The sequence below is a fragment of the Pseudorca crassidens genome, chromosome 11 (assembly GCF_039906515.1).
Source record: "Pseudorca crassidens isolate mPseCra1 chromosome 11, mPseCra1.hap1, whole genome shotgun sequence".
NCBI lineage: Eukaryota > Metazoa > Chordata > Mammalia > Artiodactyla > Delphinidae > Pseudorca > Pseudorca crassidens.
The window spans coordinates 57,536,935-57,609,023 of record NC_090306.1 but is presented as its reverse complement, the minus strand read 5'-3'; the positions used below and the strand labels follow the sequence as shown (position 1 = coordinate 57,609,023).

The 72,089-nt window shown below is 41.8% G+C and overlaps 1 protein-coding gene and 1 long non-coding RNA gene across 4 annotated transcripts; one reads left to right on the top strand and one right to left on the bottom strand.

Moving 5' to 3' along the window:
- Window positions 1-15,882: 15,882 nt before the first annotated feature.
- Window positions 15,883-29,646, bottom strand: DYRK2 (dual specificity tyrosine phosphorylation regulated kinase 2). Of its 3 annotated transcripts, XM_067697259.1 has the most exons (3): window positions 29,179-29,646; window positions 28,436-28,584; window positions 15,883-21,446 (listed from the first exon to the last, which is right to left on the bottom strand). In XM_067697259.1, the coding sequence occupies exons 1-3, from the start codon at window positions 29,225-29,227 to the stop codon at window positions 19,839-19,841; spliced, it is 1,806 nt and encodes a 601-aa protein (XP_067553360.1). In that variant the 5' UTR covers window positions 29,228-29,646; the 3' UTR covers window positions 15,883-19,838. The 3 variants fall into 3 exon arrangements, with proteins under 3 accessions (XP_067553360.1, XP_067553361.1, XP_067553362.1); XM_067697260.1 differs by lacking the exon at window positions 28,436-28,584 and having other exon boundaries at window positions 29,179-29,645; XM_067697261.1 differs by lacking the exons at window positions 28,436-28,584; window positions 29,179-29,646 and adding an exon at window positions 27,891-27,972.
- Window positions 29,647-29,867: 221 nt separating this feature from the next.
- On the top strand, window positions 29,868-32,501 carry LOC137202171 (uncharacterized). Its single transcript, XR_010932479.1, has 3 exons — window positions 29,868-30,191; window positions 30,649-30,714; window positions 30,812-32,501. It is a non-coding gene; the product is annotated as an uncharacterized lncRNA (long non-coding RNA).
- Window positions 32,502-72,089: the final 39,588 nt, after the last annotated feature.

Genomic DNA, 72,089 nt, shown 5'->3' with positions numbered 1-72,089 from the left:
AGAAGTTCCTTTAGCATTTGTTGTAAAGCTGGTTTGGTGGTACTGAATTCTCTTAACTTTTGCTTATCTGTAAAGGTTTTAATTTCTCCATCGAATCTGAATGAGATCCTTGCCGGGTAGAGTAATCTTGGTTGTAGGCTTTTCCCTTTCATCACTTTCAATATGTCCTGCCACTCCCTTCTGGCTTGCAGAGTTTCTACTGAAAGATCAGCTGTTAACCTTATGGGGATTCCCTTGTATGTTATTTGTTGCTTTTCCCTTGCTGCTTTTAATATATTTTCTTTGTATTTAATTTTTGATAGTTTGATTAATATGTGTCTTGGCATGTTTTGCTGTGGGTTTATCCTGTATGGTACTCTCTGTGCTTCCTGGACTTGATTGACTATTTCCTTTCTCATATTAGGTAAGTTTTCGACTATTATCTCTTCACATATTTTCTCAGACACTTTCTTTTTCTCTTCTTCTGGGACCCCTATAATTCGAATGTTGGTGCATTTAGTGTTGCCCCAGAGGTCTCTGAGACTGTCCTCAATTCTTTTCATTCTGTTTTCTTTTTCTGCTCCCTGGCAGTTATTTCCACCATTGTATCTTCCAGCTCACTTATCCATTCTTCCGCCTCAGTTATTCTGCTATTGACTCCTTCTAGAGTATTTGTAGTTTCAGTAGTTGTGTTGTTCATCGCTGTTTGTTTGCCCTTTAGTCCTTCTAGATCCTTGTTAAATGTGTCTTGTATTCTCTCCATGCTGTTTCTGAGATTTTGTATCATCTTTACTATCATTACTCTGAATTCTTTTTCAGGTAGGTTGCCTATTTCGTCTATATTTATTTGGTCTTGTAGGTTTTTACCTTGCTCCTTCATCTGTAACATATTTTTTTGTCATTTCAATTTTTTTTCTTGCTGGGTGGTGATGTACTCCTGTCTTACTGGTTGTTTGGCCTGAGACGTCCAGCACTGGAGTTTCCAGGCAGTTGGACAGAGCTGGGTCTTGGTCCTGAGATGAGGACCAACCGGAGGCCTCTGTCCGATTGATATTCCCTGGGGTCTGAGGTTCTCTGTTGCTCCAGCAGTTTGGACTCGGAGCTCCCACGATGGGAGCTCCGGCCTGACCCCTGGCCTGGGAACCAAGATCCCACAAGCTGGCAATTTTCAAGCACATTGAAGAAGAGAAAACATGTGGCAGGTGAAGTAATGGTCCCCCAAAGACATGGACATCCAAATCCCTGGAACCGCCTGGCTGGTGCACAGCAATGGGGACCCGGAGCCGCCGGAGGGGCAGGGCGGTGGCCTGAGGTGCACAGGGCGGCCTGGTGTCCTCGGGGTCAGAGCCGGGCCATCTGCACCACCCGTGCCGCCCGCGTGCCAGGGACTCCCCCTGGGCTTGACAGGCATCTGCACCCCGGAGTCACATCCGAGGCGCCGGATTTATGTCATTGACCCTGGTTTTATGTCTGAGGCCCCAAACTTACATCTGAGGCTCTGGTTTTATGTCAGTGGCCCAGTTTTATTTCTCCCTCTTTGAATTTTTAAGTCTTCCTATCATTCTGATCATTTCCTTCTGAACTTCCTCCATCTCTCTAAAAGAATTCAGTGCAACGTCTAGGGGAGTAAAGCTGGAAGCTAGTGCAGAGGAATCCAGTCTTTCCTCCCACAGCACACATCCACATTGTCCAGTTATTGTGCTGCCCTAGACACACACCACCAGCACCTGCTGGAAAGACTCTCTATAATGGTAATATATTTAAAAGCCATGAAATTATGGGAAGACACCAAGAGGAATTTACATCCAAGAATTTCCAGGCTCTCTAGCCCAGCTTCTAATTTGTACACAATTATTTTATCCTTAAACAAAGGTCATTTAAAAGTTCTTAATTTTAGTCATTTTGTAAAGAATGGTACTATGCGCTGAGGAAGATATTTGGGATAAATTGTTCCAAAATTGATTGAATCATGCAACTGAACTCACCATATAGTTTTTCAAGTATTTGAAATGCAACTTCAAAATTCCAACACATTTCTCATTAGCAAAAATGAACACTTTTCTGAGAGCTTCAGATTGTTGTAAAATCACTACTAATTAAAATATACATACAGGGCTTCCCTGGTGGCGCAGTGGTTGAGAGTCCGCCTGCCGATGCAGGGAACACGGGTTCGTGCCCCGGTCTGGGAGGATCCCACATGCCGCGGAGCGGCTGGGCCCGTGAGCCATGGCCGCTGAGCCTGCGCGTCCAGAGCCTGTGCTCCGCAACGGGAGAGACCAACAGTGAGAGGTCCGCGTACCGCAAAAAAAAAAACAAAAAACTATATATATATATATATATATATATATATATATACATATATAAACTTAAAAATCAATAAAAAGAAGATAAATACAAGCTTTGTACCAGTTTAAAACGTCACAGCTATGGTGACACCCCTTTTTAGCAGACAGAGTTTTAAAATTTAAATAAAACATTGTCTGACAAAATTACATGGTACAGTTCTCAGCTAACAAAAATATTTTTTTGAATGTGTACCTTCCTTGGAATATTGCCTGCCCCCAGTTCCTTGAAGAACACATTTTAAAACTATAAAAGAAAATAAGTTTTCCAAGTTTATTAATATATCTGAAAAATGTATTAATCTGATGAATTGAAAGACCAAAGCATTTTACAGGAATTTTATAGAAGTTTTCAAAATCTATTTGTTTGTTTGTTTGTTTAAGAGAGTTATTTAGGAAACTACTATGTGCTAGGTATTAGCAGTTCAACAATATACCAGAAAGATCTGCAGTCTCTATTTTCATGGAGTCTATCTCTTCAAAGTTATTAAATTTATTTTCATATTCAAATTTATCAAATTTATTAAAGTGCCTTTTCTTCTACAACTTTGCTTAAGGAAGATGGAATCAGATGTAAATGAAGTGATGCCACCAGCCTCTAGAAAGCAAGAATCTTTTCCATTCTTTGGTATCTTTTCCATTCTTTGGTATCTTTTCCATTCTCTGGGCCAAATGGACTATGTCAGTAACATTTGTGGAATGTTGACTATGAGGAATCAGAGCTGAAAAGTTGGCAGGAAGCTAAGAAGTCATCTCAGGAAAAATTTATTATCCCCCACTTGCTTCCTCTGATCAATCAATATTTACTTTCTTCAGTCAGTGGGAATTTGGGGAAGGTATTCCAGTTTCTACAGGTGTGTGGCAGCACCTGGCATTACCTGGCACTGATGGCCCTGTGGGATCCCCCATATTTACAGCTGGCTTGCCAACAACTTCATAAAACACACGCTGTGCTCTTGGCCTGGACAGCTACTTTTAGTTCCCTGTGTACACCATGCTCTCCCATACTTCCTTTCCTTTGCCCGAAATGCCCTTCCTCTCCTCCTTCACCTGGAGTCCTCCTACTTAGGTTTTGGCGTGCAGGTCAAACACTGCTTCCTCTGGGAAGTCTTCACTGGCCCCCAGGCTGGCTCGTCTGCTTAGTGGCGTTGTAGAACAACTGTGAGAAAAGATAGACCAGGAAATGGATCTGGGTTCTAGCTTTTACCAGGTGTGGAGTTGTGTAAACTTTCTAAACATTCGTTTTCCCCATCGATAAAATACAAAGGCATTCCAGGGCTGTTTTGAGGATAAAATACAATGGTGACAGTAAAGACCCCAAACAGAGATCTTGGCACACAGACAGCACTCAGTAAATACTGCCTTCTATACCCTCCTCTCCTGTCACACCTGGGAATGGCATGAACTCAGAATCTCATGCTAGATCAACCGTAGTCCTTATTTTGAAAATCACTAGGATTATAATAATATAAAGTTGCAAATTAAAAACAGTGTTTTTAATCAAAGCTCATTAAAGAGTTTCCAGTTACTCACAAAGATCGTTTGGGTGAAGAATGACTATAAAATAATTAGCATGATCTTTTACTTGAAGTGCATGCGTGCAATAGTTTCAAAGATCCTGATCAAAAGCCTCAGCACTGTGTGTTCCAGGCCTATAAATTTTACATAGAGGTCATTGCTATATTCTTAGCAATCACATCTGCTCTTGTACCTATTTTACAAACTCAGAGCTAGGCCAAGAATGCAGTACATCGATAGCAAAGATGTCCAAAAGACTATGACATTATACGAGCAATAATTATAATTATTATATGCAATAAGAATTTGCTTTTTTTTTTTCCAAGTCTTTCACCCATTTCTTAAGCATATTACAAACATTCAGTCTTCCTCATGGCATCTTCTGTGGCAAGTCAGTGGTGCTGGGATGACTGTTGTCCCAATTTCCAGGGCTGTGTGCAGAAGTCCTCCCACATCAGTGTAGCAGAGCAAAGCTGGGTGTGTTTTTTGAATAGGAGGAGCCAGATGAGGAATATGAGTCCTCCTAAAGAGGCCAGAAAGTTTCATTTTTCCCGTCTAATTTTCACTGTGTTTTGAGATATTTGGGAATCCTTAATGCCTTACTCAGCCACTCACTCAGCAACTATTGGTTAGAAGCACAGAATCTGGGCTCAGATTCCTGCTATACCACTTACAGCTGTGAGGCCTCAGGTGAGTTACTTCCTGTATGGTTTAGCTTCTCCATCTGTAAAATTGGAATACCGATAGCACCTACTTCATAACACTATGGGGAGCAGTGCCCAGCACATAATTAACGTTACTCATTATTGGGAACTATTAGCGTTGACTTTTATTCCTATCCTAGACACTGAGATGCAATGGTAAACAAAGGCACTCAATAAATACTTACTGGATGAATAATGCAAAACCATAATAGAATGAAGCTATAAATATCATTTTGGATACCCAGGTGGCTTCCATCAATGGCTGATGTCAGAGAACAAAAATTTAAACATTCATATGGTTAAGTCTCAGCAACATGCTCATTCGCCCAAGAGCAGAAACAAAAAGATATAATGAAACTATCCACCTGACGTCACAAAAGACAGACCAATGAGAATAAGCCAAGTAGCTCTGTGCACAAGTATTCTGTTTTTAACTTGGCTGTAGTATGATGTTGTAAATAAGCTTATAAATCTTGTTTAATTTTTAGCCACATACATTGACTCTCCAATGAGGTCATGTTTGGAAATATACGTATCAACATTTAAACAACTCAAAACCATAAGAAAATCTTAAGTACTTCAGCCAAACTCTGTCTCAATATTGAAATAAGTGAGATGTGAAAATTAGGGGAAGGCGTATGCTCAGTTGGATCATTGTTTTATGCTACCCTTTATATATGAGTACAGAGTAACGGCATTTCAGGATATTATCATTAAAACTGTTTGCAGTTATAAAACAGTTCTAACCATGGCCAAACTTCCAGCACTGCTTAAAATTACTCAATTTTAAATTACTTAAAATTACTCAATATTTATATCTGCCTACAAGCACATAATCATCTTCAGTCTCGATTTTAAATACTGATATTTTCTTTTAAAGTTCTCCAAAATGTATGTTCTGTGAGAAGGAGAATTCTAAAAACATTATCTAAAGCTGCAGAAGAGCTAGAGGTCTTAAGGAAGGTGTGGAAAGAGTGACTGCAAGCAATTGATACAAATCAAAAATGGTGCAGTGGGCCGAAGAACAGAGATGGCTGGAAGAAGACAACATACTCCTTCCAATTATTGAGAGCAGGAGAATGTGTATCCCCGTGACCAGGAGTGCTTGCTTTTTTTAAATTTCCCCAGAGATGATGAAATATTAGGAACCAGGCATACTTAGAAAGTTGGCCTTTTGGAGATCACCATAGTTGTAAGGGTTGTTGTTGTTTTTAAACAACTAATGAAAACAGATTATTACTGACAAGAGGCAATAGAAAGCCAGAAAGAATGGGGAAGCCATCCTTCAAAATCCAGTAATGGGAAGCTGTCTTCAGTAGCTGTGCACCCTGAAACCACAACTGGTCCCTGAGGAATCACACACACACTCTCAAAAGTAACGATCGATAAAGGACAGAATTAACTGTTATTCAAAAGTACCTATTCAAAAGGCAGGTATTATGTTTCCTTAAAATTTGCCCTATTTATGGGAGATTGGGATTGACATATATACACCAATATGTATAAAAAAGATAACTAATGAGAACCTGCTGTATAAAAAAATAAAATAAAATACAAAAAAAATTTTTGCCCTATTTAAATAGTGAATTACATTTAAATAGAGAATCCTTTAATATTTTTGCTTATTGTGAGTTTTAGTTTTGGCAAAGCAGGTAAACTGGAAGAGCAGTGTTTATACTCCTTGGTTCCACTTACCGGTTCTGTCTTGAACCCAAACAAGCAGCAGTTTATTTGGGTTCAAGACAGAATACACTTTGTCATTTTATTGTTCTCCACATCAGGTTTTTTTCCAGGAGGAAATGAATCCCAAATATACATGTATATCCAAAATATAATTTTAAAAGTATTAATAGATATTATGTCTTAACATCCTTATACTGATCTTCTCTAGGTGTTGCAACAAATTACTGTAAACTTCATGGCTTAAAACAACGCAAATTTATGATCTTACAGTTCTGGAGATTAAAAGTTTGACCCGAGTATCACTGAGCTAAAATCAAAGTGTCAGCAGGACTGCATTACTTTCTGGAAACTCTAGGACAGAATGCATGTCTTTGCCTTTTCCAGCTTCTAGAGGCTGCCTGCATTCCTTGGCTTGTGGCTCCCTTCCTCCATCTTTAAAGCTGGAGGAGATTCTTCTTTATATCTCTCTAAACTAATAAACAATAATTTTATCTTCCTCTGACTCTCTTCTTCTGCCTCTCTCCATTTTTAAGGACCCTTTTGATTATATTGGGCCTACCTGGATAATCCACAGTAATCTCCCCATCTCAAGATCAACTGATTAACAACCTTAATTCCATCTACAACTTTAATCCTCCTTTGTCATGTGTATAGTCTGCTCTGGCTGCCATAACAGAACACCACAGACAGGGTGGCTTAAACAACAAAAATTTATTTTTCTCACAGTTCTGGAGGTTTAAGGCTAGGAAGTCCAAGATCAAGGTGCCGGCAGGATTAGTGTCTAGTGAGGCCTCTCTCCTTGGTTTGCAGACAGGTGCCTTCTCCCTGAGTCTTCACATGACCTTTCCTCCATGTGTGCAGAGAGAGAGAGAGAAAGCTCTGCTATCTCTTTCTCTTCTTATAAGTACACTATTCCCATGGGACTAGGGTCGTACCCTCATGGCCTCACTTAATCCTCATTACCTTCTCAAAGGCTCGATCTCCAATGATGTCACACTGACAGTTAGGGCTTACCAAAGAAAACTGTTCCTCTACTTCCAGTACTTCTTCTACCAAAAGGATGGGGTTTTTCCCTTATGAACAACCAATTCTTCAACTCTCCAGACACTAACTAGGTGTCTGCAACTGAATTCAATTCTGACACTAGCTCCTGGAGGCAGTGCAGACTCCATAGGTTAAGAGCTCAGTCCCACAAGACAGCTCCCACTTTAGACACCAGTCATAAGTCCCAAGCTGTCACCTGTACTTCGGACCAACCTGCTATAAGTTGGGGGTTCCTACCACACCCTCCCCAGGTTCAATTTGCTATAAAGGCTCACAGAATTCAGGGAAACACTTAAGTTTGCCAGTTCATTATAAAGGATAGTATAAAAGATACAGATGATCAGCCAGATGAAAAGGCAATAGGGTGAGGTCTAGAAGGGTCCCAAGCACAGAAGCTTCTGTTCTTTGGAGGTTAGGGTGCACCAACCTCCCTGCATATGGATGCATTCACCGACCCAGAAGCTCTCCAAAGCCTATAGTTGGGCGATTTTTACAGAGGCTTTGTCACATATAGGCATCATAATTTATTAACTCACTCTCCAGCCACTCTCCCCTCCGCTGAGGTCAGGGGGCAGCCTGAAAGTTCACACCTTGGTCTTGCCAGTGACCAGCCCTTATGCTGACACCATCTAGGGGCCCCTAGTCACCAGTCATCTCATTAGCATAAAAAAGACATTCTTATCACGATGGGGATTCCCAGGGTCTTAGAAGCTCTTGTGTCAGAAACTGGGGACTAAGACCAAGGACATATTTCTTATTTTATCACAATATCACAAGTTCCAACATATGAATTTTAGGGGGAGGGAGACACAGTTCAGTCCATAACATCATGTCATCTAACATATTCACAGGCTCTGGGAATTAGGACGTGGACATATCTGGTAGAGCCATTATTCTGCCTGCCACAGGGCTGTGCTTTGAATCGCAGCCCCCCATAATATGCTCCTGAGGGCAAATAAGGGGGCAATGGTGGGTGATCACAGATAGGACTGGGAAGAGGAATGACGCTGTGTGGGACAGTGGCTCTTTGGCCTTTTTCCCCAAAGTGGTTGTCATTGATGCTTGCGCCGCTTCCAAACAGAGGACCGACTTCCCTTCCTCTCTGGCACTGGTTCAGGGGAAGATCAACGCGAGCACTTAGAGTAAAAGGTGGAGGCGGCAGTGTTGTCGGGCCCTCTAGACCTTGGGGCTGTGATGGTTGCAACACTGAGATGACTCGTGGGCACCCAGGGGTTAATCTGAATACTGTTAAATGGTGTGTGCTGAGCAGATCCTGGGGAAGGGCCTGGGGGTCAAGCACTCTGTACTGGGTTTTAAAATCCAAGTTTGGAGAGCGCACGATGCATGAAAAAGACAAGAAATGAGCGCAGTACACTCTTTGTTATAAAGGAGTGTGCGTCTGAAAAGTCCAGGGAGAAGCTGATTCCCAGAGCAGGCAAAACCTCCCATGTGCATATTTCCCTTTTATCGTTCAGGAAGGTCACTGGGTTAATCAGGCTCATTATTCATCATTTGTGTGTCAGGACACACAAGGATGTGGCCATCTTGATAAAAGGCCTTACTGTTCTCGAGAGGAAATAATTAGCTCAGGGAGTAAGAAATTTGCGGATCCCAAGCCTAAGAGCAGACAGCAAGTATCTGAAAAACGAAAATATGCAGCTTCCTCCATGTCAGCTCTACTAGACCACCTCTTACTGCTGGCCAGAGGCTTGGCAGTAAATTTTTACCCAGAATTAGCCACCATTCTCATATCACCCGAAAGATCCAACAATGAGAGTCTAAAAGAAAGGAGATTATGACAACAAGGAAATACTTTCTTGTCCTTCTCCTATCCCACTGAACACACACACACGCATACAAATGTCTTATTAAAGAACAAATTAGTAAGCTGTACTGATATAAAAGCATTTATGCTCTTCCTGTTATGTTGGTTCCTAAAGGAAAAGAGAAAACCAAACACCTATACATTAACTAAGATCTAGTCTTGGCCATGTCCTGAGCACAACATCCATGCATCAAGATAAGAATTGAGGCAATGCCCACTGGAATACAAAAAAGTCTATTCGACTCTGAAACCTTTCCTATGGCCATGGCAGACATTGCTAATCAATCATAGCATTATTTCCTATGAACCCAGAGGAAACTTTACAGTCTTAGGGCAAGATTCTAGGTAGCCACTATCAAGCATTCAGGGTTGGCGTCAAAAATGATATCTATTTGCCTTCCTGACCTGTAATATTTCTCATTTCTCCCTCTCTACCATCTTCTTCCTCACTTCCTCAAAACATACATAGACCTTAGTCTCAATAGCAAATATTTATGGAGGACCTATTTTGTGCCAAGCACCATTTAAGGCAATAGGAAATACAGAGAGAGCAAGAACTAGTATGATTTTTAGTCTAATGTAAGTGAGTTGCACTTAATGAGGGAGACAATAAACGATCATTAAACACACAAACAAGATAATTCCAGGTACTGATACATGCTTTATAGAAAATAAAACAGGGTAGTACGATGGAGAGGGACTGGGGGTGGGGGAATGGACATTGGTAGGGTAGTCAGGGAAGTGCTATCTGAGCAGTAGAGTCAGAGCTAATGAATGGTTAGATGTGTCAAGCATCCCACAAAGAGGGGAGAAGTATTTCAGCAGAGGAAGCAGGAAGTACAATGTCCTGAGGCAGGAATGAGATTGAGACATCCAGGGAGCACAAGAAGACAGGTGGGGCTGCAGCATACTGAGCCGGGGAGAATGGAATCAAATAAGGTTGGAAAGAGACAGATGGTGGAGGGCTTCGAAGTAATGACAAGGAAATTGCCCATTTTACCAGTATGATGAGAGGATATTGGAGAATTTAAGTAGAAGAAGTTGCCATAGTCTGAGTTACTTTTGCCTACTTGGAAAAAGATTCTCATTTGATCCACCTTTGCCAATCGTCTTTCTCTGCGTCTACCCACATTCACCACCGTCCTTTGGGAGTGGATCTGCGCCCACCACACCATTTCCTCTCGCAGGCTTCCTCCTTAGCCACTTGATAGAACACTCCATTTCCTGCACTCTCCTGAAACCCTGTGCACACATCTCTCTTTGACCCTCTCCAAGCACTTTTACTTACTCAAGAATTTGTACTGAGGCCCCATTTTGCCCCAAACTCTATACTTGTCCCTGGGGATACCGTGGTAAGCAAGATAGGCAGTCCCTGCCCTCATGGGACATAAAGGCTAATAGTCAAACCAGTGCTAATGAGGAAGTTGAAGGTCTATGAGAGCAGGGCTTGTGGGTGATGCAGCGGGGGCAGCCCAGCCAGCCTGGGGAGGCCTGAGTGAGGTAGCGAACAGGGTGGGTAGGGGAAGCATGGCCACCTGAGACCGAAAGACAGCAGGAGTTAGCCAGGCCGAGAAAAGGAGGAGAACTACATTCCAGGTGGTGGAAACTGGAGGTGAGAAAGAGCACAGCAAGGGGTATGAGCTGAAATGGTCCCGGGATGGGTCAGTGAGACCAGAAGTGAACATCCTCCCCATGATTAAAGTGCTCACTGGGTCCATAGCCAACTTCCTCTTCTTCTTCTTTTATTTCTTCTTCCTTTACAACTTTTTTTCTTAATAACATATTGGGTTTAAAAAATAAATAAATAAAATGTGAATGCTCATTGTGAAAATTGATAAAAAATATCTAAAGGAAATTAAAACTAAAATCAGCTCCCTGTTAAAACATTCGTCTACTTCCCTTCGTTTTTCCTATGCCATCTCTCTGCCTCTGCCTCTTTTGGAGGAAAGGGCATTCAGTTTTGTGTCCTATTTTATTTTTGGAGGGGGGAGTTTTTGCCTTAATATGTCAATGTGAACTTTTTGTCCATGAAAACATAAATTTCTCATACTTTATTAAGCAATCCTCTGTTGATGGATGCAAGTTTTTTTCCTTAGTTTGTAGTGCTAGATATAATTATGATTATCCTTGTGCATAAATCTTTGTTTACATCATGGATTATTCTGAGATATACTCCTGGAAGTAGAATTCCAGGAGGTAAAAGCAAGTAGGTAAAAGCAAGTGAGATTTTCTAAAGCTCTTCATGCAGGTCGCCAAGTTGCCCTCCAGAAAGGTTCTGCTAATTACACTCCAGCAGAAACAAATGAATGTTTTGTGCCATCCCACACCCTTGCTAGCATGGAGGATTGTTGTTTTATTAATTATTGAAACTTCATGGGTTCAAGAAAAATAATTCATTGCTTTAATTTACATTAGTTTGAGTCACAATTTTAAATTTTGGGGGGGAGGGTCTACTTATATTTCTCACATAAAATTTTCAAACATGTCATTTGTCCACTTATTTCACTGGTTTATTAGTGTGTTTTCCTTAGTGATTTAAAAAGTCCTTAATTAAATTGAATCTGTGCACCTTTAGATTTTATAGTCAAATAGTCCTCTCTCAAAGTTGTCAGCGAAAAACCTTTGACTTGTCTGTAATTTTTATATAGTCATATTTTTAAACACACATTTTTTTTCAGTCTATGCTACTCTAATTATAAAAATAACAACACAAATGGTACCTTCAGAAACCTGCATGGTCTTCTAACCCTCTAGAAGCTAGGGAGTCACTTCACTCCCTAAACAGAACCCACGGGTGTCAGGCCATTATTAATCCTATCACTCTCTCAGGCAGTTAGGGCTCCACTGTCTCATGAAGTCTCACCATTTCCACTTGGCTCCCCTCCAGTGTTTTTCCACAGGAAATCTGAATGACTGTTTAAAAATCTGCTTTAAATGCTTCAATGGCTTCCTGGGGCAAATCAGAACAAATTCCCAATTCCTCAACGTGGTCTACGCTGCCTTCTCCCAGGCTGGCCTAAGTTTTCTGGCTTAGCTGACCTCCATAATCCCCTCTTCCCATCTTTTTTTTTCTTTTTTACAAACTCTTTTTTAAACATAAAATTCCTGAAAAAAATTTAATTGAATTAATAAATGAAATTTGACTCAAAGGCCTCAAGTTTCAGCAAGAGCAACAGCTACATTTTATGCACCAAGAAACCCCACCATTATTTCTACCTGAATATTTCTGCATCCCAAAAGCCCTCCAATCCATCCTCTTTCTAAATCTGCATTCCTGCCCTTTGGTCTAATCTGCCGTCTCTTGCGAACACTTCACATTGGTCTTCCTTCATCTACTCTGACCCTTCTCAGCACATTCTGCTAAAGACAGCCAGGGAGCATTTTCCTCAATATCCCGTGGTTGCTTGCACATAGGATAAAGACCAAAACCTTTGACAGCACCTACAAGGCTTGGCATGGCCTGGGGCCCGACTAGCTCCCTTCACGTCCCACCAAGTTCTCTCATTCTTATGGTTCTTGCGAGTGCCAGCTGCAAGGACCTACCTCTAACTGCTCACACACACCTTACTTCCTTAGCCCAGCGTTTCTGTCCATGATCTCCTTCCTCAGCTCAAAAGCTCTTTGTTCACTAGGGAAGCCATTCTTGATCCATACAAGACAACCTCCCCCCTTCCATTATCCACACGCGCAGCACCACGTGCTTTCCCTTCACAGCTCTTATTACATTTGCAAATATGTAGTTTTTTCATATATACTTGTATAATGCCTTCCCAACCAGTCTAAAAACTGTAAAGATAGTACTATGTCTGTTTTGTTCCCTAATATATATCATTAGTGCCTAAATAATACCTGGCATGTAGTAGGCATTTAATAAGTATTTGACAAATGAATGGAATCTCCAACAGAGATTAATAAGATGGATGCTACAGGTGTTTTGGTTTTGTTTTTTTAAATTTAAGCCTACTCAAGCCAAAATTTCCAAAGAATTGAATTCTAGGGAAAGGAGAAATTAGGTTGGGTTTCCCTCTTCAGATAAAAGGATAAAAAATCAGCCCAAACTTACCCATACACTTATTTCCTGTACATCTTGTACACTAATCACATTGTACACAAATTGCTTGTACACTAATCACATTTCCCCCCAGACAACTGAAAGCAATTCAATAAGCTCTTACTTTAAATGACCTAAGCCTGCTCATGCGTTTTTGTTTTGCAAATAACACACTTCATTTTTACAAGAAATAGTCTAGATACTTAAAACTCCTCAAACTTAGGAGGGGAAATAATTTGGGATAAAAAGCAAGGAAAGACACAATATTTCTGTTTGTAAAATTGATTTATTCACAATTTGGTATTTTAAAATTGTATTTGGAATTTTAATTTTTATATATTTCCCTGGCCGGCATTCTATTTTTCTTAAAGAGGGAGGCAAAGGAGAGGAAGCCTGAGTAAGTTTGAATTTAAGAGATTTACCTGCTGCTACAGTCAGTAAAATTTAACTTTTAATCCCTGAGATTTAGGAACAAGTCAGAAATATTTTCATATATTCAAATGTAAAAAGCATATTTTAAGAACAAAAAACTAAAGAATAAAACCACTGCAGTTAATCTCCCCACATATGGCAATATAAGTCCCTCTGTCTTAAATTAACTGAGGGGTGTGTACAAAATGCATTTTAGTTATTAAATAAGCCAAAAGAGACTAAGATGCTCTAGTTCTCAGTTTTTTTGTAGTTTCTCTCCCCTTTTAAAAAATATTCCTGGAAACCGATACAATTTATTCAAATAATAGAAATGCCCACTGCTAGCTCAAATTTTCTCCCCTTTCTAAATTTTTGGCTGTGATGTACAATTAGGGATTTTCTTTTACTGTCCAAGACCAAAGTTCTTTATCTGATTGCAACCTGAGGCCCAAACTGCTTTTGCAAGGTCACTTTGGAGCAAGTCACTTCAGTTTCCTCAAATATCAAATGAGGGTAATTATAGCTCACAGGGATGTAGAAGGCCGGACTGATGTTCATACAACACCATGAGATCTGGGAAGCTTTCTTCATAAGGAGCAATGCCCTGGAACACGTGAGAGTTATTATATATCCTGCTGCTCCCTATTATAGATGGCTGCTTAATACTCCTAAAATGTCAGCTTTCCTCGGAGGAATGAATATTAATTCATTAGTTCGCTCATTAAACTTCCTCGAGATGCAAAGGAATGGCAATTATGTCCCTACCCCCCCATATACATGAAATGTAGCGCACATATTAAGGATGTGACCACAGTAAAACACTAAGAGAAAGTCAAAACAAATAAACCAAATCCTTTGCAGTAAGATGCAGTTTTCTTATGTATGTGTAACACACTGGCAAGTCATTTTTCATTTTGGAAGGTGTTAAGCATCACTAATGACAAGGGTTTATTTGCCTAATGGCCCAAAGGAAACGCAGTGTAATTCAAGCTTTTTTAAAACAACAATGAAAAGTCACAAATACCCTTTCTTCAAATCTCTCTCTCAACGCTCTCTTTCCAAAACAGAAAATAAACTGATTTCCCTTTTCTCTAAAAGACCAATACCAATGCCAGCTAGGAACATCTGCCAGTGCTCGTTTGAAGGCAACTTTGAGGTTCCAAGAATATTTATTTGTGTAGTTATTTATTCCAAAAGGGAAGAGCACAGAAATTCAAATAGAATGTAACATACATCAATTTAAGAAAGAGCTTTGAGACGATCTGGTGATAGAGAATGAGTGGGGAACTCTCATCTGCTCTGCCAGATCTGGACGATATTTTAAATTTAAATTGCTGCTTTAGCATCAACTTTCAACTTATACATAATGTACATCTCTTAAAAATTTATATCTAAATATATTGGGTTTCTCGGTTGGTTGGTATTTTTTCACCGGGTAAGAACTCTGAGAAGCGAGAGAAGCAATTATGAAAGTCTATGACCTGGGCTATGATAAAACCAAGTCTGGGATTGGGAACCCCTACAGTACGCCCTTGTTTTAGCAAATCCCACTTCTGCCTCAGGAAGCCACAATAAGTAATTCCTTGACTGTCGGTGGCAGGAGGGGTGTAAATAAAAACGTGAGGTAGTTCTTTCCACAAGTGGGAAATATTTGTCGACATAATATCCCTGCACATGTCTGACAAATTTCCAGAGCATCTGCTTGTTGTCATCTGTGAGTAAACTCTTAGCTTGGTATTAACTGAACTTGACAAATCATGAGCTAGTTGCAGTTCACAGGCCTTATTTTCTGATCCAGCCATGACTAGAGGAGCCACTAAAACTCCCAAAAATGTGAACCAAAGAGACCACCAAGTAGGAGAACTGCAAAAGCATAAGCATTAAAAAGCCTATGGGGGAGGTGGTGAGAGCACAGAAGAGTAATTTACCAGGACTTGCGTACAGGAAAGAATGAAGACTGGTGGGAAATAATTTAGACTCTGCTCCAACAGCTTAACTATCAACTTGGTTAAAAAAAGTGTTTTTTTGAAGTTCTAGCAAGATACTAGATCTATACGATAGAGAACATAGCAGAGGCTCTAAAAAGGAAAATTAACACAGAAATACTAAAGGTAGAAGAACAGAATATCCTGAGAAAAGAAAGAGTTACCTATTAAAACTTTAGTCTTTCTGACTTGGAATTTGTACATTTATATTGAACTAATAAAAGAAAATCAGTGATTGCTGAAAAATGTTTGTATTCTAAACTCTCTCCAGGCTACCAGACCAAGACTAATACCAGAAATAGATCAGGAGTAAAATTATAGTTAGAAAAGGGGAGAAAAGTAAGGTAGGACATTAAAATTTTATTCTGAAATTATCTCTGGCCACGACAATAAAATTTAACAAATATTCACTGAACAGTCTTACTCCTGTCATCAGCTGTACAATACATACAGTATCATAGAACTGGCCACTAGGATTAAAATCCACTAGAACATATTTCATGTTAAGTGGCGAGAGCAGCATCCCACAGAAATTTTTACATACATATATACACAGTCCACATTCAACCATTTTCACATATTTTCAGTACACACAGTTGCAGCATATTACAGTCACGTGTCTAAGTTGTTGCTCGATAGAAACCCAAGCCACTGCCTAGACATAACTGTAGCAGTTGAGCTGAGTATAGTTACAATTCATTTTATCTATGTCCATAGCAGAGAGATGTACAAGCCCCTAAGAAACAGAGTTCACAAATACTATTTTTTTTTTAATGCTACCACAGCATTATGTTGGGCAATATTAAAACCTTTACCAACCTAATCAGTTTTTTGTTTAAAGTCTTCTGCTTACCAGAATATTCTTGATGAAAAAAATTACAAAAATGAATGCTCTCTTGAAAATAATTCACACTTTGAAGATTCCAATATGGCCCAATGCTACTGATGCCTAAAGTGTTTCCTAACATTCTGATGGAGTCCTTCCACATGACTCCAAACCACCTAGGAAGTTTAAAAGTGGCTTAAGTGCCTTGCACCCAAATTGTAAAAATCCCTGGCCATCCTTACTAGAGCCAGGCACATATAAAAGGAATGCACTTTGGTTCATACCAAATGCCCTGGGATTAATCACACTATAAAATTAAATGGTTTGAGGTAAATTTTTACAAATACAGTTGATTTTTGTCTAGTGTTAGCATTAACAAAAAAAAATATCGTTTAAAAAATCAGTCTGATGTTAAGATACAACAAAGACCATCTTTAACCCCTTAAACATAGGAATTCCCTGTGTAACTAACCAGTGGTTACCTTTCTCGGTGCCTGACGATGACGCGCGCCTTATGGTTTCTATTAAGGCCTGTAAGTAACTGGATGTTTAAGACAGATGTATCTTTGCAGAGGTGGGTTCCATCTAGTATTCAAAGAGTTAAAGAGGCCAAAAAATGCATGCCCTACAACATGGCATTCAGAACAAAAGGCACATTGTTATCACTAAGGGCACAATTTCTCCTCTACTGTTAATCTACACTGTCTTCCATCACTGTTGTTCCACTGTTGTAGCAATACACTTAAGTGGTAATGCACGCTCTGGGGGTGCAAGAAACGGAGCCAGATGAGACCGCAACCGAAGACAAGACCACACTGTGCTCTTCCTAAATCTGAAAACAGCTCAGACATCCCTAGACAATGGTAACCTGTGAGACCAAGGACTGTTTCCAAGCCAACTCCTAGTAGCCTATCGGAGCCCTTCATTTGTGTTTTAAAATCACAAGGATGCAACAGTTTTGTTGGGTTTTTTTGACATTATAGCTAAGCTAGAATTAAAAAGCAGCTCTATCACTAAACACTGAACATGGCGGCTCTTGTGAATAAGGGAAATTTCCCTGTATTTAGGGGGTGCGGTGTTGGGGGAGCCCCAATAGTGCTGCACATTATAGTTTGGCTTAAAAGTTTCCGGTTACATTTGTGAATAGAGATAGTCACAAATGCACTGTTGGCATCTTAAGGACCAGTTTTGTGTGGTGAGGGAGAAGACAAGCAGTATTAGCCCATTTATAAATTTTCACACGGATAATCATTTTATAGGGATATTCATATTAATGGCAGGCTCAGGTTCATATATTTAAAACTAAAAGTGAAAATCTCTCAAGAGTGGATACGATGGAAGAGGAACACTGGAAGGGGAAAATAGCCTTAATGTTTTGTTTATTTTAATGACTTAAAGACGCTAACCATCTTAGGAGGCTTGTGGTTTTACAAAGCCGCTTCTTATGCCTTTAAGCCAGAATTTTAATAATAAATACACAATCTTTAAATTCTATAAGCCACTGATTGGGGGGTATCATCACATGAGCATCATTTAAAATGCAACTTACTAACATTATTGCACTTCCACAGATTACACAGAAATGTGTACAACAGGCTAAAGAATTTGACTAGGGGAAAGAAGCTATAATTTCTAGAAACAGAAGTATAAATTAATTTATCAGTGACACCCTTAAATAGTAAAGCAAATATCAACACCACTATCTTATTAATAAGCTAATCTTATTACTGATTTTTTTGGCAAATATCTGTAATAGTTCCTGAGCATTTTTCTCCACCATCAACTGACAAAGCCTCAAGATAAGTGAAGTGTTTTGTTCAAAACTACCTTTTTTTTCTTAAAAGAGAAACTGTAGGATTAATATTAAAAGAACTTAACCGGAAACTTTCTTGGCCTCGCTGGGGACCATGCTTTAAGTACTCGTAAATCAATTTACAGGCAATCAATACAATAATATCTGTGCATATAAAAGAGTATTTATCCTAATTTATACTACCCAAAACCTATTGTCCAAACAGGCAGAAATCTTTCTATATTAAATTGCACATACTAAAAAATTTTTTCCACGTGCCTTGAAATTGATATATACCACTGCTCATACATTAGTGATAAAATACTGAAATTTTCACTGTGAAAATAATTATTATTCAGAGGAGAAAATATTCTTTTACCTAACTCTCAGTTACTTTTCCAGGTAAAGTGTCATTCCCACAAAAACAATCAGTGCAATCCAAACGAAAGTAAAATAAAACAGAGGAATGTAATGTCTGTGGTTCTTCTAATGATGCATAGAGCAAATCAAACCATTTCACTTGAGGCTGAACTTTTCCTCCTTCGAATCTGTTGTTAAAATTGGCCTTGCTGAACAAGCACAATGACGTCTGTTCACGAAGAGGATTTTCAACTCTCTCTTTTTAAAGAGTTGATGCTCTCCCAGGCTAAGAGAACCTTACTGTGGCACGTGAAAAGTGTGAACTCAGTCTAATCTGCTAAACCGTCTTTGGAACTATGGAAATCCCCACCTTAAGTAGCTAGGCTGTTCTTTTTTAAAGTGGAATATGAAAAGATGGTCATAATCACAGCTAAAATGTCTCTCTTCTGTATCAGGAGTCTGGGATATATATTTGAAGGAAGAAAAAGGAATTAAATGCAAGCAACAGATGTGTGGTGAAAGAAGAACAGCAGGGAGAAGAGCAAAGAGAGGGGAGGAACAGTTCATGTAATACATTTCTAAATTTAGGTGCAAAACCAATTTTGTTAAACAAGGCTTCTTTGCAAAACAGCTCGCTGATCACATTGGAGAATCTGGAGGAACACACGTTTCCATTCATCCACCAGGTCTGCTTGGCCGGCCGTTAGAATGTCAGAATGCTAACTGGGCATTTCAACTGTGGGGATTTTATTTTGTCTCTGAGCACTATTTTAGGGAAAAATCTCTAAGGTGCAGTTTTTCTTAGAATATCATTTTCATCCTGACCATTCTCCTCCCACCATCACTACCACCTGGGTAACTTATGGAAAACGGAAGCAGGACAGGTTGCACCTGTGCATGAACCTGAAGCGTGGAGAGAGAAGGGGGGGCCTTCAGAGGCAATCACCTTGGGGAGAATATACTATGAACCATGAACACATAGTGAACGTCTTTGACACCAATCTGTAGATGCGCGGCAGTCATGACGTAATCAATGGCCTGCCACTGATGTTTATTACTCTGCCACACTAAATACAGTAAGGCTCATCGTACTTTTAGAACACAAAAAGTTTCAGAAAGTATAAAAACTTAAAGCATTGTCCCCATGTATTTTATAAAAACAAAACAAACAACCTTCTTACATTAAAATAAGTGCCAAAAAGATACAAATGAGTCGAGTTATTGAGCAAATAAAAACAGGTCTGAGCTACTCCTTTTCAACCCAGTAAGGCTCAGCAATGTCGTATCTTTCAGAATTACCAGCATCGGGGGACTGAGCTCAGCTAACAAGTTTTGGCAACACTGTCCTCTGCTGAATATTCCCATTGGCATCTGTCATCTGTGCCAAATTAGTCCTCAGTTTGGAGGCTGAGCTGGAAGGTGGAGGTAACTTGGAAATGGATGTGATAGCACCAGTGCTCTCGGTGATCCTTTTCACTGACGTCTTCTCCCCCGTCGGAGGCTTTGGCAGCCGCCTCCTCAGCCAGGGATGCCGCAAAGCCTGGCCAGGGGTCATGCGAACCGCAGGATCCCATTCTAAACACTGTTTTAAGAAGTCAAGGAAAAGGGGATCGTCACACCCCTTCAGTGCATTCCCCCACTCTCTGCTCTCCGGTGGGCCCCTCAGTTTCCCTCTCCGGGAACGGCCTCCGTTGAGAACCACGGAGCCGTCTGAGAGAGTCGTGACAGTGCAGTAACGGGGATAACCCTTGGAGCTCACAAAATTTTTGGCTCGCTTGGACGCATCCAGCAGTTTCTGGGAGGGCATGCCCAGCAGTTCAATCATACAGGCCAGCTGGTCCCCTTCATCCTCCCCAGGCAACAGGGGGTAACCAGTCAGGAGCTCCGCTAGGATGCAGCCCAGGCTCCACATGTCGATGGGCATGCCGTACCTGGCGCCGAGGATCACTTCCGGGGCCCGGTAAAAACGGGACTGGATGTACGTGTAGACCCGCTGATGCTCGTAACAACTGGAGCCAAAATCAATCACTTTAATCCCGCTTCTACCCTGCTGCTTCAGTAAAATGTTCTCGGGCTTCAAGTCACAGTGAATTATCCTGTTTTTGTGCAAAGCATCCAGGCACTGCAGGATGGAGTGGGCGAACTTGCGAACCAAAGGCAGGCTGAAGCCCTGGAACTTGTTCTTCTTGATGAGCTCGTAGAGGTTCATGCTGAGCAGCTCAAACGTCATGCAGATGTGGTTGCGGAAGGTGAAGTTCTCCAGCATGTGGATGACGTTCATGGTGTTGTCCTTGTCCTGCTTCCGCAGGTGCTCCAGGATGCGGATCTCCTCGGCCGCCTGCCGGTGGAAACGCTTCTCGTTCCTCACCATCTTCAGGGCCACGTGCTGGTGGACTTTGTGGTCATAGGCCTTGACCACCTGCCCAAAGCTCCCCTTCCCAATGACCTTGAGGACCTCGTACCTGTAAGCCACGTGATCGTGAGGCACCTGCACGTAGGATCCCTGGTCATCGTCGTAGCCACCGTTGTTCGGCCCGCCTGTCACGCCCTGGCGCTTCTTTGCGTTTGGACCCAAGAAGTATATTTCAGGGTAGCTGAAAATCTCATGGTGTTCGAAGCTGCTTAGTTTTTGCATGTATTGCTTCATCGCTTGCTCGGGTGTCATGGGGATGGCTTTCACCTTCCCCACGCCTTCCAGAGACTTCAGAGAGGTGGAGCTCCCCTGCCGCCTGTGGATGCTCTCCAACTGCCGCTCCGGCACCACCGGCAACCCCGTTTTGCCCACCGTTGTAAGCCCATTTGGTTGTGTTGTGAGCACTGTCCGCTTGTTACTGTTATCCTCAAACAGCTGCTGAACCTGGATCTGTCCATGGCTGTGGCTGCCGACGTGTAGGTGGTCATTCATTGTGTGCTTACTGCCGCCAATCTGTAATTCAGAAAGGGAACATCAAGAGAATGGAAGAGGTCTGGCTGTTCAAAAGGGATATTTTATAAATCGGCGCCCACCCTCACCTTTACAAAATCCAATTTGGTTTGAATTTACAGCCAGAATCAGGTTTCTTAAATGGAAAGAGTTGTGCACGCAGGAGGGACCTCACGAACACCCCGGCAGGGAGAGCGGACGTGACGTGGACAGCCTCAGACAGAAGTAAAGGCAGAAGAGGTTGGGGGGCTGGGGAAGGCGATCAAAGTTGGGATCCGGAAGAAAAAGACCCCCACAGCTGCTACACGTAACAAAGAGTTTGCTGTACGTGTTTTCAGGGTTCTTAGAGTAAGTCCTCAGTGGAGGCAGAGACCATGCTTCTTGCTCGTCATTCTCTACCTAAGATTCAGCACAGGGCCTGGGATATCACAGAGGTGCAATGCAGCCCATACTTGATATCAAGATGAAAGAGGACACAGAAAAAGCATGAACACGTCGGCACTCTACTGGCTCTCCCGCCCCCAGACCATAGCATTTTTCACACTTCACTTAGTAGCTTCTCTATTATCGTGAGGGCAGGGACCAGGCCGGTCTTGTTTACTACTCCTTCTCCAGTGTTTAGCTCTATTCTGAGAACACTACTGTCTTCATTCTCGGCCTTCTCCACTACCTGAAAATCGAACTAATTACACCTAGGAAAGTGCATGATCCAGAAGCAAAGAAAACTGTACTTTTAGGCTGGAAAGATTCCCATGTAGACATGCACTCTGTAGCATCTTGTAAACCCCAAACCTATTTTTAAGTTTCTGGGCTTCACTGGCTGTGATGACCATTTAAGGCCATTCAGCCCCACAAGCCAACCGCCACCCTCTTTTGGGCCTTCCTTTGGTCAATGGCTTGGCTCTCTCAAGACATGTGTTTCTCCAGGCTGCTGGGATACTCAGCTTTCTGACAAGGAATACAAAGTAGCAATTTCTATTTCGGGCACACATGCCATCCACAAACATTCCTGTCTGAACAAAACTGACGGCATAGGCCAAGGGGCCCCAGCCTTCCTACTGAGAATCTACTGGGGATTTCTTTCAAGCATTGTTATGGCCAAGAGGTGAGGGGTAGAAGAGGACTTGCAGCCAGGATCCCCTCCCAGTGAGGAAGTCTTGCCAGCCTCAGACAATCACTCACAAGTCTTAAAAGCATCCCACTAGATGATTTTTACATGAAAGCTTAAAGATCAACTTGCCTCTCACAATCCAACTCATTCCTTCAGCCAGTGTCAGCTGAGGTCTAACCACACATGTGGCAGAGTCCCTGCCCTTCAGGAGCTTACAATCAACTAGCTGAAGTCCTCTACTATCAGTACTTTTCCCATCAACTCCTCCGAAATCCTACCTCTCGGGCTTTACGTGTCACTAAATGGCGTAGAAGTGCTCTGTGTATGTAATATAATTCAGGAAGTGGTTTGGGACTACCTAGATTATAAAATGAAATTCCAAGTCCTTCTTACTAGGAGACCAAGACCTTCAAATTTTCCTTAACTGACACACAGCAGGCACAGGGACTATCTGAGGCCTGCACTTTCTCTCTGCAATCTTCTAAAACAAAGTAGAATATAGTATAGTACCTGGGCCTTTCTGAAGTATGACTTCATCGAGAGATTTTATTTCTCAGATTTCTGGAAGACTTCTAGTTGAACCCTTTTATTAAACTCACAGGTGATATTCCACGCTAAGTGAACTTATCTTCTGTCAGGTAGCTGGACAGGTTATTTTATCCTCGTTCTATGCCCAAAGCAAAGCAGTTCATATAAAGGCATTAGGAAGCCCTGGGTATATACAAAGTAGTACAGGCTTGTCCATGGATTTTTGTTCCCAAGCCTCAGTCTCTGAACCTCTCCTCCTCTCCACTACGGTCTTTCAAGCACCCGGGCATAAAAGGACCTGAAATTAGCAATATATGTCTCCTAGAGAACCATTCTCTTCAGGGCAGCTTGGAGAGATTTCAGAAGAAAAACCGACATTACCAGCATACATGCTACAAAAAGCATGAGGCTTCGTTGGGGACAAAATTAACGTTGGGGCTTTAGGAACTCCTAAAAAGAGGACAAAGTAAAACGTTCTGCGCTTCAGAAACCAACTTATTTTTGCAAGAGCAATTTTAATGTTCTGCATAATTCAAAATATCATCAAAAAAAAGCTGAGTGACTAGAACTAAAGAGAGTTTGCCAATTAACTGGATCACCTCCTGTCTTTCCAACTACCTTCTCTTGGTCTCCTCCACAACAGCAACGAAGAAGGCTTCCAGAGTTCCCCAGGGTTCAAGCCTCAAGTGGCTGGAGGCTTCTCACTCCCATGACTCTCCCTGGTCGACTATGACCACAGCCAGGGCTCCAGCAACCCCCCAGGGGCTGACATCCGCCCCATGTACACCTCTAGCTAAAAGGAGCCCGATCTATGTCTCCCGAGCTCAAGACCCCCTGTATCCAACTCCAGATCAGCTACCTTTCCCACAAGCAACTCAAACTCAACTCACGCTTTTTCTACCAAAACCATTTCCTCCTCCCACAACCCTCAATTTCTGGTCAACAAAAGGCTTCACCCCCGAATAATCACTCTTGTCTCCACGTCTCCCACACCTTCCCAAGTCACCGCGGAGCCCCGTCATTCCTATCTACCCCACTCCCCTCCATCCACGCTGCCTCACCTCACACTCCTGCTGTCTCTCACTGCGACAACCGAAGCAGGCTCTTAACATGTCCCCTTGCTTCTAAGTCTAGAATTCCTCAAGTCTCTTCTCTCCACGGTGCTTCTGGAGTTACCACTGAAAAGTGTCACTCTGACACTGCCCTTGCTTTTGCTTAAGGCCCACACAGGCACCCCATTTCCACAGATAATATGAGACCTCACAGGCAAGAACATGAGGTTCTCAAATGCAGAGCCTATATGACCCGAGTCCTTCCAGTGTCACCCACCACTGTCATATTCTCTCCGAGAATAAGCTGGATTCCCCAAAACCCATGGAGACACCACGCTCTTTTACACTCTGTTTTTGGGGAGGTTATGTTTCATAATGGTTAGGCGTCCAGGGACTTTCAATTAGATGCATGGGAAATGAATCCCAGCTCCACCACTTACTAACTGTGTCACCTTGGTCAATTTACTTAATCTCTCTAAACCTCAGTGTCCTTATCTGTAAAAAGAAGGTAACAAAGCGACCTCATTAGGGCCATTAGGAGGATTAAATAAGGTAAAAGATATAGAGTGCTTAGTATAGTATTGAGTAAAGGAGAGCTAAAGTTATTGCCCTTTCCAAATGCTGCTTGGAATCTCCTTCCTAACCAGGACTACATGGTAAACTCATACTCACCCTTCAATGCACAGTTCAACTCTCACCTCTTCTGTGAAATGGTCCCTTTCCCTTCCAGGGTGCTCATAGAGCAGTGATATATTAAAACACTTATTTCGTTTTACATACCTGTTTTCACACCTGATGTACCCACCTGGCTGTGAACAATTCCAGGGTGGGGTCACCTCTTATCTTTTTAAGTCCTTATTGACATAAACCCAACATACAGGAAGTACTCAGTCAATTTCTGTTGAGTGGAAGAACTAATTCTCACATCTCTGAGTTATTCTTAAGAACTACCTTTGTACCTTCATAAGAAAACATGAAGTTAACACCCAGGGAATTGGGACTTGTCTCCAGTGACCCAAGTCACAAGATGTTAGGCTTGCATTGCATCGGCAGAGACTTGGAAGCAAATGACAGCCCATTAAAGAGTACTTGCAGCAGAAGAGATCAACTAAACACCTAAAAGTGACATGTGGAATCTTAAAAACTTTCCAGATGTTAGGGAGATTCATTTTAGAGGCTCTAGTAAAGGAGGATTTTGAGTCTTAAACACTGTGGGACTCTACAATCACAACCCAGGTCGGAAGCGCAATTGACTGATCTATAAAAAGGGAGGAAGAAAGCCCTAGAAATGCCAAAACATTTCCACAAGACATATGCCAGGACAACACCATAAACTTAAGAATGTTTAAAACCTCTCACTCACTTTTACCTATTTGCCAATGCCTACCCAGCACAGTGCCTCTCAAATTTAAAAATACTGAATGAATGTAATTGTTAGATACCTACAACGTATGGGTTGAAGCAGAGAGACCTCCAAAAGCCCTCTTTGACAATGACACATTTTAGCATTAAAAATTATGTAAGAACAATAGTCTAGTCAATTTAGTAGTTTTAATCTCTTCCAGAAATAAAAGGGAAAACAGCACATACTTCACTGTGCTAACATTTCTGGGAGTTTTAAAACTTTGCTGAAGTCATCTTAGAAATGCTGTATAGTGTTATGGGAATAGAACTGAGTCCAAAAAGATCGGAATTCTAGCTCCTCCTCAAACACACTGACGGTCTGTGTGGCCCTGAATCAAATGTCTTTTTCTTCTATCAAACATTACTGTTTTTTAAATGGGAATATTCATTCTTCTTTGACTCCTATTATCTTATAAAGGTAAAACCGGTAATTGGAGAGTGCTTTAAATGTTAAACAGTTATGAAAGTGATACAATACTAATATTTCACAATTTAAAAAATAAGCACATTAATATCTCCCATACAACAATTAAAAAGAAAAAAAAACTAATAGGAATCAAAATAGTTATTGGGTACACTTTTAGGACAGAGATAAAATGACTAAGTATAATATATCCATGGAGATAGGGTTCAAAAGGGCAATGCACTAGATAAATTCCGAAGTTTATAATCCCTATAGTCATATGTTTATCTACCTACTGCATCATTTACAAGAGAAAATATGGGCAAACACAACGAGATTATTTTCCTCTCCGTAATGCCCTTCCCCCCACCCATTCAAAAATAGCTATTCCTAGTTGTAACTGCTGTGAAATTAAAAACTAAAAGCTTACAAAAACCTGAAAGACATATGGACACATGGATCTGCTAAGGTTCTTGCATTTATAACAAAACTAATACAATTTCCTAGAATTAGCAGTCAAGCAGTGTGTTAAAGCTGGACTCAGGAGGGCCTGGGCTTTAGCTCCAGCCTTGATAGGAGTTGGCTCAGGAGTCTTGACCAAACCAGTTCACTTGTCTGACTCTTTCCTCATCTGTAAAATGAAGGAGTAGAACCAGATAAACTCTGTGGTCCTTTTACTTGCCTGTTTGAGGAAGTCTGCAATGCTGTGCAAATAAAATCAAAACTAAAGAACAACCAAAACCCAAATTCACACTTTCAAAACCAAGCTTCTAGTGATCAACAGTTTACTGAAGTTTAGGTAAGTTAAACACAGGTAAATCTGGTAGATACCACAGCAAAATACAAGCACCATCATTAGGAGTCCCGAGAAGCACCCACACATCTTCTCATTTCTGCTCCACCACAGGCTATTCCTCTAGTATCATTTTCTGTCATCTCATTACATATTTCAGTTGCAAAGAGGCTCTGATCAAGCAAAGCCCACCCTAATATAACTGGAAGCCGGATGCAAACCAAGTAGTATTTCTTTTCCAGGTCATACCAATTCATGTGATTACATTCACACATGGAAAAAAACTGGATGTTGTATTTTCCAAATTGTCAGATGATTCCAAACCAAACTGAAACACCTAAACCCAATGGCAATTTCTCAACTAAAACATCACTGTGACAAGAACATTCAACTCTAACACACAGAATCAACAGCCTACTGATGCTCTTCCATTAACCACAGCCCAACAGATTGGTTAACTTCTGTGCAGTGAATTCTTAGCCCCTGGGTCTAGATGTGTCACGAGAGACAGAAAGAGGAGGAGAGAGAGAAAGAAAATATAAGAAGAAAACATGTTCCTGGGGAACTGTGCACAGATGTCCAGGTCTAAGAGAAAATATTCCACTCTAGCCATCCGCTTATAAATTCTCCCCATAAACAAGTTTCCCCATAACACATGACCCTCAGAGCTGCTCCTCTGAAGGCTAGAAACGGCCTTTTCTGCAAGAACTTAACTTTCACTTGGCAACCAAAGCCATATCCTTAGCAAGCACCCCTCATACAGAACCATCTTAGGCAGTTCCTCTGGAAGATCGGATCGTAAACAAGACATCGGAAGCCATCAACTCCTCCAGGGCACATCTCCCCTAGGCTGTCAGCCACCATCCAAGGGCTATCTCTGGGAGGCGAGAAAACGTACGTACTGAAATCAAGCCCAGCTTGCTGATCTCTGCAGCCACCAGTCCCGCGCCGAGCTCCCAGTTCCCTCTTGGCCCTCTGAGGGACCACGGCACCTGTCAGGTGCCCATCCCTTCCCACCTCCTTCCGAGGCAAAGCTGGCCCTTTTCTTTTCAATAATATCCAACTGCAGAATCCTACAGGGGTGGCGCGTTGTTTTGACTGCCGCTGCGGCTCTTATTTTTGTTAATGTTAATTACAATTTCTGCTGTGCTCAAACCTGTAGCACTCGTAAAACATGCTTCCACACGCGGAGGACAACTGTCAGTGCTCCCTGCTGGGTAGAGCCAGGCCCGGGATGCTCTTTGGGGCATCGATTTTCCGGGCAGGACGGCCTGGCTGTCCCCTAACACATATGTTTCTATAAATACCCACTACCCAACGTGGTGGTGGAGGGGCAGAGATGTTTATCGGGTCAGGGAAAAGGAGCTCGAGGAAGCAAGGACGGAATAAAAAGCGGGGGGGTGGTGGGGAGCGAAGAGAGAAGGAAAGCGACCAGGAGGAAGTTCCGAGGAAGAGGAGCGCAGGGGTGGGCGGGCTCCGGAGGGGAAGTGAGGGGCCCACGCCACGAATCCTCCTTTGTGGCTGCAGCTTTGGGCTCGCTCAAGTTCCAGAGGGCGGCGTCCCGGAGAGGCCACTGGCGTGGAGACACTCGCACTTCGATCTCTCTACCCTCTCCCGGCCGCATTATCCCCCAAGTCCGGGTGCCTGTGCCCCGGACCCCTCCCGCCCCTCTCCCCCCGCCGCCCGCGGCCTGGGTCTTACCGTGTGGGCTGCGGTGGCAGCGTTGCTGGCCCGGAGCGGCGGCAGGGCGATGGGGGAGGGCGGGCCGGTCCCCACTCCGCTCCGGGGAGCCCCCGCACCGAGCCCCGGGGAAGCCTGAAGCTGGCGAACGGCGCTGTCCCCTCCTCGGCCTGGCAGCCACGCGCGGGAGGAGACAAAAGAGGGTCAAGGGGGAGAAAGTCACCCGGACCCGGTGGCCCCGCCCCACCCCTCCAGGCTGCCGAGCCCGCTCTCCCCGGGGCAGAGCCGGGGACCGTGAACGCGGGCGTCCCGGAGCGGCAGGAGGCCGGGGACGCAGACACCCGGCACTCCCGCGGGGCGGGGCTCAGGCGGCTGCAAAGTTAAGTCGGGCCCCTGGCGCGCAAGCGAGTTCGCGACCCGTTGGTGGAGCCGGGCCGGGCGCGGGCCGGCGGCTCACGTTGCGGGAGGCCGCAGGCCTGGAGTTGGACTGGAATGCCGACCCGGGCGCCGCCGCCTCGCCAAGTCCCGGGCGGCGGAGGCCCGGGACGGCCCCCGGCCGGCTCGGAGGAGCCTCGGAGCTCGCGTGTAACAATGAGCGGAGCCGAGGCGAGGGCGCGCCGTCCGCCCGGGGGACCCCGCGCCGCCCCGCCGCGGCGCAGACTTTGTTCGAGGTCCCGCTGGTAGCGGGAGCCCGCGCCACGAGGGCTGGCCCGGGGGCCGCGGGGCTGCGCGCCCGGGGCGGCGCGGGGCCCGGGCCTCCTTACCGGTCGGGTAGGCGGCGGGAGCGGCGGCCGAAGGTTTCCTGGTTAACATGGCCGCTGGAGAGGAAAATGCATCTCAGGGCTGCCGTCTCCGTCTCCGTCTCCGCCGCCGCCGCCGCCGCCCGTCCTGCTGCTACTTCTCGCGGCCGCCACCGCCGCGCCTCCTGGTCGCCCCTCTCGCGGATCTCCGGCGCCTCCTCGCCGCCTCCCGTCAGCTACAGCCAGACACACACAGTCCGCTGCATCCCCTCGGCCCGGGCCCGCCGCCGCGAGCCCCCCGCTCTCCTCGCCGCCGCCGCCGTCCTCCTCTTCCTCGGGCGGCCGCAGCACCCTCCGGCCCGTGCACATGCCTCGCCCTCCCCGGCGCGCCGCGGGCCTCCCCGATTCCCTCACATAGGGCGCGGGGGAGCTGGCTGCGCCGCCTCGGCCGACTGGTTCGGGAGCCTCCTCCCGGGCCCGCGCACGCGCGCCCCCGCGCACACTAGCCAGGCGCCCGCGCACCGCGCGGCCGGGAAGGGCAGCCCCGCCTCCGCTCCCTCTGCCGCCGGGCAGGCCCCGCCCCCGGACTCCCCACCCCACCCCAGGCCCGGCCACAGACTCCCGCGCACACCCTCCCCGACCCAGCCGCCCACCGGAGTCCCTCCCACCCACTCCTCCCCAGCACGCACCCCAGTCGTCGGCATAGCCACCCCTCCACTCCCCCGAAAACTCTGCAGCCTCCGCTCGCCCTTGGCCTCCCCCTCCGGCCTTCTGCACGGTTGCCCCTGCTAACGGCCTTCTCCCCTCCCCGGCCTCGCCCGCCCCTGCAGCACCCCACCCCTTCCCTGCAGCGCAACCTACCATTGCTTCCCCCCCACCGAAATCGCTGCAGAGACCCCCCTCCCCTTCCGAGCGCACCCCCAACCATATATGCATTTTCAGCTTTCCGAACCTGATGGCTGCTCACAGACAATACTGCCCCCCCACCGCCTTCCGGGTCCCAGTGGCTTAAGCACCTCCTCTCCCAAATTGATCAGGTAAATAACTTAGTTGTGCCGGGGGTCACCTCGGTAAGGAAAGTCCAGCCCGTTGGAGGGCCGCGCCTTAGCTTGGGGACCCCGAGTGTGGGCCAAGGAGGGGGCTTCCCTCCCACCTCCACCTCCACCACACACAGCCCCTCCCTGATTTACTGACACCAAGTGACCGCTCTCCAGTCTCTAGGACAAGGGGATGCAGAGAGGCGCGTGTGGATGGTTGCCGGGGAAGCAGTTGGCTGTGGGTTGCTAGGCAAAAATAAACATCACAGACGCCTCCCATTTCCTTACAACTCCGAGCCTTTCCCCTGCGCGGCCACTGGGAGAGGTACACCTTCCCGAGCGACACCTTTAATTCCTCTCCTCCCCAGACACAAGTCTCTTTCCCCTTCCCATCCAAGACACGGAGAATTTCCCTGTCCTTTGAATTTGCCATATACAGCCTCTCTTTCCCTTGCAGACTGAAGAACTACTGCCCATCTCACACCCGCGTCCTGTCGTCTGTGGCACATGCCTTTGTCCAAAGGTCACAGGTTTTGTGACTTCAACGGGAGTGGGGCGAGGGGAAGGCCGGCAATTCCGGATGACAGAACCGAAAGTTTGCCTTGCACTTTCTTCTCCAGACGTGCCTGGTTTCTGAAGTTCTCCTGCGAACCTGGGTCCGTTATGATCTGTCCTGTGTATCTGCCGCCCCTGGCTGGACCAAGTGTGCAGGCCTGAGCTAGTGCAGACTCAAATCAGAATGGGGACCGTCGCCTCTACTGTTTGCAAATTGTCATAGCAACCTCCCAGCAAGATCACCTTCAGCTAAATACAAATGCCCCAAAATGAGTGTTTCAGAGTTACAGTGTGGCCCTCTCAAGAGTCTCCAGGGCTCCTACAGGGGCATCAAGGACTGAGGGTGTTGGCAGAGGGAACAGGTGGCAAAGAGTAGAACTGTGCATAGTAATATGTCCCTCTAAAAAATCCTTCTCCCAATAAAGTAGAAACACAGTGAAACAATCAATCCAATAATAAACCTTTACAAAGAAGAGTGATGACCTGATCTGGTCCCAGCAAGAGATACTCCCCCTTGCTTGTCATCAGAGACGATCACATTCAAATTCACGTGGGGAAACATATTCAGTGTTCAGAATTAACTAAAAGAAAAGGGATTACTTAGCAGCAGAGTTGAAGCTAGAACTCATTTTCTGACTCAGTTTAATCTCACTCTGCTCTGTGTTACCTTGGCTTTTAAGAAACATCACACCTCTTTTCCTTCCTTCCCTTTCAAACAATTATTTTCATACTGTCTTCCTTTTCTTAATGAGTGTTCCATACAACTGATGTTTAGATGAAAAATGTGAAGCCAAAAATTCAATTTTAATATAACGGGACCCAGCTTTCGCTCAAATTATTCTTACCTTACTTCAACAGAAGCTAAATACTCTCCTGCTTTTTCATGAATAAGAAAAATGCTAACTACTGGAAGTCATAGTTTGTGAAATCCAAATTAGAAATATTAATTTCCACATTAAATATGAGGAAAAGGAACACTGACTTTTTTGTAAACAAAGGGACACAATGAATCATTAACTTTAATCAAAGAAAAACTGCTTGTTTAGAGAACTTTTCCTAATATGTTGTTTTATGACACGATAAGTACAATTTCAATTTTTTATCTTTTGGTTTCTTACCTTGAGGAAAATTTGCATTTAGTCTAATATCTTTAGCTATTTTAATTATAAATGGTACACCTTTCAAAATTATATTCTTGCTGACCTCTAAATTAGTATTTACAATTGCTCGGATTTCTCTCATTTTATTAAATATTGATGGCCTCAACCTGTATTAATGTCAAATAGAAAAATGTACAAATGCACTCCCTGAACTTTCAAGGAGAATAAACTGGGTGAATTCTAGTAGCTATTACCCTCAAACTCTATTATTCTAATGCATCATTATCAATTATACTACATTAATCTTTGTATAAAACCCTTTCACTAATACTATCATGTTTAATCGTCATGACTCATAACCAGATCAGAGTTGTGTTGCTGTTAACAGTAACCTCAGGGGGCTCCATTCAGTTAGTAAGAGTCTGGTCTTTGGTTCTTGCCCATTGTAAAAACTCCATCTGTTCTGAATATTTATAAAATCCAGCTTCAAATGACAAGTAGGCAGGATGTAGCAGGATGAGAAAGAAAGAAACTTTGGGGAATTCAGAATGGAGTCTTGTGGAAGGAAGTCGATTCTTCACTGAGAAAAGTACTGATCACAGAGAAAATTGGAAATGAACAAGAAAATTGCTGGTTTCAAAACATATTCACTCATTTAATCTCTTTATCCCAGGAACATTTACAAAGAATTCAGTGTGTGCTGGGCCTAGGGGAGAGGATGAATCATCAGATGTCGTGGGTGAGGCTTCAGCTGGGTAATCTGTTAGGACCTCATTCTTTTATTCAATGAAGCAATAAACTGTAAGCACCTAACATATTTTTGACACTATTCGTACGGGGGCTGCACATTTAAATAAATAATCCCTGGCTCTGGTAATGGTTATTAAGAATCACAATCCAGTGGGAGAGGCAAGACCCTTAATGATGTGATGGGGCAGAAATCAAGGCATGCAGGAGGCACGATGGTGGCACACAGGAGGGAGTGATGAGCTCTACTTAAGTGGTGACTGGCCTCAAAAGAGCTGTGATGTTAAAGAGACTTGGGAGTTTGCCAGTCAGACAAGCCAGGCTAGGACGTTCTAGGCAGAAGGATAGGATGTGCAGAGGCACCAAGGAGAAGAAAGCCTAGTGTACTCTGGGAGAAGTGTAAGCAATTCAGAATAGAGGAAGCTCAAAGTGGCAGGGGGAGGGTTGGTACTGCAATCTTTATAAGGTTAGGGATACGGATGATATTTGGGATAAGAATTATCTGAAACTTCACCAGCTGTGGAAATGTGAAAACAAAGTACAAAGTCTTTTAAAACAACTAAGGTAAATTACTAAGGAACTGCCTCATTTTGGGTAACAGACTTGTAAGTTGGGCCTAATGCCCCTTAGAAGGATCCCATTTACTGATGGTATCTTCCATGTATCCATCACCAAGGTCCAGAACCACCTAGAGAAGAACATCAAGACAATATGGCCTGAAGTCTAGGAATGTAACTCCTCAGATGTAGGGGGCATGGATGCCATACCCAAATGGCCACTGGTATTTGCCTTTGCCTCTGTGGCCACTGCTGGTATGGAAATCAGGAAGAAATGTCTGTCAGATCACCACTAGAGAGCTGGTGATCACAAGTGTCAGAGTAGGTTGGTGGTGTTCTGGTCAGGGTACTTACAGAGCCAGTTTCCTTAATCCTGGGGGCGGTGGGTAGGGAGGAGATGCATTTGTCCCCTAGGTGAGCTAGGTATCTGGAAAGGCTGGGGATACTGTCCAGCATTTCTTGGGGGTAGTTCATCTGCTTTTTCCAGCTGCATGCTAAGGACAGAAAAGTAGTAAGCAGAGAAAAGAGAAGGCTATATCCTGGATGTGGGGAGTACTGTGTTGAAGAGCCCAGTGGGACCTGTGCCTCTGACACCACCAGGACAAACGCCAGCAGAGCAGTGCCTGGTGTGTCCAGGAGCTTCAAAGGGATAAGGAGGACCATCACTAGGTAGGGCCCCCAGCAGCAGGCTCCCAGGCCAAGGCCTCCCACACCACTGGCTCAAATCACACAGTCAGCCCCCGGGAGACAGGCCCACCAGGCTGCACTGTGAGCAACCAGCCAGGAGCGAGCTGATTCCAGGGCACCGGCCATCATACTGGACCCTGAACCTGCCGGGGAGTGAATGAGTAAAAATAGTACAGCAACTCTAAGAGCAACTCTATTAGGAAGTTTGCTGTAAGAGAAACAATGTGCGATTTTGCAAACCAGATAACAGCAGGGGACAGGACCTGTGGTTCCAGGTCTTGGGATCTTTGGTGACACTCTAACCAAAAGTAATGCCATCTAGAAGCTAGGAAGGGGCCAGTGGGAAGGAGAGGTCTGTTCTATGAGCATCATGAGAGCTGCACTGGCCATTGCTTCTGGCTTACCTAAGCACAGACTCAATAAAAAACATACGAAATGGAACATTATTTTAGCCAAGGATGGGCTAAGAGCAAACATCCACATTCAAACTTATAAACAATGAAAATGCTTATAAACAGTGAAAAGGGACTCCACTTCTACAAAAGACCTACAAGAGGACCTGTTTTCCTTAACCGAAAGAAATCCGAAGAGGATTTTCATTTTTACAAAAAAGGCGAAAAGCAAAAATAGCATTCAGCCTTTGTTTTGCAGTGAGTCCCATATAGAGGCATCACACACACACATACACACACACACACACACACACACACACACACACACACACACACACACACACACACACACACACGCACAAGCAGTGAGAGTGGCGCCACCAAGCCCTTTCCCCTGGAACTGCAGCTCCGCATCAAGCCACCTTAGCTTTGAACTTGTCTGTGAGTGTCTGTGAGTTATCTCCATTTATTCTGTGCATTTGTTAGCAAGATGAGTCCTAAGGTAATTGCTTCTTTACTTGACACCATTCCAGCTTATGAAAGGTTTCAAAGGAATGCTGTACTTTCAAATAGTGGGGGAAAACTATACATGTACGTATATAATCAATTATCAAGCTCTTACTACATGTCAGGCATTGATCTTGGTATTTGGAACAAAGCAAATAAAGCCCTTGCTCCATGGATCTTGTCTTCTAGCGCAAGGAGAATGACAAGTGATGAACAATACATATATCACAGGTCAGAGGGTGATAAGTAAGTACTATATGGAAAATGACATGATGTAAGAGGATAGGGAGAGATGGGAGATGGTACTATGTTACTTAGGGTCATCAGTGAAGGCCTCTCTGATAAGGTAACATTTTAGCAGACTCGAAAGAAGTAAAAAGCACGCGGAAATCTCCAGGCAAAGGGCCCAGCAGATGCAAAGGCTCTGAAGTGGAAACATTTGGGGCACAGCAAGAGGGCAGGTGGCTGCAGCAGTGACGTGGGCAAGAGCTGGGAAGTCACAGGGATAAGGTCAGAGGGACAGCTAAGACCACGTTAAGGAATTTGAATTTTACTCTGAGTGAGTTGGGAAACCAAGGCTTAGATGCTTCAAAAGGTACCAAACCAAGAGTGGAAGGTTACAACCAACCCTGCACACCCTTTATTTTTTTTACAATCTCAATGTATATGCATTTTTACACCTTTCCTAATTCGCATTGAGCTAAGCACTGTGGAAGGCAAAGCTGACCAAATACAAGCCATGGTCTCTATTCTGTGAGTCTCATTTGGGAGAAAACTCACACTCCAGGAAACCTTTCAAACCCACAGTAAAGAGCATGTGTTGCATGTTTTCCTTTTGCCCCTCAGATCCACCCTTCCCCACCCTGCTCTGGGCTACACGGGACTTTATAGATGGCATCAATGGGCTCCCAGGCCCACGGGCTTCCAAGTGGATTTAGCTAATGGAAGTTTCCGGTAAGAGACCCAAGGCTCCAGGACAATGAGATCAAGCTCTTGATCTCCCTGGCTTTCCCCATGCCAGCCTGCCACAGACCAGCCAGGTCCCTTGACCTCAGCTCTTATCAGACAGTCCTTTCCTACAGCTACAGCTTGGAGTTCTGGACACCATTCAGTCCCCTTGCCCCTTCAAGCCTACAGGTGGTAAGGGTTTCCTGCAGTTGCAAGCTCCATGGCCCTTCATTTTCCCTTGCTGATTTCTCTTCTCCCCACCCATACTCTTGTACGTAGTCTATTAAACTCTGATTGTGCCATGTTTGTTTTGCCGGATCCTAACCAATACAGAGGATAACATATATATATATATATATATATATATATATATATATATATATAAGTCCTATATAGTGTAGGTTATGGGATCTAGATACTATATAACTCTAGAGGGCTAGGAGAATCTGTGTTTGTTGGAAGAGTCAGAATGGGATTCCTAGAGAAGATAGAATTTGATCTGGGCCCCAGAAAATGGGCGGGCTTCTCTTAGGCAGAAGAAAAAGCACTCCCAGGCCAAGGGAACGATTCGAGAGAAGGCAGAGAAGCGGGAATCAGTACTTCAGAAGCAGCAGCCCCAAGAGTAGAGACTGGAACTGAGGAGGACAGAAAACAAGAGGCGGGCGGCAGAGTAGGTGCACCCACCCGGGTCGCGGATTACAGTGGAAGCCGGACAGGAGAGTTTCCACTTGGTGTGGATGGAAACACCGGACCACTGGAGCTCTCCGAGCAGTGAGTGACCTGAGAAAAGTGCTAAGCAAGGAATGTAGATCAATTTGGCTGCAGAATGTTAGAGAGACTGGAGTGGGGAGGAAATAGAAACTGAAACAACCAGTTTGGAGGTGGTTTCCAGAAGTAGCTGAGGGGGGTGCCACGGAGAGGCAGGGGCAGATACTGTTTATTTTGATGCCCTATCTAGAGCCCAAGAGAGGGGTCTTTGAAATGACGAGAAGCCAGAAGTAATGGAAGGGCCAGATGTTTGCCTTGCTACCTCTGGGTTTCAAAAGCATACACAATTCTTAAAGCTGCTTATCTAAGGATTTTGCAATAAAGCTCATTAAAATGACCTGCTAAAAGTGAGACATAGTTAAGAAATAACAGGTCAGGAAAGCCTGGAATTCCAAAAGATTCCCCCATCACGTCCTTTCTTAGTGGTCTGTAGACAGGATTTATCAATCACTCAAGGAGAAAATAAGGTATAATAAATAAGGAATAAATAGTGTGCTCTGGAGGCCAGCTTTATTAACCGTTGTCTCATCTATGGAGAGGATTGGTACACTGGCTTCTGTCTGATGTTGCGTACAGATTGCTGAAATTCCAACTAAGGAGCACATGTCATTAAAATAAAATGCAAAATTCTGAAGACAACCCTCCCCCTCCCACCCCTTTCGCTTTATTATCTTGCTTTTAAAGAGATATTATAAAGAGATGAAGGCGAGGGACACTCAGGTGCACCAACAAGATATGGAATGATCCATGCCCCAGTTCACTAAGTAGCCCTGGACATTAAGGTCCCATACACCTTGGAGGTATGGGCTGTTCCTGCATCTTTGGACCCTGTAACTCCAGGTCTCCATAAACCAAGTCCTGAGAAACAACTTTTGGTCCCCTTTGGATATATCAATAGGTCTGAGACAGGGAGAGTTCAGAGGAGTCTGGTTCATTATATAATGTTCATTATAGCCCTGCTATAATCAGGGAAACCCAAAGATGCTAGACTAACTCTGGTTCTGAGGGTTTCCTAGACCTGAGTTAGACCTGGGGTCCAAGTCTGAGGCACCCTCTCAGAGAATAGTGGTAACACCTCAGCTACCTGAGAACCCTCAAAATAATAGCTAATACCTACATATAAGCAGTATGTCGAGGCAGTATTCTAAGAACTTTAACCCTGTGAACTAATGTAATTCTAACAACCATCTTGCATGGTAGATACTGTTACTAGTCCCATTTTAGAGATGAAGAAACTTAAGCATAGAAATGAAACTGTGGGTAATTATTAGTCAAATCCATTTCACCTGCCTTCACTAATCAAGGTTGTTTTTAAGACTTGCATGTCCTCCAAGCAGCAGCAGCCTAAACAATAAGACGTTTGCCTGAATTGTTTTAGGGAACTTGGGAGTCAGCTGTGTCTAGCTGGAGCTCAGCTGGTTAGGACCAGGTAGGCCCACAGACCCTCCAACAGCGCATGCGCGAGTGTTTGCTGGGTGACCTTTTGACCTCAGAGGGCCAAAAACTCCACCCTCAGGTGGTGCTAAGCACCTCCGTGTTTGAACCTGTAGAGGCCTGGAACTTAGTTGTGCCTGAGCAGAACCACAATTACCGCCCCTTTTTCTAATCATCTTCCCCTACGTTCCCCATGCCTTAGGACCGACCTGCAACTTCACTCCTCATCCCATAAATACCCCGAGCCCCTGGCCTGTGAGGCGGGAGTTGGAACTTTCTCCTTGCTTGGCTGCTGACCTCTGTGACTCAGTGTTTTGGCTTGCTGTGCATCAGGTAAAACAAATCTGGTTCAGTAACAGAGAGGTTAATTAACTTGCCCAAGGTCACACAGCTAAGACATGACAAGGTAAGTACTCTGGCTCTAGCATCTGTGTGGGTGCTGCTTTCAGCACTGGGTAGAGATTTGACCAGATCACCTCCATGATGACCTCAATCTCATTATTACCATCAATAATATTTCATGCACTAAATGAACTTTTTGGGGAAGCCTCATGTTTATATGGTCATCCAGCTCTCTGGTTATCCACAGTAACCAATAACTCAAGGCAAGCTTATGTGATAGGTGAGAACAGTGCGATGAAAAGAGCAAAGTGGCGTGCCCAGAGCCACAGGTAAGGGTAGAGGAGGCACTAGTGTTAGAACCCAAGTTTGTCAACTGCTAACACATTTTTTTCCCAAACTATTATAAAATTTCCTCCACTTCAGAGATGAAGGGATAGATACTCCTAAAAGCACATGCCACATAACTGGAAAGTGTTGATACATTGGGACTTTGGGGACAAATTTTTATTGTGGCTTCCCCAAGAATGATTTGAGTCTGGTCTTCATTAAAGACCAGAATTAAAGACTTAACTTTGCCAAATTCACAAAATGTCCAAAGACAAGTAAATTATTTCTTCTTTATCCTATTGTAGCAAGTCAGCCCTTCTGCCTCAAGCAAATGGAAAAGAGGAGGAATCTATAGCAATAGAAGTGGGTTCTCTCCACCAATATGGCCTTCCCATGGTGGAATCTAGACCACCCTAGGTTTCTGGGGAATTGCTTTCCATTAAATCATATATTTACGCATATCTACACACATTCAGGTTAAAGTCTGCCTTGACAATGCTCTAGCTCATTAAGATAGTATAAACAATCAGTGGATCATCTAAGGCAGAAACCCACTTTTGTCTTCAGTTACCTTGGCAAAAGCAAGAGAAATCATTTTTGGTGATTGGATAATTTGGGTAGTTGTTAAATAGTCCTGGACAATTTTTATCACTTTTATATTCCAAAATATCTTGGTTTGAAGAAAAGCCACTTTAAATATCATTACAGACAATACATTGGGCTCGCTAGTTATCTCTCACTACGTAATAATGGACAGGCCCATTGTTCACACAGCAACGTTCTCTAATGAAGGTTTTGAAATACAGAAAACCTAAAGTCCAGTAAGCAAACACTTGCATTTAGCACATGTGCAGGTGAATGGTCCTTGATCAGCATCTCCAGCTGGCATAAATACTAAAAATTAGCCAAGAAATAATGAACGACTGGTGGGCAGATAATAACAGATACAGAGAAGAGATTAAAAGGGAGTTTAAGTGGTCAGTAAAAAGAAGATTGCTTTGTGGAGAAAGAAAATACAGTTTTCTCATGATCTGGAAGGGACAAAAAAGAAGGTAGCTGGCAGGCTAGAGAGAGTAATGTTTTTAAAGAACAGCAAAAGAGAAGTAAATCGTAATGCAAGTACCAGTAAGAATGAAGAGGAAAGAAGTGGGTGTGAGCAAGAGAGAGAGAGGAGAAGGGGGAGAAACCTTACAGAAATTTTTATAAGGAAGAAGGGGGACATGATGAAATGTATGAGGTGAGGCTGAGTGTGAGATAAAAGTGAGAAAACAAAACATAACCCTGCAGTAGAACCAGAATGCTCGAATCAAATGATTTTCTTCTAATACACACAGTTGGGCCTGGGGCTTACCTTAGCTAAGGGTTCTTTCTGCTGCTTTGTCTGCGTCTTTCCATTTAGAGCTATCTGTGGTCCCCCTCTCACTGGGGTTGCTCCATTCCAGTTCTCTGATTTCCCTTCTCTCTCCTCTCCCAACAATGCTTTATTATCTTTGAACCTGCCAAATGTTTCATGTAATACATACTTTAGAGAAAAGAATTCCTCGATTGCCTTCTCCTGGAGCTATGTGTCAAGCTCTGTGCTAATATTTTGCCTGAACCATCTCTTTAAGTCCTGACACAACCCAGTGAAGCAGCTATATTATTATCCTGAGTTAAGAGACCAGGAAAGGGAGGCTTCAGAGATTTGCTAATAATGGACAGTGAACAGATTTCGATTCAGGGAAATCCAACGCTCACTCTTATCCACCTAGAACGGATGAAGAGGGAGATGGCATACATTTCTCAGACTGCATATTGCTGTGGGGCATGGAGGAGGCCCACACAGCTCCTTCTGACCTGACAGTGTCATCTTCACTTCCCTGCTGAAACTTCTGTACTCCCCTCCACAGTTGGGCAGTGGAAAAGCAGAGAAATCCCCTCTACAGAAGTCCTGCCATCAGCGTGCTCAACCCAAGCAGAATCCAGGGCCTCTTCCTCTTTTGCTGTAGGTCTGTTTCCATGGTGCTGTTTCCCGGCTTGGCCCAGATTTTGCCTTCCCTTGTGTGCCTGTCTCAGTGGAACAGAATTGCCTCCTTTAACTACTGAGCGATTAAAACAGCACTTGGGAAATGATGAAGCAAGACCCAGGGGATTTATGCAAAGAAATGCTGTATCAGGTCTTCCCTGGCAGTCTAGTGGTTAAGACTCTTCAACTAAGGTCCCACATGCTGTACTGCGTGGCCAAAAAAAACAAAAACAAAAACAAAACGCTGTATCAACTATGTGAACTGGTGGAGAATTACCCGTTTCTGATGTGATCCAGTCAAGTATCATCTTGTTTGTAAATGAAAATGTTAACTAATAATCTAACTTAGTAGAGAAAGATTATCCAACACCAAGAACCTACTATCTTTTTCAGATCTTTGAAACAAACAAAAAAGTGTCTACCACATGGTATTTGAGTTTTTCCTCCTTGAGAAATAAAACGTCAACGTAATCTTTTGCTGTAAGCACACCTTTATCTAAAGCTGTTGTGGATTGAGAACACAGTTAGATCTCATTAGATGACTAGACATCCATAACCCAGTTATTTAGCAAGAATAAAATATACAATGACCCTGTAAAAAGAAATAATCTATAACCTGATAAGGCAAGGGAAAAGAGAAAGACACCTCCCTTTCTCCCCTTTTTTCAATAAAAGGAGATTCACATGAAGCTAACTGGTAGTAAAGGGTATCTAAACGGACCGTTTACAAAGAGTAAATCGGGGGAAGCACTAATATCCTGAAATCCTACAGGGTTTTACAAAGTGCCAAAGAAATCACTGAGCAAACACATGGCTAGCAGGCATCTGCGCCACAGCCCACGGCAGAGAACTTCCTTATTTGTGAGATGGGTTACATTTTCAGCAGCAGCTTCTGACCTCAGGTTTACCCCTTCTTAGCCCTATGTCAGCAAATCTCTCCAAAGTTTGCAAAGTAAGACCTGTTCCATTTACAGGTAAGTGACCAAGACACATTTGTCAGCTTCCCCTTGAGCCAAGCTCTTCCACTTCACTCTTTTCTCCATAGTTTTCCACACATCTTTTCCCTAGTCATGAAACGTTCTCCTGAAGGCATCTGGGATTATCTACAAAATAGGGGTGTGGGTGAAATTAACTAAAATGATCCTTCCTCTCTCTAAATTCTAAGTCATTTTCTATTTTCATCTGGAGCAAGATACTTTTTTTAAATCCCCACCAAAAACCTGAGAACATTTTGATTTGTCACTGGTGGTACCACATAGAAAGTGATTTGAAGTCTCCATCTGCACCCTCGCTCTCCTGGGAACCGGAGCTAGCACTAGGTAGAATTAAGTGACACCTCACACCTCCAGTTCATCTCCTTTCCAGACTTCTAGAGCCTCTGTTCTTTCTTCTTGCTCTTGCTGTCTCAGCTCCCTGCCCCTGTTGGGGGAAAAAAAAATTTTTTTTTAAAGTCAGTCTCTTGCACCAGGTGTTAGCTGGTAAGTGTTTTAAGACATTACCCCACTCTGGGGATACCTGCTTTCTCAATTATTTTACAAAAAAAAAAAAAAAAAATGAAGACACCCCTGCACCCAATCTATCTGTGTGAGTAGAAATGAAGCCACCATAGGGCAAGAGTCTCTAAGGAAAGTCTCCTGGAAGATAAAACTCTTCCCATATCTTTCTCAAATCACAGCACCTGAACACTGGTCCAGTTGTCTGCTTAGGTTAACCCAGCTTAGAGGACACCAGGATCCGAACAGAAGGATTTTAAGCATTCCCCTAAAACTGTTCACTCATCCAGTGTGCTTGCTTTTTAATGGAAATTTCTATATTGAATGATGGAGAAAATGAGTTATAGGAACGACTATGAAGACTGGCCTTTAATCATAATGAAAATTTCTCTCTCTACTTGTTCGTTCCCATTAGAACCAGTCCTTTCCCATCAGCCTATATAATTTCTGAAGCTGAACATCCTTAGAAAAATATTTCAGGAGAATCTTTCAAAATGTCAACCTATTTTAGAAGCAGCAGGGCATGAATGTCTTATTCTGCATCATACTTAATTTAATGTAGACTTCAGTTTGAGAAGATTTATGCAAGGATAGTAACAAAAGTCAATAACTTTCATTATTAAAAAAACCGAAAAGGAATTATTTTTATTATATTATTACCTTGTATTTACTCTTGTATTTGAATATGAGGACTTCATATTGAAACAGAAACTCCAGATCACACACAAAAAAGAATGGTTTATCCTGTGGAGGAGAAATAATTGTCATAACTATGTTGGAATTTAATGGCTTGGTTTAGTCAATAATTAAAACTATTTGTATGTAAATGGCAGTGTTAGAAGTTGTGAAGTGGGGGCCTAAAGACCAAAAGCAACTTGCACACACATTTTGTTTGGCTTACATAATGCTGTTTGAAAAAGTGAATTAAATGCCAACATTTAAAAATCAGAGATTTCAGGGCTTCCCTGGTGGCGCAGTGGTTAAGAATCTGCCTGCCAATGCAGGGACATGGGTTCAAGCCCTGGTCCGGGAAGATCCCACATGCCACGGAGCAACTAAGCTCGTGCGCCACAACTACTGAGCCCACGTGCCACAGCTACTGAAGCCTGCGCACCACAACTACTGAAGCCCATGTGCCTAGAGCCCATGCTCTGCAACAAGAGAAGCCACCACAATGAGAAGCCCGCGCACCGCAACAAAGTGTAGCCCCCGCTCGCCGCAGCTAGAGAGAGCCTGCGCACAGCAACGAAGACCCAACGCAGCCAAAAATAAAAATAAATAAATAAAAAATTTTGAAAATTCAGGAGGTTTCACGTAAATATCTAGATTTCTGGCCATCAGACAAGATCTTACTGCTCTGTGCTCCCAGTCTTGTATGACAACGAAGAACACCCCAACTCCCTTTTGGAGGAAACCTATGCCCAGCTGATGGATCACCACAGTCCCTACCACTTCCTGTTATTGTGCATGTGTGTGCACACAAGGCTGACTTTACCATTGACACTACCTGCCTTTCTCCAACAGGCATCTGGGTTCTTAACCTCTACTTTACGTTTTGTATTTCCTGAAATTTCCTCACCGCCATTCCCTGTTGTTCCAAATTTATCTCTTCATTTCTTTTTCATTTCTTATGCTCCATTTCTTGGTGCTGTTGCCATCCCTGACACAGGTCAATTGCAATTTGAGTATTCATGCTGAGGCCTTTCAAACTAGTTTTGTGCAAAAATACATATCTGGCACAGGAAACATTGTTTCCCCGTGTGCTTGAAAACCAAACGAATTTATACAGTACCAAAGAGTGTGGAAACCCTCAAGACCACAGCCTGTTTGAAATCAAACTGCAGTTAAATCTGCTCTCGTTTGCCCTTTGGTGCCTGTTGCAGCTGCTGTAGGAGAGTTAGCTCTGTTTGGGACTCTTTCTACTCGTCATAAGCATACAAATTATATTCTTCCTGTTAGTGTTCTACTTTCTCTGAAAGCAGCGTTGAGGTTCAGAATTTCTTATAGAAGTTCATAAACATGTTTTATATCAAGTAGCAATTCAAATATGTCTCAGTACTATGGAAGCACTTAGCTGGAAGGACTATATTCAGAATGCAGAGGAATCGGAAAGCCATCTGCTTATTCCACGTTGCTGCTTAGATGGCTAATAAATAGGTATCTCGAACTTAACGTGTCTGATATCACATGTCTAATTCCATCTCTCTAAACCTGTCTATCCCAGCAGGTTCCCTATTTAGCAAATGGCAACTCCAGCCTTTCAGTTGCTCAGGCTGAAAACCTTGGAGTCATTCTTGATTTCTCTCTTGCTCTTACACCTCACATTCCATCCATTTGCAAATCCTGTTGGTTATACATCCAAAAATGTCCAGAATCCATCCATTTCTCACTACTGTCATTAATATCAGCATAACCAAAGGCACCATTATCTCTCACCTGAATTATAGAAATAGCCTGCTCTCCCTTGTCACCTTTAGTTTATCCTCTACACAATAGCCATACTGCTCTCTTTAAACGGTAAGATTGTGTCACTCTTCTTCTCAGAACTCCCCAAGTTTCCCATTATCCAGACTAAAAGCAAAACCCTTAGAGTAGCCCAAATTCCTATATGATTTACATGCTCTCCCCTCACGTCCTTATGTCTCTAAACTCACATCCTGTTACACCCTACCTTGCTCACTTTGCTCCAGCCAGACTGTCTGTCCCTCAAACACGCCACACATGCCCCACCTCAGAGCTTTTGTGTCTCTGGGTCCTTTACCTAGAATGCTCTTCCCCTAGAAAACCCCATCTCCTTGAGGTCTTTGCTAAATGTCCTCATGGTGGGCTTCGCTGGTGGTGCAGTGGTTGAGAGTCCACCTGCCGATGCAGGGGACACGGGTTCGTGCCCTGGTCCGGGAAGATCCCACATGCCGCAGAGCGGCTGGGCCCGTGAGTCATGGCCACTGAGCCTGCACGTCCGGAGCCTGCGCTCCGCAACGGGAGAGGCCACAACAGTGAGAGGCCCGCGTACCGCAAAAAAAAAAAAAAAAAAAAAAAAAAAAAAGTAATAAATGTCCTCATGGTGAAGTCTTCCCTGATGAGTTTTCTTTTTGTCACATAGTGTATTGTCCTCACTTGTTTTCTCTTAGTCTCCCTCCACAATGTATACACTCCATTCTGTAAACACTGTGCAAGATATACACTCCACAATGAATCATTTATGAGGGCAGGGACTTTTCCATTGCTCTTTTCAGTACCCAGGACAGTGCCTGAGACATATAGCTCCTCAATAAATATTTGATGAATGAATTAGGTAGAATGCCATCAATCTAAAGTTTTCTACTAAAGTCTGCAAAGAAGAATGCATGCTTCCAATCATGAGCATATTTGTGAGATCTTTAAAAGAACAGAAACCAAACTGAAAAGCTTTATTTCTTACATTTCTGAACATGAGCAGCTATTCCTGGTTTGTCAAAGTTAATCCCTCCTGCTGAATTCCAAACATGTGGAGATTTAATACCTTAAAGGAAAATTCACCATTTCAAGTTAAGCCATACAAAGGGGTCAAGGATTCCGTTTTGATATTACAGTGACTCTGCTTGCTCTTGTCAACTGCACCAAGGAGTCCAACGCTTCTTAAGTAAGACACTTTGGGGAGGCGTGCTTAGGCTGTTAGGACTGTGGGCCATCTTTCTGGGTCTGAGTTCCACTCTGTTAATTCAGTGGCATCATTGACTTCTGCATTTGTTTTGTTCAATTAGTTAAACAAGGAGGCCATTGCACTGAGGTGGCTCTAATGCCTTAGTAGCACACGTACATTAGGAAACCAAAATCTTAGCCTACCCATCCCTCAAGCTTAAGATGTTGAAACCTAAGGACAACGTACCACAAGCAGGAAACTAGGCTTTTCCAAATAAGGCAAAAGCTATAGCCAATCAAATAACGTCCTTGCTTTGCTTCTGCATCTTCTCTCTAAAAGTCTTCCCCCCAGCTCCTGTTGGTGGAGCGCTCCTAGCCATGCCTAACTGGGCACTGCCTGATTCAAATTGATTTTTGCTCAAATCAGCTCTTAAAATTTTTCATTCCAATTGTCTTTTAATAGTTCTAACGTCTTAATGTGCTGTTCAGACGTTAAAACTGTTAGGCCTAAATTATTTAAATGCAACATGCTTCTTCTGAATTTGAAAAAAATATCCCTGCAGGAAAAAGACAAAAACAAAACACAGCAGAGAAGTAGAAACAATTAGAAAACAAAACAAAATGGACACAGATTGAACATCTTAAAGTTTCTAACTTGATTTGTCAGAGTTAATTTCAACATGGATGTGAACCTTGTTCATTTCATATGCCATTAAATAAATTAAAACAGGATGTGACCAATTGTCCAATGTGATTATTAATCTGGAGTTGGTATTCACCTATTTCAGGGAATTTTTCAATGCTGACTTTTCTTCAAAGCACTGTGAGACAATGTAAGACTTGCTAGATAATCATAGATAATATTTACAAAGCTCTCACCCGGTATGCGCACTGTTCCCAGGGCTTACATATATTAACTAATTGCAATGCTATCAAGTGGAGACTGTCGTACAGGAGGAAAAACTTGTTCTTGAACCTCTTAGAGTCCCTGGCTGGGTCAGAAAATTTAACTGACAAAGACAGATTAATAGGAGTAAAACATATAAGTTTGATTATATTTTTACACTATACGTGGGAGCCTTCACAAGACCTGAAGAAGTGACCAGAGCAGGAAGCTTTAATACATTTTAGACAAAGAAACAATAAATTTGTGAAGAATTGACAAGACAAAGGGCTTGGGCTAGGAGTTATAAGTGGTGAAGAAGTAATTAGGAAGAATAGGTCGAGTTTAACAAGGTTTGTTTGTACAGATTTCTTGGCCCCCAATTCCCTGTCTCTGGTGATAAGAATGTCTTCCTTCCCCCTGGTACAGGGAGGGCATCTCACGTGGGAGTTTTACAACCTGTTTCAGGGAAGAAGGGCAAGGGCGGGGAGGTCAGAGTGACCTTCCTGCTTCTGCTGTGTTTTAAATTCCTTCCGTTTAACATACTTAACATGTCAAGGTGCCATATTTTGCATAGCATGTCCTGAACACTATCACTGTTGTTATATCCATTTTACAGATGAGGGGACTGAGGCAAAAAGAGGTTAAGGAACTTTGCCTAAGGTCACAGAGCTAGGTAGTTGTAGCACCTGGTTTGGACCCAGGTAGTCTGGCTCTAGAGCTCATGCTTTTATCCACTGCTACAAAAAAAGAGAATGATACCATAGTATAATAAGAAATATATTTGGTCTTTGTCCCTGGTTTCTGGCAGATCTCCTAAAATCCTTGAAATTTTCTGAGAGATAAGAGTTGTCTTTTGCTATTCATAAGGAGCTCCTTTGGAGCACACCTGAGTTTATGTTAATGAAGTGGCTTAGATTTGGTCTTCTAGATAGTCGCAAAAAAGGGCTGGTCACCAGAAACACCAAGTGATTGGAGGGTTGGAACTTCAGCACCACCCACCGACCTCTGAGAATTGGGGGAGAGAGGGCTGAATATTAAACTCTTACCCTGTGGGATCTGACACTGTCTCCAGGTAGATAGTGTTAGAACTGAGTTAAATTTGTAGGATGCCCAGTAAGTGTCTGCTGAGAACTGGAGAATTACTTGATGGTATTGGAAAACACACCAGAATCACAAAAACAGAGCTCAAATAATTATTTATAAAGTCTTATTAAAGGTCTTATTTCTTATTCATAAGAAATTTCTATAAATTCTAACCTTACACCTAAAGCAATTAGAAAAGAAGAAGAACAACAAAAAAACCCCCAAAAACCCCAAAGTTAGCAGAAGGAAAGAAATCATAAAGATCAGATCAGAAATAAGTAAAAAAGAAATAAAGGAAACAATGGCAAAGATCAATAAAACTAAAAGCTGGTTCTTTGAGAAGATAAACAAAATTGATAAACCATTAGCCAGACTCATCAAGAAAAAAAGGGAGGACTCAAAAAAGTCGAATTAGAAATGAAAAAGGAGAAGTAACAACTGACACTGCAGAAATACAAAAGATCATGAGAGATTACTACAAGCAACTCTATGCCAATAAAATGGACAACCTGGAAGAAATGGACAAATTCTTAGAAATGCACAACCTGCGAAGACTGAATCAGGAAGAAATAGAAAATATGAACAGACCAATCACAAGCACTGAAATTGAAACTGTGATTAAAAATCTTCCAACAAACAAAAGCCCAGGACCAGATGGCTTCACAGGCGAATTCTATCAAACTTTTAGAGAAGAGCTAACACCTGTCCTTCTCAAACTCTTCCAAAATACAGCAAAGGGAGGAACACTCCCAAACTCATTCTACAATACCACCATCACCCTGATACCAAAACCAGACAAAGATGTCACAAAAAAAGAAAACTACAGGCCAATATCACTGATGAACCCAACAAAATACTAGCAAACAGAATCAAACAGCCCATTAAAAGGATCATACCCCATGATCAAGTGGGGGTTATCTCAGGAATGCAAGGATTCTTCAATATATGCAAATCAATCAATGTGATACACCATATTAACAACTTGAAGGATAAAAACCATATGATAATCTCAATCGATGCAGAAAAAGCTTTTGACAAAATTCAACACCCATTTATGATAAAAACTCTCCAGAAAGTGGGCATAGAGGGAATCTACCTCAACATAATAAAGGCCATATATGACAAACCCACAGCCAACACCGTTTTCAATGGTGAAAAAATGAAACCATTTCCTCTAAGATCAGGTACAAGACAAGCTTGCCCACTCTCACCACTATTATTCAACATAGTTTTGGAGGTTTTAGCCACAGCAATCAGAGAAGAAAAAGAAATAAAGGAATCCAAATTGGAAAAGAAGAAGTAAAGCTGTCACTGTTTGCAGATGACATGAAAGTATACTTAGAGACTCCTAAAGACCCTACCAGAAAACTGCTAGAGCTAATCAATCAATTTGGTAAAGTAGAAGGATACAAAATTAATGCACAGAAATCTCTTGCATTCCTATACACTGATGATGAAAAATCTGAAAGAGACATTAAGGAAACACTCCCATTTACCAATGCAACAAAAAGAATAAAATATGTAGGAGTAAACATACCTAAGGAGACAAAAGACCTGTATGCAGAAAACTATAAGACACTGATGAAAGAAATTAAAGATGACATAAACAGATGGAGAGATATATCAAATTCTTGGATTGGAAGAATCAATATTGTGAAAATGACTATACTACCGAAAGCAATCTACAGATTCAATGCAATCCCTATCAAACTACCACTGGCATTTTTCACAGAACTAGAACAAAAAATTTCACAATTTGTATGGAAACACAAATGACCCCAAATACCAAAGCAATCTTGAGAAAGAAAAATGGAGCTGGAGGAATCAGGCTCCCTGACTTCAGGCTATACTACAAAGCTTCAGTAATCAAGACAGTATGGTACTGGCACAAAAACAGAAATATAGATCAACGGAACAGGGTAGAAAGCCCAGAGATAAACCCATACACATATAGTCACCTTATCTTTGATAAAGGAGGCAAGAATATACAATGGAGAAAAGACAGCCTCTTCAATAAGTGGTGCTGGGAAAACTGGACAGCTACATGTAAAAGAATGAAATTAGAATACTTCCTAACACCATACACAAAAATAAACTCAAAATGGGTTAAAGACCTAAATGTAAGGCCAGACACTATAAAACCCTTAGAGGAAAACATAGGCAGAACACTCTATGACATAAATCACAGCAAGATCCTTTTTGACCCACCTCCTAGAGAAATGGAAGTAAAAACAAAAATAAACAAATGGGACCTAATAAAACTTAAAAGCTTTTGCACAGCAAAGGAAACCATAAACAAGATGAAAAGACAACCTGCAGAATGGGAGAAAATAGTTGCAAACAAAGCAACTGACAAAGGATTAATCTCCAAAATTTACAAGCAGCTCATGCAGCTCAATATCTAAAAAACAAACAACCCAATCCAAAAATGGGCAGAAGACACAAATAGGCATTTCTTCAAAGAAGACATACAGATTGCTAACAAACACATGAAAGGATGCTCAACATCACTAATTATTAGAGAAATGCAAATCAAAACCACAATGAGGTATCACTTCACATCAGTCAGAATGACCATCATCAAAAAGCTACAAACAATAAATGCTGGAGAGGATGTGGAGAGAAGGGAACCCTCTTGCACTGATGATGGGAATGTAAATTGTTACAGCCACTATGGAGAACAGTATGGAGGTTCCTTAAAAACTAAAAATAGAATTACCATATGACTCAGCAATCCCACTACTGAGCATATACCCAGAGAAAACCATAATTCAAAAAGATACATGCACACCAATGTTCACTGCAGCACTATTTGCAATAGCCAGGACACTGAAGCAACCTAAGTGTCCAGCGACAGATGAATGCATAAAGAAGATGTGGCACATATATACAGTGGAATGTTACTCAGCCATAAAAAAAAATGAAATTGAGTTATTTGTAGTGAGGTGGTTGGACCTAGAGTCTGTCATACAGAGTGAAGTTAGAAAAACAAATATCTTATGCTAACGCATACATATGGAATGTAAAAAAAAAAAAGGTTCTGATGAAGCTAGGGACAGGACAGGAATAAAGATGCAGACGTACAGAATGGACTTGAGAACATGGGGAGGGGGAAGGGTAAGCTGGGACGAAGTGAGAGAGTGGCATGGACATATATACACTACCAAATGTAAAATAGCTAGTGAGAAGCAGCTGCATAGCACAGGGAGATCAATTCGGTGCTTTGTGACCACCTAGAGGGGTGGGATAGGGAGGGTGGGAGGGAGACGCAAGAGGGAGGGGACATGGGGATATATGTATACATATAGCTGATTCACTTTGTTCTACAGCAGAAACTAACAACATTGTTAAGCAATTACACTCCAATAAAGATGTTAAAAAATAATAAAAATAAAATGCAGTCAAACAACCACAAAAAAATACAGATTATCATCTACGAATAGATGTAAAAGATTCTCTCAATAAAAAATTGTCTTGATTTCACTGCAAAAAAAATGCTCCTATGGAGGTACATGGTAAACTCTCTCTCTTGCAGAATCACTAGCACTGTTATGAATTCGACAAACTTTGAACAGATACATTCAATCCAGAATGTAAAAATCCAACCTCAAGCAACATAAACTCTTCTGGAAATGCTTTTCACCTCCCCACAATCCCCAGCTCTCTGATATGAAATCCTGAAAGTGACTAGAGGTCATTTAACATCAGAAAGGTGGAATAAGGTCATAGAAGGATATTCTGCCCCAGCAATTTTTTTATTGAGGCCTCTACCAGGTGTCTTAGGACACCATTGGTTATAGGGAGACGGTTGCCTGGGGCAGCTCTTTACACCTCAGTTACACCCCTGGCAGGATTTGACACCAGCAGAAAAGCCCAGGAGCTTGTAAAGAACATAACTTTGCCTCTTTGTAAATTCTAGTCCCATGTATCAAATGTGCTTTCAGAGTACCTGTCATCTTGCTTCTGCTGCACATTTCTGAAGTAACAACAGTTTTCTGACATTGAAAGTTGTAAATGTATTCCATCTCAGTCAGCTTTTTGAACATGTTTTTTCAGTTTTTAATTTTAGGAACTAAATAAAACTGAATTTCTTTAACTTATTTAATAATTTAGAGAAAATAACTAAAAGGAAAATCAATAATTCATTTCACTTCAAAAGATTTTTATATCTTTTCCATATTGTAATTAACTTTGGAAAAACAAAACTTTCGCAATACCTCTTATTCTTATGCTTAAGACATAGTTTACCAATATAGTTTAAAATTTCTTCCCTAGACATACCATTCTAATTTCCCCCATAGCACAAAGAAAGAGCATTTTGATTATTGTAAGCATTTATTAAAAGGCTTGTTTAACATACCTTGAGAATCAGAGGACAGAGTATTCTTTCTAAGATGAAAATCTGGCCATGTTAAACTCTATTTCAGGGTTTCCATGATTCCCTACTGCTTTGAGTATAAAGTCCAAATTCTGTAGCTGAGGGTAGAACTGAGGGTAAGCAGGAACCACATCATGCCCGACCTTTGAACGTGCTGCCTCCTTCGTTTGAAATGCCTCTGCACACTCTTCGTACCCTTTCTCCAGCCTCTTCCTGCCTCAGATCTCAGTCTGATGATCTGTTTTTCCTGAACACCCCCTAGTAGGACTAGGTTGAGTGCATCCCCACGTGCTTCTAGTCTACACATTCACTGAAGATAGAGATTATATTTTCTCTCCCTTGGGTCCCTGGGGTCTAGCACAGTGCTGATACATAGTCTATGTCTGATAAATGTTTGTCCAATCAATGAATCAACAACATTGATCTACATTATCAAAAAGTTGACATGAGACTAAGTTAGGTCATATACTTCTTCTAGATACCCAGACAAATGCCATCCATGGCACACTCTCCAATAGTATTTTCCTTTAAAAGTATTTGTGATTCATTCCACAAATATTGTTTGAATTTGCCAGGTACTATTCTATGTTCCTTGGGATACATGTTGGTGAACAAAACAAGGATCCCTGCCCTGCTGGAACTTATACTCTAACAAGGAGAGAGAAAATAGACATAAGCAGTAAGTAATTATATGTGATGTTAGGTGAGAATTATTATGGGGGAAAAAAGTAGAGCAGGGCAAGTGGATTCAGATATGGTAGGACAGGGTGTGGGTTGCAACTTTAATTAAGGGAGTTAGGTAGACCTCACTGAGAGGGTGACATTTGAGCAAGTATTAGAAAGAGTAAGCAAGTGTTCACCCCATGGATGTCGAGGGGAAGAAAACCCAGGCAGAGAACAGCTGATAAAAAGACCAGATCCAAGGTAGGTGTTTGCTCAGCTTATTCCAGGAACAGTCCAGAGGCCAGAAGTGTTGGAGCAGAATGAATGAAAGGAATGGGGGAGAAGGGTGAGGCAGAGAGGAGGTGGCAGAAGTAGGCACTGGATGTGTAGGACCTAAGTTCTACTCCAAGTGAAATGGAGAGCCAGTGCAGGACCCTGGTCAGAGGAGTGGCATACTTTGGCTTACATTTTGAGTATATAAGCCCTATTTGGGAAATGAGCTCTATTTTAGTAAATTAAAAAATGGTCTGTCTTAATTGATGGTTTCCTCTTTCATTTTCTTGTGCAGCCAATTCTGCACCAAAGAAGAGTCTCCTCCTATATGTCTGAGTCTCTCCAGTATTTCTCAGCCAACTTATCTTGGCACACAGGAACGTTATGACCTGTGGCTAGGGTTTTTCCAAAATTCACAGCCAAGTTGAGTTTTAGGACGCCATCTTAAAATGAGATATAGAAAAATGTAATTTTAATTCTGATTTTTAAATGTTATTTCAAAATAAGTAGTGATAAGAGTTCTTATAAGAAGTGGCACAAGATTAATGATGCGGTATAAGAATTGATAATTATAGCTATATAATTGTCCTGCAGAATGTTACAGCGTCATTGAATCAAGTGCTCTGTGTGGACCTCGGGAACAAAGGCAACATTAGAGAAATCCTCACTTTCAGATTCTAGTCAGTTTTTACCATAACAAAAGAGAATGCATACATTTATTGGAGCCGGTCCTAGAAATGTTTTGACGTCAGTCCAAAGGAAAAGCCACATAAAGGGTGTTTCCAAAGTGTACTAGAGAAAATATTTTACAGAAGATGATTATAAATGGATAATAAATCTGACAAGAAATGTTTAACTGCAAAAAAGAATGCAAAGCAATCATGAAGAACTTAAAATGAATTTCAAGGAGAAAAAAAAGAGAATATTAGAATATTCAGGTGAGAATATAGGAATTTAGTGAAACACACTCTCAAACTGCTTGGGAGTAAGAACAGAGATGTTCTCACACTGTTGGTGAACAGAAAGCAATGTGATACTGTGGATTATAAATCCGAAAAAGTATCACATATATTGGCCTTGTACTTTTACTCCTGGGAACGTTTGTTTAGGAAATAATGCAAAAAAAAGTTAAGTTGCAGTATCATTTTAGAGAGAAATTCTATATATATATTCCAGTGAAAGTAGGGTTAAATAAAATATTTTAAATCCATATTAAGAAGTGTTTACAACTTTAAATACTTTATGAAAAATTAATGATATAGGAAAATATTTATGATAAGGTTGATGCAGGATGAAACAAGGTTCAGATACATGGTCTTGGCACCTACAAAAATATGTTAGAAATAAAAACTTAGTGGAAAAACACTAAACTGTTAATAGTGGTTATCTTTAAAAGGTGATATCATGGGGGACTATTTTTTCTTGTATTTTTGTACACAGCATTTATAATAATAACCATGTATAATATTTCTAAAGCTTTTCTATTTTAATATATAAATCTATTTAATATTTTTCACAAGTAAACTTTTAAGATTATTTTAATATAAAAGTAAGATATATTCAGGGTATAGCTAAGCAATAAAAAAATTAAAATCTCTTTTTTTTTGCGGTACATGGGCCTCTCACTGTTGTGGCCTCTTCCATTGCAGAGCACAGGCTCCGGACACGCAGGCTAAGCGGCCATGGCTCACGGGCCCAGCCGCTCCGCAGCATGTGGGATCTTCCCGGACCGGGGCACGAACCCATGACCCCTGCATCGGCAGGCGGACTCTCAACCCCTGCGCCACCAGGGAAGCCCCTAAAAAAATTAAAATCTTTTGATCTAGTCAATGGTATAAAATGAATACAGGCATATAGGATAGACCAGAACACCTTAATTGAAGACTCTTACGAATTTTCTAGACGTCAAACCATTAGCTTGCAATCAGTCTGAGCAAAATGAGTTAATGACAGTCTATTTGGTGCTAACTGTAGGGTTTTTAACATTTACCAAATTATTAATGAAACCGGCTTTATAGAGATTCTTAAGATACGCCAAACCTTAAAAGTACTGCCATAGATGCACAGGATAAATATTTTATGTAAATATTTCATGTAAAAATAACAAGATAAGAAATATTTGTGTAAGAATCTAAACTCTATATGCCTATAAGTGTCCTTGTACTAGGAAGTGTGGAAAAAAACTGATGCAAATTTGCAACTCTTGATGAACATGTTCAAAATCCTCTACATAGACTTTACAGGTAGAAGAACACTACTGTTTGCTAGTTTGGTATTTCACTCTTCTGCTAGTTTTGTGCAGTGATAGCCCACCTTAGTGTCAGGTTTGATAAAGGAATCACAGCCTCTCTTTTTGATGAAGGATGTTTGTTAGTTTTTCAAAGGCAAGCCATTTAATTTTGTTACTAGTAAAAACGGGTATTGATTCTTTTAAGAGCATACGCTCTTTGTTTTTTGGGTGTTTTTTGTTTTCTGTACGTGGGCCTCTCACTGTTGCGGCCTCTCCCGTTGCGGAGCACAGGCTCCGGACGCACAGGCTCAGCGGCCATGGCTCACGGGCCTAGCCGCTCCGCGGCATGTGGGATCTTCCCGGACCGGGGCACGAACCCGTGTCCCCTGCATCGGCAGGCGGATTCTCAACCACTGCGCCACCAGGGAAGTCCCTTTGTTTGTTTTCTTTTAAATTAAATCTTCACTCTTGAAAGTCTGGAAAATCAGCATTTTTAGAATGCCGTTCCATTGTAAGGCAGTTGTGTTTAATGAGTTCAGACCTTGAGAGGTTTTCCTTCTTCTGGGAGTCCTGTTGGCATAGTTGGTTCAATTGTCCCAAGCCTTCCTCAAAAACAAGTTAAGTGTTTCAGTGTTCAAATCACTTTTCTGACAAAGTGTATTTTCCCTCCAGATTCAAAGTCTGGTGATTACAATGGTGGGAATTCTGAACATTCTCCTGAAATAAAGCCACCCTAACACTTCTGGGACTTAACATTCAGCTCCCCAGAAAGGCAGTTTCCTAGAAGTGCTCACCAAGTTCCTCCATGTGAGCAGTTCTTTCCTCCAAAGCTTGGTGCTCACCGTGCTTCACCCTTTTGGTGCTTTTAAATAATTTGAACTCGCTCTCCTAAGAGTTGGAACCCTTGATCCTAACTAGTTATTGTATACCCCAGTTTTCAGTTTAGTTGGGGTGGACATTAGGTTTTCTTAAATATTTAGACTCCTTCATTCGAGCAATGAAGGCCATGGTACGAACCCCACACCAGCTCTAGCAAGACACTCGGCATTTCAGAGCACTCCTTAGTCACAAAAAGATGCAGCGCTATCACAATTTAACACCCAAAATAGGGGGAGGATGGGAGGTGGGAGAATCCTTTTTCTGTTAAATTCCTTACTTAGCCTGGCAATCACTTACTTTCCTAGATTTCTTTTGAGCCAGTCCATAATCAACTTAGTGGAATATGAGCCAGCTGCCCTGTGGGTGAGTTTGGAAGCGGATCCTTCAGCCCCAGTTAAGCCTCAGATCTGCAGCCCCCGCTGACATGGAGACTGCAGCTGCTTAGTTACGTGCTGACATTCTAAACTGCCTTTTAGAATTGCCAGGTTTGCATTCAAGGGGGCCACTTCATGTCATTGTGACCACCTTGATCTCCCATGGAGAGCAGCTTGCCATGAGAAACGGTTATGGAAATATTCCAGAAAAATTTACTTCTCCATTTAGTCACGGGGAAGAGGTGGGGAGAAGATTTGAGCTTTAAACCTTAAACATTTAGGATTGGAAGAGCTAGTCTCAATATTACTTCTAATTTTATCAAATACTGAGTGTTCTGTGCCAGGAAAGTGTCTACCATTCAGAAGATCATCTTGCAGCATGTCTCTTTCGGTGATCTCCTCTGTTTTCGTCCATTTTTTATTTGGTTAGGAATCAAGATACTCAGTGGAATTGAGTTACTCAGCCTACTGAAACGAATGGTTTTGATTTCTCGTCACGGGTGTTCTGCTTGTGTTTACCTGATGTTCCCTCCAGCTAATCCGGAGATAGAGTCATATTAAAATTATTTATATGTAAGTGACACACATACTTTAAAGACTGTCTGTCATACCGAGAATGTAAGCCTTTAAATTTTTTAATCTTGTAATCTGTGGCAGTTTTATAGAAATCTGACAGTTAAAGCTGGATAAAGAACCACTATGGTGTGGGTGAGTAAAGAAGATATATTTAGGGGGAAGAGATGGCCTTGAGCAAGATTGTGAGATAGACCCAGGGATTCTTCGAAGGATTGACAATCTACCTCCCCCTTCCTGACCTCTTCCTCTGGGTACCTGTGATGAATCATTACCCCAAATAAACTGGACTAGCTATTTCATCTGAAAGCTCTGGGTGTTAGGTTATTAACATTCTCTCTTTTTTTTTTTTTTTAATAATAGATAAGGACTGGAGCTTAAAGTATGATGCCTAGCTTAAAGTTACACAACTCATTAATGACAAACACAGAACTTGAAAACAGGTTTTCTGGTTTAAAATTCCATACTTTTCCATATGCCCGTGATGCCTAAGCTAACACTGGTTTTTATTTTTGTCTGTAAAATGATCTGTAATTAAGGAATAATTGGCTTTTGCATCTTTTAAAAATTGAGGATGTTTATGGCTATTATTAGTAACGTCTGCATACAGGGTCTACTAACCTCTCTTTCAGAGTCACTGTGAAGGTAGAATGTGATGAGGTCTGTAAGCCTCCAGGTTTCTGGGCGGTATGAGCTCCTTGCATGCAGGTCTTCTGAGCTTAACTGCATGAGCTGGTACCCAGTGACCCCTCCCTGGCGTTCCAGGACAAAATTTCATTACGCTGTTATTTCAATGTAAGGCTAAGCAAAAACTAAATGGTTTTTTCTAGAAGTGTGAAAACCTTTGCCAATGAACATACAATTTCTGTTTTAATATCAGAACTAATTTACTAACCTCTTGTCAGTAACTAATTTCCTAGGTGCCTTGCAATCCCAGTTGTGAACCCACAGAGCATATGCTTCCTTTTCTCGTAATCTGGAATACGCTGGTTCTTTCTGAGAAGGGAAAGGGTATGTAATTAAGTGACTATTAAGACTTCAGTCTTAATCATTAATATGCCATCCCTTTCTTGGGTATATTTTCCTTTTAAAAAGAAGAACCAAGAGAAAGAAATATTTAATACAAAGGATTGAATAGGTACTGGTGGAATTTCCAATGTACGTGAATAGCACTTGTATAGACAGGCTATTTTAGTCCTGGAGAGGATGTCCCTCACATTACCCTAAGAAGAGCTGACTTCTTTGTTTTATATACAGATGATCTTTTACATAATAATTTGAATGGCTTCAGAAAATGAGATAAGAACCTCACGTTTCTTTTCTGTTTGAAGTGTTGCCCTAGAGTCTACAGACTGAAACTAAAAAACATCATGATGGGAAGCCAAGGCTTTGGGGGTCAGACAAATCTAGATTCACATTCTTAGCCACATACAAGCCATGTGTCCTTAGGCACATCGACAGCTGACCCTCGGTTTCTTCCTCTAAAAATACAGGTAGCTCCTTGCAGAAGTGGCTGCAGGATTAAATGAACCGATACAGGGAAAGCATCAACCCTAGCTAGCACTTTGCGTGCTGTACATGGTTGCTACTCCATCCCTGTAGCATGAAAATGTGCTCACAAATTCCTTTCTTTCTCCTCTCCAGATAAAAAGCTGTAGTCTCTTAGATTTATTTCTTAAAACCAGGGAAATTTCTAGGAATTGGCAGCAGTTAGGAACATGGGGAATGATTTAGAAACTCCCCTAAGAAGTCAGAAAAAGCAATTAAGCAATAGAGATACTCTTCTGCATCCTCAAAAGTTTATTTACTATTCAAAGGACTACACAAGTTAAAGAAAGAAAGATTCATTAGATCCAAATCCTCACTCTCTTTTCCAGGTTCTAAATGAAAAGTCCTCACAGATACCTGTGTGCTGCCCAAGCTGCCAACACTTGAAACTTACAACCCTCTTGACTTTGTGTTTCAAGAAATTTGATTTTGAGATCTAATTTTAGAATAACAAGTAGTTCTCCACAGAGAGTCTCAAATGTTCCTGGTTCCCAAGGGGTTATAATTTCTGAGCTTCTCTATGAAAATCTAAATATACAATCTTTTATTTCTTCTTTTGGGGGGGGCAAATCACTTATTATATCAATTCTGTGGGAATCAACGTTAGAATCTTATGCAGAACCATCATTTAATCTCCAATAAGGCAAAATATAATATAAGTACTCTGTAAGGTCTCAAAGATATTTACAAAGGCCAAAATAAATCTATAAAACATATATGCACATAGACATTTTAATTTTAAACTGGTCTAAAACTGGGAATTCCCTGGCCATCCAGTGGTTAGGACTCTGCGCTTCCATTGCAGGAGGCACGGGTTCAATCCCTAGGGGGGAACTAAGATCCCGCAAGCCATGCCTCACGGCCAAATAAATAAACTGGTCTAAAACAAAACTGCCTCCCTATCTGAACTCTTCTCAGAGGCCACACTAATAGTCTAAGGCCAGCAACCACCTGAATGATCATTTCATCAATAACTCAGTGCTTGGCACTGCGCTCTGCTCAGAAAACAGCATCCAGCCCCCCTTTGGGCACCGTTCAGCCTGTAAGCATGCTTTTGTATATACAGTTTCATCTTTTCCTTGCGCCCAATTCAAGAGTGAGATCTTGCTCCCTGGTTTCAGCATCATCTGTCCTTTACTTTGGAATTTAAAAAACAAACAAAACAAAACAAAAAACAGGTTGAACAGAATGTGACTTCCTGTGCCACAAAGGCAGTCAAAAACCCCTATATTTTTCCTGGTAGAACTCCTGACATTCAGATGTTTAGAAACCTTCAGATTTATTGATAGAACTTTTATTCAGTTTTCTCCAGGTTTCTCAGGGAACTTACATTCTGTGCCGGGGATTCAACTTCTCTACCGTGTTGTTTTCTGGTGTGACTCACTCATTTCACAAGTAGTCCTCTTGCCTCTGCAACAAGATTTCAACTTCCTGAAGGAGGAATCCACCATGTCTTAAAGTGTTCTTGAACCTCCCACTAGGTCTACCACTAAGTTTGATGATTAAAAGACCATCAATAAAGTTTAGATGAATTAAAGTGAATACCTGATAATTGGAGCTGTTGATTAAGAAATTCAGTTTGAGACTCACAGACATAGAGAACAGACTTGTGGTTACCAAGGAGGAAGAGGGTGGGGAAGGTTGGATTGGGAGTTTGGGGTTAGTAGATGCAAACTCTTATAGATAGAATGGATAAACAACAAGGTCCTACTGTACAGCACAGGGAACTATATTCAATATTCTGTAAGAAAACTTAATGGAAAGGAATATGAAAAAGAATATATACAGATGTATAACTGAATCACTTTTCTATACAGCAGAAATTAACACAACATTTTAAATCAACTATACTTGAATAAAATAAATTTAAAAAAAGAAATTCAGTTTGAACAAATATGTTTTTTAAAACTTTATCATGATGGAAAGTTTAGAGAGAAGATGTATGATGAACCCCATGCTCCCATCACCAGCTTCAACAATTCTCAACTCATGAACAAACCTGCTTCATGCAAGTAGGTTTCTCTTTTTAACTAATAGACTACTTTTGGAGCAGTTTCAGGTTTACAGACAAAGTTAAGTGGAAAGTATAGAATTCTCATATATTCTTTTCCCTCATCTCCCAGTTTCCCCTATTATTAACTTCTTGCATCAGGGTGGTACATTTGTTACAAATGATAAGCCAATATTGATACATTATTATGAACTAAAGTCCACAGTTCACCTTAGGGTTCACTCTTTAGGTTGTACATTTTATGGTTTTAACAGATACATAATGACATCCACCTACCATTACTGTATCATACAGAATAGTTTTACCAAATAATTTCTAATATTTAAGAATAGCTATAACTAACTCTTAATCACCACAGAGGGAATTATATTCACACTATTGAAGATGTTTCTATTCAGATTCAATTCACATTGTATGCCTATTATGAATTCATATATATTGTGTCATTTAATTCACAGCAGTCTCCTTTGGTAGGCATTTTTATCCCCATCTCCTAGATAAAGATATTGGAGCTCTGAAAGATTAAATAACTTTCCAAAGGTCAGAGAGCTAGTAAGGGGCAGAGCAAGGATTCTAATCTAGAGTAAGTGGGATTAATTCATGCTGCAAAATTTATGACTTGGTAAATGACAGAAATGCTAAAATTAGTCCTTTCTACCATTTGCGGAGCAGTTAAGCATGCAGTTGAAAGCAGATCCAGATGGCAGGAGGCTTCCGAGGAGTCAGGTTTCCTCTGCTATGGCAGAGGAGTAACGATCTGGAAGTGATGCTGGGGGAGTACTTGGTGCCCCGGCGCACCTCCCCTGGGCTCGTGCATCATGTGTAAGAACGAACAATTGCAAGAGACGTGTTGGGTCCAGGGAGACTGCCAGGTTTCAATCAGGCGATGGGGTGGGCAGTAGCAAGTGTATTTGCCATGGTATAGACGTTCCATACGGTACAGAGGGGCAACTGGTGAGGGCAAAGGGAGCAGTGGGAGGATGTGCAGGGGAACAGAAGCAGTAAGCACGGTGGGGTTGAGCACAGAAGCCAGGGAGGCTTCTATCTCAGCTAGGAATTGAGGGAAGAAGAATGCCAGGCATGATGGGTTTAACTGACCACAAGGTTTTCAGAAGCATCCCCCTTTGAAGCCCTGGGTGTGTTGGAGTTGGCAATCCCCACTCTGAGTCCAGTGCAGTCAAAACCCTGCTTTCCAGTTGCTAAGAACCACGCTGCTCGAGAGGGAGTCTTACGCCCAGCAGCCTGGCCCCTGCACACAGGGTGGTCCCGCCAGGTCCTAGTGGGTGGTGGTCTAGTGCCAAGCATGGCCCAAGTTGACACACAGGTAGGATATCTCATAGAATATTGAGCTGTGGGCTTGGTTTTGATGGAGAGATTACTGGAGATCAAAAGGCAAGTGAGCAGGGCAATGACAGTGAAAATGGCTTGAGAAGTATTCTGCCCTTTCCAAGTGAGAATTTTCCAGTTCTCTGAAAAATTGTTTCACAAGGGAAGTATACTCTCAAGTTTATAAACCGCCCTCTTTCTTCCACTTTGGTGCCTTCGTCTCTATTCTCTCCCATGGTTCCATTATCCATGCTGCCATGGCCTACCTCTAGAGTTTCTCCTGGGCATATTTTCATGCAAACTTGTTGTCTCTCTGTACTCCATAAGAATATACCTGTTTTATGTCTAATCCTATATTAATAGGCCCAACCATTCTTATAATCATGAAATATGCATGTTATAAATCTATTCCAACTACTCGTCCTCTGATTAAATGCCTCCATAATACCTCCACCAAAGGGTCATGTCATCTTGAACACATTCAGGGACAGAAAACTCACTACCTTAAAAAGTAGCCTAGGTTTGGATAGACCCGAGTGATAAAGTTCTTCTTATTGGGTTAAAATCCTCATATGCCTCTCAGAGTATAATTCTTCTTCTACAGGCCATCTCTTCAAATATCTGCCCCTTCAAATATCTGTCTCTTCAAATATCTTCAAATTATTTTATTAGTGCAGCTGTTGAGTCCTAGGTCCCTCAGACATTGAACGCCAGTGTCAAAGGGTGAGAGCACAGTTCAAAGATAAGGAATCTGCCTCTTACCTTTTTTTTAAAGCCACATTACACATTTACTCCATGCCAGACTCTGTGCTAATTGTGAAGATTTTAATTTGATTAATCCAATAATCCCAGAAGGGAAGTATTGTTTTCTTTCTGCAAATGAATAAAAATGGCTTAGAGAAAAACATGATTTACCTAAGGTCATGCTGTTCTTTAGGGACAGAGCCAGAGCTGAAGCTCAGGTCCTCCAAGGTCAAAGCTCATTCTCCTGCCATCACATGACTGACAGTGACCCTCTTCAGACAATGACCAGCCCAGTGTTGGGAAGTCTAGGCAGAATTCCTGAAGCATAATGTATAAGTAGATAACTATCTTTGTTACTCTCAAGGCCAAGGTTAGTGTGATGGGATGGTGTCTTAGTTATGGTAAGACACAGTAGCTACTGTGACAGCAAACCCTAAATCTTGGTGGCTTAACACAAAAGTGTCTTACACAACGCCTAATGAAGACATCCTTCTTTGGCAGGTGGCCTTCTTTGTGGCCTGTTATGGGTTGAAAAACTTGATATGTTGAAGTCCTAAGCCCCAGTACCTCAGAACATGATGTTATTTGGAAACAGAGCTGTTGCAAACATAATTATTTAAGATGAGTAAGGTGGGCCTCTAATCCAATTGGTCTGGTGTCTTTATAAAATGAGACATAGGTGCCCGTACAGGGAGAATGCCATGGGAACATGAAGACAAACGGCCACTTACAAGCCAAGAGAGAGTCATACATAGGGCAGAGCCTTCCCTCACAGCCCTCAGAAGTTACCCACTCTGCCAACACCTTGAACAGAGGCTTCTAGGCTTTCAAACTGCGAGACAAATGTCTGTTGTTTAACCCACCCAGTTTGTGGTATTTTGTTATGGCAGCTCTAGCACATTAATACGTGGCCCTATACGGCCATTTTTCCATCCTCTAGAGCCTCACTGTTCTTTACTGGAGTCTGTGTTTGGCCAGTGGAAGGAGGAGAGCATGTGGAGGGGTACACAGGAATTCTGTGGGGCGGGTATGGAAGGAGCATAGACGTCTTCTGCCCGCATTTCACTGGTGAGAAATGAGCCACCTGGCCAAACCTAACTGCGAAAGAGGCCAAAAAATGTAGGTTGGCTGTATGGAACCGCTATGGGCTGGAGGAAACAGACGCCAGTAAATACATAGTAGTCCTGGCCCCAGATAATTCTGAGTAGAAAGATACTGGAAGAAAGAGGCCACGTCTAGGAGGCTGAACAGGAATCATCTGTGTCCCGCTCACTCCCTCGCCCATTCACCAAGAATTTTTTCGATTGCCCAGTACTTGCCAGCATTGAACTTGGTAACTAGGGGTACAGGAGGAAACAAAAGAGAAAGACTTTCTGCTTCAAAGAACTTGCACTGTGATAGTCTATGAAAAAGAAAAGGGAAGGTTGCCCTGGGGAGCTTTTTAAATGTAGTCCTAACCTACTATACTTGGTCAGAGAAAGCTTCCTTAGAGGATGAGGTATTTAATAAGAAATAAGAATGAGCTACTGGTCTGCAGTTCCTTCTCTGCAATTCCAAAATCCAATAAGGCCTGAAAACCAAGTTTTTTGGGGGAAAATTATTTGGTAATAAAATTTGACTTTATCTTGACACATTTGGTGGAAAAGCCTGATCTGAAGGAAGTTACTTATAATCTTTATCTATCATATTTGGAGTGAATATTTACAGGTCTTGCTGAGGAAATGTTCTATGCTTGATTGCCAAATAGATCAAGGAATAGTATTGCTAGGGTACCAGACAGAATCACTGGGGATTTGAAACACAAAGATGAATTTTAATGAGAACAAAAGATTCCACAGATCTTCTTCAGAATATATTCCGGTCACCCAGGTTTATGGGCATCATTAATATTCATTCTCCCAGTGGTTCTAATAATTGGATTATTTCCATATCTCTGACATCAAAGAGGAATCATCAATGGTTCATCCAATACCTGGAGCTGTAGAAACAGGTGAGTGATGCTGGGAGCAGCATCAAGAGTGGTACCTTTAGTGACCATCAGGCTGGGCCTGTGAGCCACCTTGACACAGAGTGGACTTGGGATCTAGGGTTTCTATCGACTGGGGACTTGGAGAGAAAGGTCATTTTTGGGGCCATTGTGATATAAGAATGTCTTCTCCTCAATAACTATAGCATGGAGGAAATAATGGCAGCATTAGTGCTTCTGGAGATGTTCCGCTTGCTCACTTTTCCATAACACCAGGAACACATGATAAAGTGAAGCATTCGTCCTATGAGACTCTCATACACACAAATGAGCAATGAGGAGGCCATAGTCACCTTGTTCTTCAGGAAATCTGGGAAGTGACTGATGTAAAGCACATGGTCCAACAGAGCTCTCTCTGTGATAGTGGCAATGTACTAGAATCTGTGCTCTCCAGTATGGTAGCCATGAGCCCCATGTGGCCATTGAACACTTGACATATGGATAATGTGATGGAGGAACTGAATTTTTTATATTATTTAATTTTAAATTTGAAATTAAATGGTCACATATGGCTAGTGGCTACAATATGGGAAAGCTCAAGTGTAAAGAGTTACATTTTTTCATGTGAACATCACAACATGGTTGGAACACAGGGCTGGGAATCCTGTTTCCTAGCTTTCGTTTCCTTGTAAATCAAACACACCAACTGCGGCATATTTCTGGAGGCACGTTGACACTAAGTTTTAGTTATCACTTCTAGGAGAGTGTTCTAACCTGGCGCCTATTAGGGACTGAAGGAAAGACTCTCCTTACTCTAAATTCTCTGCTCTCAACGTCTTACCTCTATACCTTTAGTCTTCCTTCTCCTCTTGGCCAACTAGAAACAAACAAACAAACAAACAAGCAAGTAGAGAGCAACCTGAGTACAGTGGTATGTAACCCTCAGGTTTGGCTAAAATGTTGTCATTCCACTGTTATTGGTGAGATTCACTTACTTCAGGCTTTAACCTTTTCCCTGGTGGCCAATAGAGGTGTTCTCTGAAAGGTCAGGGACACACTTAATTTATCTTTGTGTGCCAGTGTCTGGGACTTAGCAGGCATTTGATGAACGTATGTTGGATCAAATAGCTTATCATAGTCATACAATGCTTAAATTTACTTAGTAAACTTACTACAGTTCTCCAGGTACTTTGAAACTTCTCCTGATGCCACCTAACTTAAGCCAGAGAGTAAGACCAAGTTTATGGAGACACAGCTAAAAATTTTACACTGAATGGAGTAAAGTGAAGCTTATAAATAGAGATGGAAAGTGGTTTCTTCACAGCTATGAAAGGGTGACGTGAGATCTCCCACTTCACAGATACTTAAGGATAGTGTCAATGACAATCTCTCTTAAGTGTTTTACACTTGAACTTAGAAAGAAGGGCGAGACAAAGAAGTCTCAGTCTTTTCCAGCCCCAAGTTCTTAGGTGTGAAAGCTTAATAAATTTTGCCTTATAAATCCCTAAAACCTTTCCCCATCAAAAGGAAAGACCTAAAGGATTTCTCAAACAAATATTCAGTAATTAGACCACTGTAGATTTTTTTTTATTTGAGTATTGCACTGAAAACCTATAGTATCTTTTTTTAGAAAAACTATTAAAATCCCTATCCCTGGAATAAGTACCTAAATCAAAAACAATCCTACAACTATAAACAGCCTTACAGAAATATTCATGCCAAATGGTAGATATAATAGTAATGGCAGACAAACAGAATTCTGATTTCATTTTCTTTATTATGTGAATGCCTAATGTGGTAGATTTCTTTTTCCTCAGTTAGCATAGCTTTAATGGCAATCCTTCACAGAGGTGCAGGATGCTTATTGCGATGCTTCTGCTAATATCCTCTGGATATCCTCTGGGGGTACCCAAAGACCAGATGGATTTATTCAACTGGGGGCAAAAGTCGAGCTGTATTTATCCCCTTTTGTTCTCCACTATCAAATTTGTATTTTCAGAAAGGAGGAGGGAACCTGGAGAGGCTGCCGGCACCCTGGAAAATCTGTCATACAATGCTTGAATTTGCTTGGTTCGTTGCAGTCATTTAATGGGACATTAGGACCTCAAAACTTTTTCTGTAGGCCCTTTTAGCCAAGGCTGATCTCATCTATTCACACTTCCTGGTTACATGCTTAGGTATTTCTCTATACATGAACAAGGTCTTTGCATAGGTTGTGCGAAGAGAGTGTCAGCAAGAGATAAATGGCATCATTTAATGGACACTTTTTGGAATAGTTAACTATTATTAACCCAAAACAGTCATAAATGATAGACATAATGCCAAGGTTTACTATCTCATAAAAGAAGGAGAAAGGAAGGTTTTGTGAAATGTCTTAAGCTACCTTGGCCATTCACAATCTCACTGTTCGTAGCCTCAATCCGAAGAAGGTGGGGAAGTAACCCACATGCTCATCATCAGATGATTGGCTTAAGAAGATGTGGTTTATACATACAATGCAATATTACTCAGCCATAAAAAGAATGAAATATTGCCTTTTGCAGCAACATGGATGGACCTAGAGATTATTATGTTTAGTGAAATAAGTGAGACAGAGAAAGCAAATACTATATGATATCACTTTTATGTGGAATCTAAAAAATAACACAAATGAATGTATATACAAAACAGAAACACAGAAAACAAACTTATGGTCACCAAAATGAATAGTGGGAGGCAGTGAGAGATAAATTAGGAGTTTGGGATTAACATATACACACTACTATATATAAAAAAGGTAAACAACAAAGACCTACTGTACAGCACAGGGAGCTATACCCAATATCTTGTAATAACCTATAATGGAAAAGAATCTGAAAAGGAATATATATATATATATATATATATATATACACACACACACATATATGTAACTGAATCACTCTGTTGTACACTTGAAACTAACACAACATTGTAAATTAACCATACTTCAATTAAAAAAAAAAAAGCATTTTCTCTTAAAAAAAAAAAGATCCTTCCAGTCTCAACTAACCACGCTTGGAGTATGGATTTCTTTTTTCTTTTTCTCTTTTAAAATAGATCTTTATTGGAGTATAATTGCTTCACAGTACTGTGAAAGTTTCTGTTGCACAACAAAGCGAATCAGCCATATGCATACACGTGAGCCTCCCTCCTACCCTCCCTATCCCACCCCTCTAGGTCATTGCAAAGCACCAAGTCGATCTCCCTGTGCTGTGGTGCTGCTTCCCACCAGCCAACTATTTTACTTTATTTTATTTATTTATTTTTTAAACATCTTTATTGGAGTATAATTAATTTACAATGGTGTGTTAGTTTCTGCTTTATAACAAAGTGAATCAGCTATACGTATACATATATCCCCATATCTCCTCCCTCTTGCGTCTCCCTCCCACCCTCCCTATCCCACCCCTCTAGGTGGACACAAAGCACCGAGCTGATCTCCCTGTGCTATGCGGCTGCTTCCCACTAGCTATCTATTTTACATTTGGTAGTGTATATAAGTCCATGCCACTCTCTCACTTCGTCCCAGCTTACCCTTACCCCTCCCCATATCCTCAAGTCCATTCTCTATGTCCATGTTTTTATTCCTGTCCTGCCCCTAGGTTCTCCAGAACCATTTTTTTTTTAAGATTCCTTTTATATGTGTTAGCATACAGTATTTATTTTTCTCTTTCTGACTTACTTGACTCTGAATGACAGTCTCTAGGTCAATCCACCTCACTACAAACAACTCAATTACGTTTCTTTTTATGGCTGAGTAATATTCCATTGTATATATGTGCCACATCTTATCTGTCCATGGACACTTAGGTTGCTTCCATTGTAAACAGAGCTGAAATGAACATTGTGGTACAAGACTCTTTTTGAATTATGGTTTTCTCAGGGTATATGCCCAGTAGTGGGATTGCTGGGTTGTAAGGTAGTTCTATTTTTCGTTTTCTAAGGAACCTCCGTACTGTTCTCCAAAGTGGCTGTATCAATTTACATTCCCACCAAGAGTGCAAGAGGGTTCCCTTTTCTCCATACCCTCTCCAGCATTTATTGTTTGTAGGTTTTTTGATGATGGCCATTCTGACTGGTGTGAGGTGATACCTCATTGCAGTTTTCATTTGCATTTCTCTAATGATTAGTGATGTTGAGCATCCTTTCAGGTGTTTCTATATCGTCTTTGAAGAAATGTCTAGTTAGGTCTTCTGCCCATTTTTGGATTGGATTGTTTGGTTTTTTGATATTGAGCTGCATGAGCTGCTTGTATATTTTGGAGATGAATCCTTTGTCAGTTGCTTTGTTTTCAACTATCTTCTCCCATTCTGAGGGTTATTTTTTTGTCTTGTTTATGGTTTCCTTTGCTGTGCAAAAGCTTTTAAGTTTCATTATGTCCCATTTGTTTACTTTTGTTTTTATTTCCATTTCTCTAGGAGATGGATCAAAAAAGATCTTGCTGTGATTTATGTCATAGTGTGTTCTGCCTATGTTTTCCTCTAAGGGTTTTATAGTGTCTGGCCTTATATTTAGGTCTTTAATCCATCTTGAGTTTATTTTTGTGTATGGATTAGGGAGTGTTCTAATTTCATTCTTTTACATGTAGCTGTCCAGTTTCCCCAGAACCACTTATTGAAGAGGCTGTCTTTTCTCCACTGTATATTCTTGCCTCCTTTATCAAAAATAAGGTGACCATAAGTGTGTGGGCTTATCTCTGGGCTGTCTATCCTGGTCCATTGATCTATATTTCTGTTTTTGTGCCAGTACCAAACTGTCTGGATTACTGTAGCTTTGTGGTATAGTTTGAAGTCAGGGAGCTTGATTCCTCCAACTTCGTTTTTCTTTCTCAAGACTGCTTTGGCTATTTGGGGTCTTTTGTGTTTACATACGATATGTAAAATTTTTTGTTCTAATTCTGTGAAGAATGCCATTGGTAGTTTGATAGGGATTTCATTGAATCTGTAGATTGCTTTGGGTAGTATAATTTTCACAATATTGATTCTTCCAATCCAAGAACATGGTATATTTCTCCATCTGTTTATGTCATCTTTGATTTCTTTCATCAGTGTTTTATAGTTTTCTGAGTACAAGTCTTTCACCTCCTTAGGCAGGTTTATTCCTAGATATTTTATTCTTTTTGTTGCAATGGTAAATGGGAGTGTTTCCTTAATTTCTTTTTCAGATTTTTCATCAGTGTATAGGAATGCCAGAGATTTCTGTGCATTAATTTTGTATCCTGCAACCTTACCAAATTCATTGATTAGTTCTAGTAGTTTTCTGGTGGCATCTTTAGAATTTTCTATGTATAATATCATGTCATCAGCGAACAGTGACAATTTTTCTTCTTCTTTTCCAATTTGTATTCCTTTTATTTCTTTTTCTTCTCTGATTGCCATGGCTAGGACTTCCAAAACTATGTTGAGTATGAGTGGCGAGAGTGGACATCCTTGTGTTGTTTCTGATCTTAGTGGAAATGCTTGCAGTTTTCACCATTGTGTATGATGCTTGCTGCAGGTCTGTCATATATGACCTTTATGATGTTGAGCTAGATTCCCTCTATGTCCATTTTCTGGAGAGTTTTTATCATAAATTGGTGTTGAATTTTGTCAAAAGCTTTTTTTGCATCTATTGAGATGATCATCTGGTTTTTATTCCTTAATTTGTTAATGTGGTGTATCACATTGATTGATTTGCATATATTGAAGAATCCTTGCATCCGTGAGATAAATCCCACTTGATCATGTTGTATGAACCTTTTAATGTGCTGTTGGATTCTGTTTGCTAGTATTTTGTTGAGGATTTTTGCATCTATGTTCATCAGTGATATTGGCCTGTAGTTTTCTTTTTTGTGACATCTTCATCTGGTTTCGGTATCAAGGTGGTGGTGGATTTGTAGAGTGAATTTGGGAGTGTTTCTCCCCCTGCAATTTTTTGGAAGAGTTTGAGAAGGATCGGTGTTAGTTCTTCTCTAAATGTTTGATAGAATTCGCCTGTGAAGTCATCTGGTTCCAGACTTTTCTTTGTTGGAAGATTTTTAATTACCGTTTCAATTTCATTACTTGTGATAGGTGTTTATATTTTCTAATTCTTCCTGGTTCAGTCTTGGAAAATTGCACCTTTCCAAGAATTTGTCCGTTTCTTTGTGGTTATCCGTTGTATTGGCATATAGTTGTTTGTAATAGTCTCTTATACTTCTTTGTATTTCTGCAGTATCAGTTGTGCTTTCTCCTTTTTCATTTCGATTTTATTGATTTGCACCCTCTCCCTTTTTTTCTTGATGAGTCTGGCTAAGGGTTTATCAATTTTGTTTATCTTCTCAAAGAACCAGCTTTTAGTTTTATTGATTTTTGCTATTGTTTTCTTTGTTTCTATTTCATTTATTTCTACTCTGTTCTTTATGATTTCTTTCCTTCTACTGACTGGGTTTTCTTTGCTCTTCTTTCTCTTGTTGTTTTAGGTGTAGGGATTTAAGTGTAGGGATTTTTGAATGGTGCACTTCAGATCTTATTTAACAACCTTTAGAAAATACAGACATATTTCTAATAAATTACAGGAAATATAAGAGAGTGGTTGAGGGAGTGAAGAGTGGAGCTGTACAATCAACAACTTTCAAAGCTCTGGCTTACAGATATGGGAAATTGTATTCTATTATCCACCTAAGTCTGTCTTTTCAGGGCCAAGTTCACCACTCTTCTCTCTCATCTGCCTTCACCCCCATATCATTCCTGTAAAGCAATATTGGCAAGAGTAGGAGGAGGACCTCTGAAGTCAGGCTGCATGGGTTTGAAGCCTGGCTCTGCCATGTCACGGTCGTGGTCTTTTTCCACAACTTCATTTCCTCACTCGAAAAATGAGAATGAGAATGATAATATACCTATGCCATTAGCTTATTCTGTGGATGTGAAGTAACTAAACTTGGCACTGTGCTTTACACCTAGCAAGTACCCAGTGGATATTTAAAGAAAAACAAATGCGTGCCTACAATGATGGGATTGTCTTAGGCAGAAGTATATGAGATAAAAACCACAGTTCCTGATATCAAGAAGCTCAAAACCCAGTGGGAGAGACAGACAAGGAAATGGTAACAACGTGGTTAATCAGTGATCAGTACTGCGGAAAATGTACGCAAAATGTAGAACCTGGAGTGAACTACCAGTCTAATTATCAAACATATGTATTGATACATCAAAGTCCACCAGAAATTTCCAGTAACTAAGAGGAAAATAAGATACCTTATCATTCATGGTGCTATACTGAGTATATTTCAGCACAGAAAATATTTTAAAACAACTTATGTATTGGAAAAAAATGTTTCATTTGAAATGTTCCACATTAAAAATTTGTCTCTGTTGGACGCTGAAAACATTTTCCAGGGCCCTTTTCCAGTTAGAAATGAGACTAATGTAAACAGTCCAACAATTAACTACATGCAGTTGGCCTTTCTGAACTAAAACACAGTTATTGAGCCCAAATCTTTA

What these genes read in the sequence shown, in the direction of transcription:
- DYRK2 (XM_067697259.1), bottom strand. Translation starts at nt 29,227, where the DNA reads ATGTTAACCAGGAAACCTTCGGCCGCCGCTCCCGCCGCCTACCCGACC. An exon ending in TCCCGCCGCCTACCCGACCG is followed by an intron (nt 28,585 to 29,178) that starts GTAAGGAGGCCC and finishes CGTGGCTGCCAG; the next exon opens with GCCGAGGAGGGGACAGCGCC. An exon ending in CTGCCACCGCAGCCCACACG is followed by an intron (nt 21,447 to 28,435) that starts GTAAGACCCAGG and finishes TCTGAATTACAG; the next exon opens with ATTGGCGGCAGTAAGCACAC.